The sequence below is a fragment of the Mytilus edulis genome, chromosome 10 (genome assembly GCF_963676685.1).
Source record: "Mytilus edulis chromosome 10, xbMytEdul2.2, whole genome shotgun sequence".
NCBI lineage: Eukaryota > Metazoa > Mollusca > Bivalvia > Mytilida > Mytilidae > Mytilus > Mytilus edulis.
This window is the reverse complement of record NC_092353.1, coordinates 79295378-79367466: the sequence shown is the minus strand read 5'-3', so window position 1 is coordinate 79367466 and position 72089 is coordinate 79295378. Positions and strand designations below refer to the sequence as shown.

General features: G+C 31.8%; 3 protein-coding genes, 1 long non-coding RNA gene and 1 pseudogene across 5 annotated transcripts; 4 read left to right on the top strand and 1 right to left on the bottom strand.

Annotated features, from left to right (window-relative positions):
• Positions 1 to 1445, top strand: part of LOC139493022 (uncharacterized) — a 1684-nt pseudogene extending 239 nt beyond the window's left edge.
• Positions 1446 to 16225: 14780 nt separating this feature from the next.
• On the top strand, positions 16226 to 31365 carry LOC139491949 (hsp90 co-chaperone Cdc37-like). Of its 2 annotated transcripts, XR_011656675.1 has the most exons (12): positions 16226 to 16360; positions 17472 to 17605; positions 22423 to 22474; positions 23193 to 23297; positions 24277 to 24327; positions 25657 to 25719; positions 26350 to 26508; positions 27521 to 27636; positions 27958 to 28078; positions 28965 to 29033; positions 30136 to 30864; positions 30949 to 31365. XR_011656675.1 is itself a non-coding variant. In XM_071279899.1 (11 exons), the coding sequence occupies exons 1-11, from the start codon at positions 16322 to 16324 to the stop codon at positions 30430 to 30432; spliced, it is 1206 nt and encodes a 401-aa protein (XP_071136000.1). In that variant the 5' UTR covers positions 16226 to 16321; the 3' UTR covers positions 30433 to 31365. The 2 variants fall into 2 exon arrangements, 1 of the variants encoding a protein (XP_071136000.1); XM_071279899.1 differs by having other exon boundaries at positions 30136 to 31365.
• A 3364-nt stretch (positions 31366 to 34729) lies between these two features.
• On the bottom strand, positions 34730 to 37502 carry LOC139491948 (E3 ubiquitin-protein ligase TRIM56-like). Its single transcript, XM_071279898.1, has 2 exons — positions 37399 to 37502; positions 34730 to 36583 (listed from the first exon to the last, which is right to left on the bottom strand). The coding sequence occupies exon 2, from the start codon at positions 36578 to 36580 to the stop codon at positions 34889 to 34891; it is 1692 nt and encodes a 563-aa protein (XP_071135999.1). The 5' UTR covers positions 36581 to 36583; positions 37399 to 37502; the 3' UTR covers positions 34730 to 34888.
• Positions 37503 to 40711: 3209 nt separating this feature from the next.
• On the top strand, positions 40712 to 51404 carry LOC139492551 (uncharacterized). Its single transcript, XR_011656893.1, has 3 exons — positions 40712 to 40771; positions 46943 to 47182; positions 51270 to 51404. It is a non-coding gene; the product is annotated as an uncharacterized lncRNA (long non-coding RNA).
• A 1098-nt stretch (positions 51405 to 52502) lies between these two features.
• Positions 52503 to 56234, top strand: LOC139492550 (perlucin-like). Its single transcript, XM_071280707.1, has 4 exons — positions 52503 to 52603; positions 53507 to 53597; positions 55132 to 55372; positions 56148 to 56234. Exons 1-4 carry the CDS (start codon positions 52508 to 52510, stop codon positions 56185 to 56187), a joined length of 468 nt encoding a protein of 155 aa, XP_071136808.1. The 5' UTR covers positions 52503 to 52507; the 3' UTR covers positions 56188 to 56234.
• The last annotated feature ends 15855 nt before the right edge of the window (positions 56235 to 72089 follow it).

Below are 72089 nucleotides of genomic sequence, written 5' to 3'. Positions count from 1 at the left end.
AATATATGAACTACGTGCTAATGGCTTTACAAATGTAGGATACAAGTCAATGTGAAGACTCCTCAACTCAAATTACAATATCACTGTTTCACAGGAAAATGTAAGAAATTGCTTGGGTTTCCTAGACACTAATGGCGTAAGCTTAAGAAGAAGGCACAGACTTCAGAGAAGGAGTTATTACAATAGTGGACCGAACTATCTGATACACATAGACGGTTACGACAAGATCAAACCATATGGTATTGCCATTCACGGAGCTATTGATGGCTATTCTAGAAGAATATTGTGGCTAAAAGCAGGTTGCTCCAACAACAACCCTAGATACATTGCTAAGTTTTACATTGATTTTGTGAAGGAATTACGACGAGTTCCCCGAGCCATTCGTGCTAACGCTGGCACCGAGAACGTTTTGGTAAAAGACTTACACATTACATTGCGATTCGATCATGGGGATGAAATATCTGGATCAAACAGTTTTTTAACAGGAAGATCAACAGGAAACCAAAGAATTGAAAGGTTGTGGAGAAGTCTTTCGGAATATTTAATGTTATTTTGGAGAAATACATTTGCGAACATGCGTGATATTGGACTTTTTAGTACCGCAGATCATCTCCATATTGAATGTTTAAGATTTTGTTTTCTTCCTTTAATTCAGACTCAACTAAATCAGTTTATGGAAAACTGGAACGACCATAGAATACGCAGACAACGACAAGAGGTTATAGTCCCATCGGGTATTCCAAACGTTCTCTATTTTCAACCTGAAATATATGATTCGTCTGATTTTTCTTTTCCTATACTATGCAATGACCAGACATTGAGTGAACTTGAAAATGAGCATACTTCAGACTTACCAGTAAGAGGGTGTTCCAAAGACTTCATGCATCTCATCGGATACCTTAGTGGCGAAGAACCAATGCAAGCCCTTATTCCACAAACCCTTGACGAAGCTTTTCAAAACTTTTGTACACTCATTTATATTTGTAATGGTTGTAGGATTTAGGTTTAAGCCATGCAACGTTACTTTCTTCAAATTAGCCTTAAAGTCAGTTTTGTTGTTTGTGTGAAACGAATGATATGTAATGGCAGAATTCTGAAAAACAATTTTCTAATGGAAGAAGGACAACACGAAGGCGGGAACCTGCTTAGACTACCTGCTTATACATGGATTCACCTTATTTACGACTAAAAATTTAGTTTATTATAATCTTTTTGCAAATTAGATTTGTTACAGTATTTGCATAATCTGGGATTATTTATAATTACTGAAAATTTTAGGGATCTACATAATCACTGAAATTTCAAGTATTCTACATAATCCCTTATTATCCATTTTCACTGTAACATGCACTCTATTAACTATATTGAAAGATGTTGGTTTTTTTTTAATTAAACAGATAGACACGATTTTTTGAATCTAAAATGCTTGTCATATTTGCATAACTTATTAAAGTACCTATCTCATATAGCAGCCGTTGGGAATTAGGGTGATGGAAACGCAATTTCATTTTTGGCTACCCTAAAATAAACACTTTAACATACTTCAGATAGGGTATGAGTGTTGATAAGACACAATGTAGTTAAAGTTGGCAATAAAAATTTTCAGTACAGCATTCGATCCACAGCCGTGGCTCACACCGAACAGCAAGCTAAAAAGGGCCATTACAATAACAGTGTAACAAATTCCAACGTGACAACCAACGGTCTAATTAATAAACAAACGAGAAAGGAAAACCACATATGAACCACACCAACAAACGATAGCTACTGAACAACAGGTCCCTGACTTAGTACAGCTGCATACAATGCAGTGGTTATAAACTTTTTAACAGACCTTGACCTTATCCTGAGACAAACACAGTATTGTACCATTACTCATAAATACATAATATCAAAGATGTCAGGCTTACAATTTATATTACACCAGACGCGCATTTCGTCTATTAAAGACTCAACAATGACGCTCGAATTGAAGTATATTGAAAGGCCAAATAAAGCAAACAAATGAAAACAAATAGTTTCAAAGGATGTGCCTGTCACGGAATAGAAGTCCCTTCATAACATAAGTTCCAAAAGGAAAATATATTCTGGAATATTATTCCCACAGGAATAAATATTACAGTATATGTTCCTTACGGAAAAAATGGTATAGAATATATATTATGACAATGTTTATAACAAAGTTTCCATTGGAACTTCTGTTAGGCGGACAGTGCCAAGTCAAATAAATGACATAATATATATAAAAAGATAATTAAAAAGGCCTAACTCATTAAATCGACAAAATGTGAACAAAAACAAGTAGGCTTACATTTAGACCCATGACAAAATCTAATTATAAAATAAAAACACAAGTGCTAGTATAACATGGCCATGGACAGCTCAATTTTACGACAAAACAGATGTTCTTATTATAATAAGTAAAATATTACGTAAATGGTGTTGCAAAAATATTGATAGACACGTAATAACAGGTGAGTCTAATTATTATAATTTTGTTGTTATATAGATTAAAGTTAAATTTCATCGGCAAGATAGAATAAAATGAACTTTAATATTCCTTTCACGGATTTGGCTTTACTTTGTGGACCTTTTGGATTATAGCTCCTCATCTTTTATATAAGCTTTGGATTTCAAATATTATGGCCACGAGCATCACTGAAGAGACATGTATTGTCGAAATGCGCATCTGGTGCAAGAAAATTAGTACCGTTAATTTTATTAATATAATATGGATTAAAAGAAATATTCTACTCAATAAAACTACAGTTGGGTGCGATGGTATGATATGTATCACACAACAAGTTTTTATTGAATTAAAGAAATGCATTACAATAGTGTCAACGGGCCAACTAAAGACTCAAAGTCTTTAACCTAACGGGTAACTATAAAGACTCTAAAAATGACTGATAAAATGAAAAACCAATTCTTCAGGGAACAATTGAAGGTCTTTCCATCTCGATACTAAGAATGAATTTTAAAAAAAGATGTTAGAAAAGGTTACTCCTTGTTGATTTGATTTGGTACCTCAAACTGATATAAAAAAAAGATTAATAGGTGTATGCAGGAGACTTTATTGTTTTATAATGAACAAGCAATAATTTAATGCAAAGGTCAAAATCTGAAACGTCAATTTGACCTTGACCTAAATTTCAAGGCCATAGGTCAGTGATCTCAAATCAAAAAAACCCAGGTCAATCACTTGTATGGTTGTGGAGAAATACCGATTTCAAATACAAAAGGGGAGAAAACTCCTATAAGGGTTGACCAAACACTAGATATATGGGTAGAAGTTGCCCCTTATGGTAAACAGTAATTTGGCAAACACATCATATCATTAACTGTTGCAGTTTCTTTTGAATATAGATTACAAGCAAAATCCACAAATTTTGAATATGACCTTGACCTTCAACCTTGACCTCAAATTCAATGTCATATGTCAGGGAACTCAAATCGAAAGGCCCGAGGTCAATTACTTGTATTGTTGTGGAGAAATAATGATTTCAAATACATAAGGGGAGAAAACTCCTATAAGGGTTAACCAAAACACGTCGACTGAAATAGGTTGAAGTTGCGCCTTACTGTAAACAGTAATTTGGCAACACATCATATCATTAACTGTAACAGTTTCTTTTGAATAACGATAACAAGCAAAATTCAATATTTATAACATGACCATGACCTTTGACCTTGACCTCAATTTCAAGGTCATGGGTCAGTGAACTCAAATTGGAAGGTCCGAGGTCAATCACTTGTATGGTTGTGGAGAAATAATGATTTCAAATATATAAGGGGAGAAAACTCCTATAAGGGTTAACCAAAACACTTCGACTGAATAGGTTGAAGTTGCGCCTTATTGTAAACAGTAATTTGGCAAACATATCATTTCATTAACTGTAACAGTTTCTTTTGAATAACGACAACAAGCAAAATTCAAAATTTATAACATGACCTTGAGTTGGTGTTACTTCTTATTATTGGGTATACGGGGATGTGCCAAAAATATGGGTCATAATTTTGCGAGATTTTATATAGAAATGACCCTCCTTTTTAATGACATCTTATATTAAAATGCCTTTACGTTTGATAACTGTATATGGATTTTGGGTATGATCTACATATCATATATAAATATGCTATTGAGAATCTTACAATATTAATGGTCAATTATTATATTAAATTAAATCAATTCATTTGAAAGTTCACCTTTCAAATAAGTTCCCAAACGAACCCAGGAAATTTGTCGCCTGAGTTAGTGCTTATATAAGCATGAAGTATGGGTCATTCTTTCTTAAATGTTTTTATAACTATAGGTACTGAATTTCAGTGAATGTTATATTAAAATGGGTACGTTTTTTGAGGCAAAAATGGCACACCCTTACCAAAAAAATATCGAAGTTACCCCCCCCCCCCCCCCCCAACCGGGAATAAAACAAATCATTCTTAAGAGTAGACGAACAATTTGGTGAAAAAAGTTTGTAAAAGATTAAGTGTTCGGTCACACATAATGAGTTTTGAAACCCCCATTACTGTACAACATCATTGGCCAAACATCCATTCCATAAGTGGTAAAACAAAAAAGCATCTCAGACGGCAGAAGAAGAAAAAAATATAATTAGAAGAAAAACAAAAAGTCTTTCCACGAAAAGTGGAAAGACCTCATAATTCAAAAAGAAAAACCAACGGTATAATCTATACACACAACTGCCGAGAAAGACCTTTAAACCAAACCAACAAACGACAACCACTGAACAACATATGACATTGGATATATGTGTAAAAATGCAGCCGAAGTTTGCTACTCAGTTTCAAGAAAAATAACTTTCCAATAGACTAATATATATTGAAAGGGGATTAATTAAGGAAGCAAAAGAGCAAACAAAAATATAGAGGTCAATGTGCTTGTTTTTGAGATATTAGCTATTGAAATTTAGGCGGGAAAACGTTCTCTCTTGACTTTTCATAGTCTTATCATTGACAAGCTAAAGTTCTCAAAACTATTAAAAACTAAATAATATTTTTTAAGACTTTTACAAATGGCTTATAATTATACATGTAAAAGATTTATAAAATGAATGAGGGTCAATGGGCAAAGTATTTTAAGGCATTCAAATGGATAAAACCAGAAGATTTCGAAAATCTGACAAAAATTCCAAAACATGACAAGCGAACATTCTACCCTTAACAGACGTCATAACCTGAGACAGTAGTGTAACATTAAACAATTATTGTAATTTTTTACCCGAGATGGGTTGTTTTCCTCGAGGGGTGTAAACCGAAAGAAAAAAAACTTCAATCAAGGATAAACAATTTGGATGTTTGCCTTGTATGATGGCAATGAATCACATCGGGTATCCAAATCCGAAGAACAAACAGCAAGATCTCAAAAAGTGTTTATCATGATTTTAAAACTTGTTTTATTCATATTTTGAGGTTCGATTTTTCCAAACTTACATGTCAGCTCAAAGACATCAAGTGAACTGATAAAAAGAAATACGTCTTCGACCTGTACATCTTCCAAAAATTGGGGGATTTATATGGCAAGCCCTTTTACTATTTATTCGAATTTCTAGATATCTCCTATAATATATAAGATATCTTATATAATATATAAGATATCTCCTTTAATATATAAGATTTCTTATATAATTTCATTTCTATAAGATATCTCATATATTATATAAGATATCTCCTAAAGTTTATAAGATATCTCCTAAAGTTTATAAGATATCTCCTAAAGTTTATAAGATATCTTATATAGTTTATAAGATATCTTATGTAATTTATAAGATATATAGTTTATAAGATATCTTATGTAATTTATAAGATATCTTCTATAGTTTATAAGATATCTTATAAAGTATATGAAATATCTTATAAACAACTTTTATATCAGATATCTTATATAGTTTATAAGATATGTTAAATAGTTTATAAGATATGTTATATAATTTATATAAGATATGTTATATAGTTTATATAAGATATCTTATATAGTTTATAAGATATCTCATATAGTTTATAAGCTATCTTATATAGTTTATGAGATATCTTATAAAGACAATTATATAAGATATCTTATAAACTATATAAGATATCTTATAAACTTTAGGAAATATTTTATAAACTTTAGGAGTTATCTTATAAACTTTATGAGATATCTTATAAAATTTATGAGATATCTTATAAACTTTATGAGATATCTTATAAACTAAATAAGATATCTCCTATAATATATAAGATATCTTATATAATTTCATTTTTACGAGATATCTAATATATTATATAAGATATCTCCTAAAATTTATAAGACATCTTATATACTTTATAAGATATCTTCTAAAGTTCATAAGATATCTTATAAAGTATATGAGATATCTTATATACTTTATAAGATATCTTCTAAAGTTTATAAGATATCTTATAAATACAATTATATAATAAATCTGATAAATTATATGAGATATCTTATAAACTATTTTCATATAAGATATCTTATATAGTTTATAAGACATCTTATATAGTTTATGAGATATCTTATAAAGACAATTATATAATATATCTGATAAATTATATGAGATATCTTATAAACTATATACGATATCTTATAAACTATATGAGATATCTTAAAAACTATTAAAGATATCTTATAAACTATAAGATATCTTATAAACTATAAGATATCTTATAAACTATATAAGATATCTTATAAACTATATAAGATATCTTATAAACTATATAAGATATCTTATAAAGTTTATGAGACATCTTGAAGTAAGAATAAATAGCAAAACGGCTTGCCATAGGTTTACAATATAGTCATTTTCATTTATCAACCAGCTGGCTGTTTGTTGTTGTATTCGTGCTTTGTCGCGAGATGTGTTTGTTCTCGTTGTTGTATTATGTGTACTTCGTATTTTTGATAGAGTTTAGCCATTTTAATTAATATTTTATAGTGCGTCATTTCTTGTTGTAATGTTGTACTGCTGTATCAGGTTAAGGTCAAAGGTTGGTGTCTGTTAAAATCTTCAAACCGGCACCTGCATATATTATATGCACCTTTCCTAAGTTAGGAACCAGCAGTGGTTGTCGTTTGTTGGAATGTTTCATAGATGTTTCTCGTTTCTCGTTTTGTAAATAGATTAGACCGTCTGTTTTCCTGTTTGAATTGTGTTACACTGATTATTTTGCGGCTGTTTATAGCTTACTGTACGATGTGAGTTAATGCTCCGTGTTGAAGGTCGTACTGAGACCTATGATTGTTAACTTTTTTAACATTATGACTTGGATGGAACCTTGTCTCATTGGCACACTTATCACATCTTCTTATTAATTGTTATTTAAACCTTCCTAGATTTTGTTTAAAAGAAATTTGACATAATTCCTTGTGCTTCAACTTTTATAACATGGTGATACATCCACATGCCAAATTAACGCATATATATATAATGAATAAAGTAAGGAAAAGTAACACCTTGAGGTCAATGTCACATTAAGATCATCGTGGCACCGGACACATCATCTCACGACGATATATTCACATGCAATGAGGCCAAAGAACACAAGCCTATGTCAAATGAGAAAAAGTCATGTCCTGGTCAAGCGTTTTTAGACTAAATCTGCATTAGCTGTAGGTGAAAAGGGGGAGGTTGAGATTCACGAAACACCCGTTTTTAACCCGCCGCATTTTACTTGTCTCTTTGGTAGCAATACACCAGAGGTGGATTTAGGAGTGTGTGGCCAGGCCCACACCCCCCTCCCCTTTTTGGAAAAAAATGTGGTTGCTTATAGAGGGAATCACTGAAGCGTAACTGAAGTGGGCCCCCTCTTAGGTCAGTCAGTGGGCCCCCACTTATGAAAATTTCTGGATCCGCCACTGTACACAATTAGGATTCGACCCGGAACGTGTTAATTATTGGTATTATATATATTAATATGAGGAAATCAAAAGGGCCGGGAATGAATCGGGAATGGTGAAAATTTAGTTAACACCATTGTCCTATATTAGTGGCGGGGGTCATTAGTTACATATAAAGTTAAATTCTTTAATTCGTCCGGCGTTTTCAAGTCATGACGGCTGACATTTAATTGGACCTGGCGATCGTTATTTTAGTATTATAGATGTGAGATATCCTGAAGTTATAATAAATAGTAAAACGGCTTGCCATACATATTGTTTATTCCATTTTTAGTAATATCGTTTTTGCGGGGCTCGATATTTATACATCCTGCCAGTGTCCTGTTGTGTTATTGTTAATCATATTTTTGTATTCTTGTTTTTAATCTATTTTTTTTGGTTAATGATGTCTTGTCTAATTATTTTTTTTGTTTTTGTTTTTATACACTTATCTCGTTTTTATAGTATTTAAAATTCTAACACTGTCTGTATTGACTGCTGTTCCCCGATTTTTGATTATTGTCAATATATGTAATACTATGCGTCTATCATACCAGTAAGGGTTTTAGTTAAATTTAAGCCACCACTTCTACATAAGAAAATGTCTGTACTAAGTCAGGAATATGACAGTTTCTTTCTATTCGTTTTATGTGTTCGAGCCTTTTGCTTTGCCACTTGATCAAGAATTTTTCCAAATCAATCCATCAACAGTGCACACCAATTGATAAAAATAAGTAATCAATTAAGTGAGAGAACATCATCTAAATAGCTGAAAGTATTTGTTAAAGAACACAGCTAACTTCTTTTTTTTCTTATGAAGTCAGCCTCATATGAATAAAGAAACAAGTCGACAAGAAGAGGGGCACATTTTTTACCAATAGGAATGCCAATTATTTGTTGAAAAACACGTCCTCCAAGCGTAACAAAAATGTTGTCAATCAAGAAATCAAGCATCTTGGTAACGCCAGTTTCAGAGATTTTTTTTGTTAGATTCAGAAAGTACTTTATCCCTTTCTAAGACAAGAATTTATGTAAAATCTTAAACATCTTTTGAATTTTTTAGTATCCTTTTAAGTGCAAGGAAATATGTTAACTTATAAGGTCAACTGAAATTGAAAAGTTTCTTTGAGACCGGAAATGATTTTTTCAACGCCATATACTTTGGTAATCAAAATGCATACATCTTATTTTCAGAATATTTTTTAACAAGAATGTGTCGAAAGTACACGAATGCCCCACTCGCACTTTAATTGTCCATGTTCAATGGACCGTGAAATTGGGAAAAAATCTAATTTGCTATTAAATTTAGAAAGATCATACCATAAGGAACCTCTGTACTAAGTTTCAAGATGATTGGACTTCAGCTTCATAAAAAAATACCTTGACCAAAAACTTTTAACCTGAAGTGGACGGACGAACGAACGAACGGACGCACAGACCAGAAAACATAATGCTCGTAGGTAGCATAAAAATTAAAATCTGGTAGACATGCACATCCTTAGGTTAGGGTTTAAACATCTTAAAGTATTAAAAGCAATACACTTCCAAAAACTGAAGAAGCAGCTAAACAGACAAATCATGTATCTATTTCCAGACTGGTAAATTAATTAACATGGCTCTCAAATTATTGTCACTGGACATAATAAAAAGATTATCCATTAATGATCTTCATATCTCCAATATACACTAAAACTCGTTGCATTGTTATATGCACCCATCCTATGTCAGCTCTTTGTTCAGTGATTGTCGTTTGTTGGTGTGCCTTATAGGTGTTTTTGTATCTCGATTTATATATAAAGATAGACTTTTAGTTTTCCTGTTTGGATTACTTTACACTGGTCATTTGGGGGCCCTTTATACATTTTGTAGCATGCTCTTTGTTGCAAGCCAAGACAATGTGTTGAAGGCCATACTATCACCAATAACGGTTTACTTTAATACATTGTGACTTGGATGGAGGTTTGTCTCATTGGCATCACATCTTATTTATATTAAATTCATTACCATGAAATTTTTATCAACTTGAAGAAACAGAAAATTTCTAACAATATGCACATCTCCATTCAGTGACCCCACATTGCTTTAGTACACTTGTACTACTACAAACAAGCATCTTATGAGCAGTAGTGGATTGTATGTTGGACAGACCACAGACTGACATAATGAAACATCTATATCACCCAAACTTAGTTTAAAGGTATTTAAAACTACTCTGGAGGGATCAAGTGACATTGTATACCCTAGACTTTGTAAGGAGCTAACCATTGATAAGCAGAAACGATAAAACTGTAGACTCAAAGCACAGAATAGGTAGGTTCATATTGAATCTTAAAATTTGAAAGTCAACCTATTGTTATCAATCATTTGTGAATGGTAATAGTTGATCAAAGGTTGATTATGATCAATTAATAAATATATTAAAGCAATAATGAATTAAAATAAAGAACAAAACATCATAACATTTTATTAAAAAGTAAAGTTTGATCATCAGACCAGAGACCAATAAAATAAAAAATACAATTTGTATGAAATGAGAACTTAAATAAATAACAATGCAAGTTATGATTGCAATTAAAATATAACTTATAAGTCATAAAATGTTATAAAAGAAATACTTCAGGAATAATCATACAAATTTAAATTTTAACTGAACATATGTCAATTAATTAATTACGTATGCTGTTATACTGTTGATATCATATAAATAGATATCAGTAATAAATAAACAGCCAAAACTCCCAGAAAGGTCTCAAATTATTATTAAAAATTAAAGGGCAGCTTTTTGTTGAGTCATTGGTCATTTTTTCTCCAATATATCTCATAGATTTTAATTTGATTGCTAAAAACTACAATTTACCATTACACATAATTATGATCTTTTTTACAATGACATCCTTGTTTTTTCACCAAATAAGTTCTGTGCAGAATACCGCAGAAAATATTTTAAAACATTCTAAAGAACATTAATACAAATCAATCTTGAGGTTTTAGCGGAGATTTTTTACAATCATACAATAAAATTAAACAGAAATATAGCTTAAATTGCACATTAATGGCCATTTCTAGTTTGAGATAAATAAATTGAGCTTGATAATTTCTGTACCATTTGTCCTTGCAAAAATAGGGAAAATAAGAACTTAAAACTGTTTTGTGTTATCTAGTTTACATATGTCAAAATAGTTCCTTATGTTTTCCAAATCTTTAGCATAACAAACCAAAAAAAATGCTATAGTATATATAAACAAGAGGCTCTCAAGAGCCTGAATCGCTCACCTTAATTTTTTTGGTTAAATCTCCCATCAATGATTATTTTGGCTTTTCAATTTACTTAAATGTTCTTTGAATTATCCTATTTTCTTCAAAAGCAAAAAAAAATATATTTTCTCCTATGTTCCATTTTAGCCATAGGAGCTATGTTATTTGACATATAAGAAAATAAAATATAAAATTTATTCTAGATACTCTGAAACTCATTTAGCCTAAGTTTGGCTGAAATTGATACAGCAGTTTCAAAGGAGAAGATTTTTAAAAGTAAGTCAACATGATGAACAAATTGTGAAAAAAAGACTTTAAAGGGCAATAACTCCTTAAGGGGTCAATTGACAATTTTGGTCAAATTGACTTATTTGTAGATCTTACTTTGCTGATCATTTTTGCTGTTTACAATTTATCTTTATCTATAATAATATTCAAGATAATGACCAAAAACTGCAAAATTTCCTTAAAATTACCAATTAAGTGGCAGCAACCCAACAATGGGTTGTTTGATTTATCTGAAAATTTCAGGGCTGATAGATCTTGACCTAATGAACATTTTACCCCCCCCCCCCCATGTCAGATTTGCTCTAAATGCTTTCGTTTTTGAGATATAAGCCAAAAACTGCATTTGACCCCTATGTTCTATTTTAAGTAACGGTGGCCATGTTTTTTGACGGATCAAAAATCAAAGCACAAACTTTGTGCAGGATAATCTAAGGAACATTCATGCTAAGTTTCATCCAAATCCATTCAGTAATTTCAGAGGAGAAGATGTTTGAAAAATTGTTAACGACGACAGACGACGGCGACGACGACGGACGCCAAGTGATGAGAAAAGCTCGCATTTCCTTTTAGGAAAGGTGAGCTAAAAAAGGAAATTGTTAATTGTTATCTTATAAAACCTGATCATTAATTGTCAGATTCATTTACAAAAAATACAGAACCATATATCTAAAAGATACAATTAAGATTAAACCACAATACATAATCAAAATCCATCTCTGGGAAACAAATGCTATCTGTAAAACAGTTCTGCGGTTTTAATGAACTTACCCTGCTTTTTAAATCAATTAAAGCTCACTTTTCCAATCGACAACATAATGCTTATATTGAAAAAGAGAACTTTTGACATTGCTGCCAAGTTACATATCTCAGACATTTTGTGAGGACAAAATTATTTCCTTTTTGTTTGTAATTAAAAGATTTCTTGTTTGCCTGATATTTCAATATTATTTTTGGCTTACTAGTAAAACACCCAAGTTTTTTAATACATTTGCAGGAGTCAGTTTCTATGATACCAATATTTCAAGCCATCATCACCTACATTATAATTACAATTTTTTTGGCTGTAACTCAAATCTACATCTACTGCAAAGATAAATATATTAGGCCAGAAACTTAAATAAATAAAGACTCCACGAAATGATGAAGCATTTTTAATCATTTACATAATGAAGGAAGAGCTACTGTCAACCTTTTCATGACCTTTAACTATGAATTGGTGCAAACTGTCTGAACAAAAGTTATCCAAAAATGACAGAACTTCTTCACAGCCATCATTTATACTACCAAGAAAAAAATACAAAAACCAAATCTCATATCATCATACATGTTCATTATGTCTATAATCCTCTTTTAAGGAAAACACTGATTTACATCTTGAATGGCTGTTCTGCATACCGGACAAGGCTGGTCTAATGCCTCAATCTGTGTAGCACATGCCATACAAAATGTATAACCACATGGTATTATAACTGCAGTTTTTGGTCGATCCACACACACTGTACACCTTTGTGAATTATCATCATGCTAAAAGACAAGAAATTATAATATTACATTAATTAACAGTTTGGCATAAAATTGGTAGCTGATATACCTAAAACTAAGGTAAAAAAATTGTGTCTGATTGTCAGATTTTTTATTTTAACAAAGATAATCGATAGAATTTTTAGTTGTTAGTAAGCTTTTAATGGAAGAAAAAAATAAAAATTGGTCAGTCTAAAATGCCCAGGTTAGTTTAGTGATTTTTGAATTAGGATCGTAGTTGAAAACTGTGTGATCAGGAGATTATTACAAAAAAATACACTGTTTATATTTTTTACTGGAAAATAACTATGCTTCCAAATTTGAAAAAAAAACCCGATATATCTCTTCAAACAATTCCAAAATAGCCTGTTCAGAACTTAAACATGTGTGTTAGCTTACCTTCCTGTAAAGTTTTACAGACCTAGGTTGAAAACTATAGAGTTGATTACACAAAACTAATGCAAGATTTTTTTTCACCCATTTTTTTAAACAGGCTTTATAAATGTATGCATATATCTGAAGAAGCAAGAAAATGTGTTTCTGTTACACTTGCTTGGCATATATTTGTCATGAACCCCAATATTAAAACATTAATATACTAGATATGAATACAAATACAAAGAACTGCATGATCATGTAATTGTTAAGCTGAAGCCTTGCAAATTGTTAACACATTCCCCATTTTAATTTTTATACCCCGCTTTTTAAAGTGGAGGTATGTAGTGATGGGAAAGTCCGTCCTTCCCTCTGTCCGTCCTGCACACTATGTTTCATTTTATATCCCCTACTCCTCCTTAACCACTTGTCAGAACGAAATGCCATTGTGCACCTCCTATTTTGTTTTTGTGAAAATCATTTTTGGAGTTTCTATTTGAAAAAACATGGGACTTAGCTATTGCCATGAAAAAGGGGCATCCATGTTGTATCCTTCTAAACCACGGATTATAATTTAATGAAACTTTCCCAGATTTTTTTATGATATAATGCAATTGTGCACCTATTTTGTTTTTGTTTAAAATCATTTTTTGGATTTCCATTTAAAAAACATGGACTTTTCAATTGACAAAACCTTGGGGTATCCATGTTGTATCACCAACTCCTCCTAAATCACTTATTATAATTTAATGAAACTTTCTCAAGATTTTTTATGATATAATGCTATCATGCACCTCCTATTTTGTTTTTGTTCAAGGTTATTTTTTTTAGTTTTTATTTCAAAAACATGGATTTTTACCATTGCCATATAATTGGGATACTCATTTTGTATGAACAACTTCTCCTAAACTGCTAATCATTATTTAATAATTACATTAGATGTATGTTTCATTATAATACTTTATTTTGATTGGCTAACGGCACATCACTTGTTATTCCGTAAACAATTGCATCACTCAATAAAACTTTGCATTCATGATAGCACGTGGTCCCACAATAAAGTACACAGTTGAATAATATACAAAATTTATAAAATTCGTGTTTTCATGATCATAGCTAAAAAATGTAATTATAAGTATTGAATGCTTCTTTTTGTAACTTTATTAGTCACAGGCCTGTTAAAAACTGTAGTTATTTAATTACCTCATCACTGTTACAGTCGGTCTCCATTTTTGCATCCATTCTTGCTCAGAGATCTTCTCGCTATAATTTCGCGCGCAATATGAAAATTATGTTTACTTTGCACTTGTAGACCAACGATATTTGCTTAACAAGTTCACTTGTGTGAAGTTGACTTATTCATAAAAACAATACAAATGAACTTATACTATGTAAGAAAGGCGAGAAACAACACGACAAGTGACCGCAATTAACTCGGAAAGTATACTTTTCTAAAGCAAGAAAGAAACGTTCAATTTAGCAAGTGTACAAACGACAAAGTTTACTAGGACACAATAATATTATGTACACTTTTTGGTCTGTGGTCTTGTTCAGAAGAACTCAACAAGTCAACTTGTAGTAAGTCTACAAGTTTAATTATTAATTAAACAAGTAAACTTGTTTAAGTGTACAAGTTCAGTAACAATGCAACTTTCCCTCTTATTTTTGTCGTCAAGTTGTGTTGACAACTGATCAACTGGTGACTAATATACGTTTCCATAGGAGCAGGATCTGCTTACCATTCCCGGGGGCCGGAGCAACAATATCACCCCCAGTTATTGGTGGGGTTCGTGTTGCTTAGTCTTTATTTTTCTATGTTGTGTCTTCTGTACCGTTATTTTTATGTTTGTCTGTTTATTCTATTATTTTTTAGCCATGGCGTTGTGAGTTTATTTTCAATCATGGCTATGAGTTTGACTGCCCCTCTGGTATCTTTCGTCCCTCTTTTGTAGTAAAGCTTTTTATTTACGACTATCAACATAATACCAATGGTTAGTAAAGAAGGCGAGACATTTCAGGGTGTGCACTCTTGCTATAAGAGAGTGGTAAAGGGTTATTTTCGTGCAACGTTTTCCGCCTTTTTAATTCACGTGTTTTCGTGTTTTAAAGTTTTATTTCTCGTTTTCTCGTGTTTGGCTCGACGTGCGTGCCTCGTGTTCTCCTTTATTTATTTTCCGTGTTTCGTGTCGGTACTCTTAATTTCTCGTGCTTGTCCTGCAATTGATTAAGAGTACGGCCGGGATTAAATTCAAAGCCCCGGTCAGTCTGGAATTTAAATTATGTGTTCCCATGCAGAATATTTAAAATTGCTATAATTAATTATTATGATCTATTATGAATAATATTTTTCTTTCAAATCAGTTGCGACTAGCGGACGCTAAAATGTGACTGTAGGGTCATCATGTCCATCATATATAATGGCTAGATGATCTCCAAGAACGGCTGATTAATAAATTATTTTACTTTTTACATTAATGAGTCATTAATATTTACTATTTTATTTCTCGTGCTTCGTTTTTTCCGATTTTTATTTTCCGTGCAACGTTTTTGCCATTTTTATTTCACGTGTTTCCGTGTTGAGGGCCCCCCTTTACCACCCTCTTATAAATAAGTTGGTTCATATTTACTTGTATACTTTTGATTACAGTAAAAATTGAAGTAGAAACGTTATCATAAATAGTAACATTAGAGTTCACATAACTTTTTTATAAAACTTTCCAAAAAGTAACTTGTTATTTTTTAAATGTCGGAGTACCGCTTGACAGTCTCCCGAGGCTAACAATCTTCCTATCTCGTCCTAGCTTAAAGGAGCCTTTACTACACTCAGGGGCTTTAATAAATAAAGAAACCATTTATTGAAATAAATCCGCAATTTACTTATATCCAGTCCGATAATATTTGCTAATAGAATCGCCATACTCAACAAAAGCTTCCGGTTTTAATTTACGCTGAAAAAAATGACAAAGTGAAGGCCAGATTACCAAAATGTCAACAATTAACTATAGCAAGTGGGATCACATTGAGGTAACATTGTAAATATTTATATGATATACTTGAAAAATTAGAAATTATATCTCAAATAAACAAACAGACATAAATTTCATCTTTTTAGTGGCTCAAAAGTATGCCGGGCATGGCCAAAACAGAAACGACCGAAAGAGACACAAAGCAAAATTCAATAAAATTATTTTAACAATATTTTTTTGTTAATTTGGTTATATTCTACATGCTAAAGCACTCTACACCTACTAGTATATGTAATGCTTTGTAACTGTACTGTTCTGACTTCTTAAAACAAACAGTGGAAAGTTCTAGAAATCCAAACATCCATGATCATGATGATTGAGTATGTTTAATTATGTATGTTTTATTATATATACTGCCTTTCTGATGTAAGAAAGAACATTAAAAAATGAGATGTTGGTTTCACGTTGTGAGTTAATCAGGTCAGGAATAACCACCAACTGGTGGATTATACCTCAATTGACGTATAATCCACCAATTGACATATAATGGTATAGACCAATTGGTGTATAATTCTTTGTTTTTCAAAACAAATTATTCCACCAAAATGGAGCATTGTTTTCTTAAAACCATATTATGGTATGAAAACTTGTCAAACATTTCTAGTTTAGTATAGTGACATAACATATTGCATTTAATCAATAATTGTATTTGAAGTTTCTTCTATTGTTATCTTGTCAATTTTTGATTGGCAAATTTACCTGTAATCACCTGTCAATGGACATCATTACTGTCTGCAGTCATGTGATCATGAGTACAACTCCACAGGTGAATGGAGCTCTTTGTTAATACTTGACTTTCATTATTAAAAGTCAATCATGGTCAATAGTACAAATGTTTCAACAAAAGAATTGTTGTACACATGCATTCTCAAGAAATGCAGCAGGCTTTGACAAAACTGAAACTTTCGGAGGACTCAATAAGGGTCATGAAATAGGTTGCAAGTTGCAAAATCATGCTCCTATCTCACACTAGCATTTAATTACAAAAAACTTGCATTATACATCAATTGGTCTATACCAATATACCTCAATTGGTGGATTATACGTCAATTGAGGTATAATCCACCAATTAGTGGTTATTCCTGACCTGTTAATTTGAATTATTTCAGATCTCTGATGATGAAGACGACACTCATCCAAACATTGACACTCCAAGTCTCTTCAGATGGCGCCACCAGGCACGTGTTGATAGAATGGAACAATCGAAGAAAGAAAAGGAAGATTTAAATAAAGGATTGACAGAGTAGGTTTAAGTTATTGTCACATCTGTCTGAAAAGTCACAGAATCAAGACTTTGGCATGCTTTTGTACATGTTCATCATGTTGTATGCATCAGCAGCATAAAAAATTGTTAAAATCTTTAAGTATTAAACATGTTAAAATTAACATAGGCTAGCTAGACAGACTGGTATATATCTGTGCTAAGAGAGTGCATGTTAAATGTTCAAAAGAGAAATACTTCACTTGTTGCATATTTTATAAATTTATGAAAGAGATGTGGGGTATGTACATAAAATTATTAATTAATGATCCAAAGACTATGTGATTATTATTATTATTAGAAATACATCACATGCATTTTACTAACATCTTAAAAACTATAAAATGGGAGAGGGGGTCAAATGGATTAATATAACCTAAATATCATGTTTGATGAATATTCATTGTTAATTTAAAACTTTAAAAGGGGCACTAGCTGTCAAATGCATGTTCACCGATTTGACTCAAATTGGCATATTTGATTTATAACAATGTACATGTAAAACATTTATCCAAATAATAAAAAGACTAAAAAGAACAATTTACAGGGCATGAGCCCAATAAAATGTAGCTTTGTTTTGTGTGTATTTTATTCTAAACATCTAATTAACTATCGAGTTGACTTTCGAAAACCTCTGATTGTCATATAAGTGATATAAACATTAATATAGATAGAAGGCCAGGATTTTTTAATTTGTTGGTTTACGGATCCGCTGACCCAATTTTGCCGATTTCCTGAATAAAAATAAAATTGACTTTTCTGCTTTTTTTTATTCCCGCCGACCTTAACAAATGCATGATGATCCCTGAAAAATAATTAAAATATAATTTTATTATGAAATAAAATGCATTAATCACTAACAGAATTGATTACACTTTCTGTTGTGAAATGAAACTTCCAGTTTACGTTTCTAAAAATAGACAAATCAATTATTTATGACCTTGAAATGTCTTTTGCGCAAATAATTTTGCGGAACGAAACCTGTGTTTAAAACCAATTACACAATAAGTTCGTTTCCCTTATTTGTCACCATATTTTCGTACTCCGTTATTACATTTTTTTCTTTATCAGTTTTCGTGCTTGAAGATCATTATTCAACAAGTTTTCTGGAATTGATTAAGGTAAGGTTTGCGTACACAGGGAGATAACTCGAATTCAAATAATTGAAAAAAGGAGGGACCCGCCATTTTGAATTGCTATGATTGACCAATGTTTGATAACTACAATATTATCAAAAATAAAACAACACCTACCTCAAAATCGCCGTTTTGATGTAATTTTATCAAAATTTGAATCGTACAAGTAACGTTATGACCTTCAGTCTGTTAGTTTTCATTTATATGACGTCACGTTTAGCCATAACGTCTTTGTGCAAAAACCATTCATGAAGTTTCGCGGAATTTTATTTTATTTCATAATTGTACATTTTGATGCCCCCGCCGTAGTAAAGGGGGTATTAAGTTTTATCCTTGTCTGTTTGTACGTCCATCCGAAAGTACGTACCATAGTGTACGTCTGTTTTTATAAAATTGGTTTCCGTTCTCTAACGTTAGTTAGCATCAACAAACTGATATAAAACTTATGCACAATGCATTTTACCACAAAAACACAGAATAAATTTGAATTTTGATGTCGTCACTTTTACAGTTCTAGATTTATGAGGGGTCGGACAGGGGATACATTTCTCCTTTCTCCCGTCTCCTTTCTCTTGTCTCCCGACGTAAAACCTTAAAAAAATGTATGGGAAGCTCATTTCAATAGAAATCGATCTCCTTTCACAAGATAGAAGTGATGTTTATTCTGCTCCAAGAACGCTGTCTCTTTCATTGAATTTGTAAGTCTGATGCACGCCGTTTCCGTGTATAAAGTATAAATACAATTTATAGAAACGCAGGATTGAGTGAAAAACGTCACATTTTTGTGACACTTTTAGTCAATTTCGTTTAAAATGGTTGGAACTTACATAATGCGCCATATGTTTTACTTACAGAGGATGCATATATATATTCTCAGATATTTTTATTGCATAATTTTTACGAATGACAGAATGTTGAACTTGGTCTTTTCAAATGTTCTGCTAGCAGATTTGTCCCAAAATATGCACACGTTTACATCATTCGAAATATGTGTTATTTTATCAATCATTTTTACAACTGACGGAATGTTTGTTATAGTATTTTTTTATGGATGCATTAGACACAACTATTGTATTGTGTCGTCCTGAACATGCCTGATCTATTTGCCACCGGACATTTTACAACTTCTTATCAAACAAACGTCTATGTATATCAGTCAAATTTGAATCAATTTTATCAAAAAACAAGGATGGTAACATGTGTCTTTACACATGCACGTATGCACTATAAAATCTGGGAAATTGTTAGTTTTTAGTCTTTCACTGTATATAAGAGATCATAATGAAGTAGTGACGACGCTCGGCCTGAGTATTTTTTTAGGTCGTTTCTGAATTTTTCGTTTCTGTTCTCTACCTTTAGTTGCTTCGACCAAATGTTATGCTTTATAATGTTTTATGTTTATACAAAAGGGGGCATCATCAGTGTCCCATGGACACATTCCCCATTTATTCCAAGCTCTGACGTTTTATTTTACATTACTGTGGTTGAAGAGTAGCCACAATCAATTTTGATTTGACGGTTGCAAATTTCCGTTTTACTGGCTCCCCTACGCGTCGACGGTAAAACGGCATTTGCGAACATCAAATCACAAATTGACGGTGGGGACTCCTCAACTACAGTGCCGTTACTCCTGGGAACTTCATTGAAGTGATTTTAATTTATTGAAAGTATGTGGAAGATTTTCATATTACGGGTCTACATAACTACATTTCTTATTTTAAATATGAACAATACATATACGACTGTCATTTGTATTCCCAGGCCATTGTCTGTTTCGTCTTTTATCATGTATAGGAGCATGTAGTTTGTTTGTTTGGTCAAAGACCCAAAATCTGAACATCATGTGTAACAATTGGAAAAATCATACCAGTAATCTATCTTTCTCCTGCAAGGTTTTCCCCTGCTAAGTCATACATATTTGATCATATTTGAATAACATTTGTAGATGTCTAGATTTAAATGAATGGAATAAACATAGCTTCTGTAAATGATTTTACTAGTCAAAACTGATGTCTTTTCATCCATTTCCTCCATACAAACAATTTACCAGACATGGGCAATAAAGCAAGTTTAATTACTTTTAATGGCAATTTGAATGCTTTCTCTAGATTCAAAATATTACAGTTTGAAGCACTGAACGAATATAAGTGTTTCCTCCAAAACCAGTGTCTTGTACATTTTCTACATGTATTAATACACAAGTATGACCAAAGCTAAACACCTCCCCTTCCGACTGATAGGTGGGCATAAAAGTTAAGGGACGACATCAAAAGTTCAATGCAGGATAAAAAAAACTTAATTCACATAGTCTGTTCGCTGACTCCCCTCTAAACTTAATTTGGAAAAAATTGATTGACCAATATGGATATATGTAAAATCCATGTCAAATTAACAAAACTTGCAGCAACTTTTATCCCCCCACCCTTAAACTATTTGAATTAAGTTTTTTTTTATCCTACATTGATCTTTTGATGTCATCCCTAAAATAATCACTGTTTTCTCTCATTGATTATGGTCAATCTCAAAAAGTTACAAGACAATACGATTCTTTGTTAAAAGATGCTTTAAAGATGACTTTCTTCTTTGCAGATCAACAAACAAAAAATATTGTTTTGTTTTACAGAAATGACAAGATGAACGCATAACGCCCATTACCGTAAAAACAAGTTCGGGGACATATCAATTTTATTAGCTCATTATAATGCAAATAGTTAAATCGTTATGTTCACAGTTTTTTACAAAAACGGTGGACCCGGAAAAGGGATATTTTTGGCTTTTTGTTACCATGGCAACGGGGTTTTTTTAACCCAAAAATTGAAAAATCTTGTTTTTAGGAACTTTTATATGTTTTTTTTAATTAAAATTTATTATTAATGAATGGACCACAATTATTTATACATGTTTTATTCAGTTTTTTTTTTTATAGTCACTCGCATACATTATTATTTCAGAAGAATTCAAATACAATTTTCCCTAAAAATCGTCAAAAATCGGAATTTTGAGCTTTTCCCCTGAAAATACGGGACGGGCGATGTTCGATTTTTTTTCATTAAATAATTGGGTACTCCTCCATGAACAAAATGATGTATCATATTGGTACAATATCACTAAGAAAAAAATCCAGGTTTCATGCAAACCTTACCTTAAGAGCTACTTGAATCTGTTTTTCTTGTTTGTGAAAATGACGATTTAATTTCGTCTTTGTCCGTGCACCCCCTTTTTTTTAACAGGAAATTATTAGACAATGTCATGCAATGTTTATTACAGCTGAGCAATAATATTTCATCCAACTAAAATTTAAGAAATGATGACAAAATAGCATAACAAACATTATTAGAAAGGTGAAATATATATTTATTTTGCCAAGGATTTGTATAGTAAGATTTTGCATATCAGTTTTCTGTCTTGAAAGATATTTTTTTTTTTTTCGACCGACCCAACTTTTTCATGGAGAAAATCTGTAAACCAACAAATTAAAAAACCGTGGCCTAACATTGTATTACTATATTGAACTCGTGTAATTGGATTTTTTATTCTATAATTTCATATTACATATGAGTTCTATTATAAAACTGCACAGTTTTAGAGACCCTATTTGAATAATTTCCTTATATCATATTCTTTCTAAAAATACAATAATTATATATATTCTTAATTTTGTAGCTTTCAGCAGAAGAAAGTAGAAATTCAACAAAAACTTAAAGAAGCAGAAAAGGTATGAATACTAGTGAAGAAGAGCATTTTCCTGTGTTTATTATACATGTGGTTGCATACATTATGTTATTTTTAATATTTCATTAATACTTTATAACTTATTATAAAGAGATTTGTTATGATAACAGATTAATCAAATATCCATTGCGGCGTAAAGCAACCAACAATCAATCAATCAAATATCCATTACTGGTCACAGGACATTAATGTAAGCATCTATTGGTTACTGTGTTGCCTTCAATAATGAGAATAAGTCCATACTGTATATAACTTTAAAAAGGCCATGGCATTACAAAAAGTGTAACAAATAAAAAATGAAAAATTTATGGCCTGATTTATGCTTAAACAATAAATAAAAACAACACAAATATGACAAACGTCAATAAACAACAGCCCCTGAATTACATATAGGTTCTTTACATGAATTAACTAACTGATGTGATCCTCGATTCCACTTATAATAAAAGATTTAATTAAATATTAATATAAAAAAAGAAGATGTGGTATGATTGCCAATGAAGCAACTCTCCACAATAGACCAAAATGACACAGAAATTAACAACTATAGGTCACCGTAGGGCCTTCAACAATGAGCAAAGCCAATATCGCATTAAATTGGTTTTCCTAACACTAGAATTATTTGATTTGTATGTATTATGATATATGTATGTACACTACTTATTTATTTAGCTGTAAATGCTTTTTCTTTGTTGTATTAGAACCAATTACCAGATATAAATAAATTACAACTTGAGATGAAAGAAATAGAAAAACAAGAATCAGATTGGCGAGCGAAAGAAGAGGAACTGAAGAAAAAAGAGAAGGTATAAACTTTTATTAAGAATTAAATGTTTCTTTTTGTAACTATACACCTGCAATAAAAAATGGAGGTATGCTGTTTTAACTCTGCCTGTCTGCAGTCTGTCCATGGGTTCCATGAGTATTTTTCCTTTTAGCTTTCTCAGGAACTACATTACAAGGATTTCTGACATTTGGTTTCAGGGTTTATATGAGTCAGTTATACTGTGTGATGCATTTTTTGTTTCATCACTTAACAACTTCCTGTTTACCTTTAGATTATACTTTTAGTTGGGTATTATTAGTGAGCAGTAGCTTACAGATTTTGCTTTAACTTGTTTTATTTGGGTGTAAAAGCTTTGACCAAGCACCAAAAATATGTATGAATAATCAATTTTCCTAAAAATCCTATATAATGTATTTTATATTACAAAAAGAACCATTCATATCTTATAATTACATTTACAATGTATATGCTAAAACCATGTAAATTCAGTTATAACAAGATTTTGTTTGTTTTCCTTTGCATTATTGTCATGAAAAGCATGAAACATACATTTGGTGTGAGCAAAGGTTCTGTGTTGAAGAATGTACTTTGACCTATAATGGTTTACTTGTATAAATTGTGACTTGGATGAAGAGTTGTCTCATTAGCACTCATACCACATCTTCTTATATATATGTAACGGAATTATTGCAGTGTAATTTTTTGGGTAAAATTTGGTCAGTTAAACTTACAAATTTGGTTGAATGAGCTTTGTTTTTTTATTGTCCAATGTCAAATATTTCATGCATATTTAGGATGAGCACAAATGACCAAATAGGACAATAGAAATCTTCTTACTGTGTATTTAAACAAGGGAAAACTTATTTGGTATAGTTATAATAACTTAGATAGCAGCATGAATATGTTTTTCTTTTGTGTAGAACATATTATTTCTACATTTGCTTATCTTTAACATCAATTATATAAAAAAAGATAAGATGTTTCTTTCTTTTTTTCAGTTGACTCCATTAAATATAGACACTATTTGTCATGATGGAAAATCAAAAACAGTAAGTAAAACAGAATTTTATGTTGTTCCTCTACCTGAAGTCTTTGAATGAAAACACAAGTTCAACTATATGATGAATTTTATACACCAATTTACGGGACGTGTTATGGTATACCGTTGCCTGTCAGTCCGTCTGTCCAATGTCAACATGTTGGAACGCTTTAACCAATTTAAATAAAACTTTTTGGATTGTTTATATCTATTGACATGAGCTCCCTTTCTAAATTTTAGATTTTACCATGAAGTCTGGGGTTTTATTCGTTAAAAAGGGGGGGATTTTCCAGTTTTCGGAAGTTCTCATTAAAAAAAACCTGAAAATACAATAAATGAAATGGAAACATGAAACACTTTAAACCTGCATAAACCTTCACGAGATCAACTGATATCCAACAACATCACAAAAATCACCAACAAATAAGGTAATAATAGTGCTATTTTCACCATCAACTTGGCCAGGTTTTGTTGGTTACAAAATGTAGCATTACTTGTGATTGGAGTGACGCCATTTGGACAGAAACTTGCCACTTTTAAACCAAATACATTACTATTATTCAAATGCAATACTCATAATAAAATATTAAAAAAGAAAACAAAGGAGAAATGCATGAAATGTTGAGTGTAATAGCTCAATGTTGTTGTCAATGACTCCAACTGTCATTTATGACATTGACCTTGAGATGTTGAAAAATGAAAAAACAGTGTCACATATCTTTTATTGAAGAATACCTTAATAAATAAATGCTGTTTGCATTCATGCTTGAAAATTCAAAATTGTAAAGAGATTTTGTACAAAATTATTTGACACCATATAAAAAAACATAACCAAAACAAAGATTTGTAATGAGCACATTAATTTACAAGAAAAAACTGAAACTTGCATATGCCAGATGAACTTGCACTCAAAGGTTATTAACCCTTTCCTCCATAATGAGGCCTTTTGATGCCATCCCCTTTACTCTATAATGAGGCCTTTTGACGCCACCCCCTTTACTCCATAATGACGTCTGTGTAGTACCTCAGTTGAAAGGTTTTGACTACAAATGTCTGCATCAGACTTAATAAAATTTGTATCCAATATTAAAAGGAAATACACAAGAATATCTGACTTAAATTTACTTGATGAAATATTTGTTTTTCACAATGCATTGATACTTTAAAGATTATTTTTCAGCATTTTATTGAAAAATCCTAAGCAAGTCAAGTATGCAAAAAATCCTTTAAGAAAAGGGTTTACAATGTATAATTCAGAAAAGTTTAAACATGTTGAAAACATTTTAGTGTGTCCACACTTGTGTATTTTATCATTTAATTTGTTGCTTTATCTTTACAGATAATAAATAAGATTGCACCAAAGGTAGAAGTTTTAACAGAGGAAGAAAAGGCTGAAAGACAGGTACTGATGCTTTTGAAGCATGGAATATATCAGAAGATAAAATTTATTTGTGCAAGATTTTGAAATAGGTTGAAATATGAAATTTTCCAAGGACATACAGATAATTTTTCCTGCTTAGAACAAGATTAAATTTTTACATAAGATTGATTGATTAATGTTTGCTGTAATCCGCATTAGCACAAAAAGACTATGTCACAGCGAGAGCTAATTGTTATACACAAGATAATGTTATGTTATTAAACTTTAGATTGATAATTTGATATATATAAACTAAAGATACCAGTGTTGGGGAAAGTTTTATCTAAGCAAGGTTTAGAAACATGGATTAGAATAACAACTCAGTAAGGTTGGTATTATTGAGGTGAGACCTTTCAGCATGTACATGCTTGTTTAACTTTACAAATCAATTCTAGATGTCTTTAATGTAAATTGTATTGAAGATGGAAAAATTTCTTGGGTTTTGATTTTGTTTAATATTTTGTGGATAAATATTTTTTTTAGAAAATTAAAACCATAGGAATAATTAGCAAATGAGATAATCTCTGTTTCTTAAAACCAAGAAAGAAAGTCCACAGAACATTAATGTTTTATAGATTCTTGTTATAGGGGTATGTTTTTTTCTATTCATAGCAAGTATTTGTTAAGAAAAACAAAGAAAAAGTAAAGAAATTTGGTATGTTGAGGCAGTATAAAGATAGTCAGCAATATCTTACGGATAATCCAGAGTTAGTGTGTGAAGAATCGGCTAATTATCTGGTCATCTGGTGTATTGACTTAGAAATGGAAGAGGTTAGTGTCTGTTCCCCTCCCAAGTTATCTCCCCTCCCTGTCTGTTACATTAAGATAATCCAGAGTTAGTGTGTGAAGAATCGGCTAATTATCTGGTCATCTGGTGTATTGACTTAGAAATGGAAGAGGTTAGTGTCTGTTCCCCTTCCAAGTTATCTCCCCTTCCTGTCTGTTACATAAAGATAATCCAGAGTTAGTTTGTGAAGAATCAGCTAATTATCTGGTCATCTGGTGTATTGACTTAGAAATGGAAGAGGTTAGTGTCTGTTCCCCTTCCAAGTTATCTCCCCTCCCTGTCTGTTACATAAAGATAATCCAGAGTTACTGTGTGAAGAATCGGCTAATTATCTCCTCATCTGGTGTATTGACTTAGAAATGGAAGAGGTAAGTGTCAAGTATCCTCCCCTTGGCACCTTTTTCTTTCAAAAGCTATGAAAAAATAACTAGGATTTTATAAGATTTTCAAGAATAACTTTTAAAACTATATATGTAATAAAATTAAAGAAATGTAATGTTAGTATAAAGCAGCACATGGATAAAACTAGAGGATTGGAAATATCTGACAAATGTCAAAACCAAGATAGGCTAAAATCCCGAAACAAACAAAGATCATGTATCAGGAATCTGATGTACAGTAGGTGTTGTTTGTTTATGTAATTTATACATGTTTCTCATTTCTCGTTTTTATATAGATTAGACCGTTGGTTTTCCCGTTTGAATGGTTTTACACTAGCCATTTTTGGGGCCTTTATAGCTTTTAGTTCGGTGTGAGCCAAGGCTTGGTGTTGAAGGTCGTACATTGACCTACATGTATAATGGTTTACTTTTATAAATTGTTATTTGGATGGAGAGTTGTCTCATTGGCACTCTCGCCACATCTTCCTATATCTATATTATATATTTTCATGAATATATGATAAGGGAGACAACTTGTGTCTTTTTTAACATACATGATTTTCATTTCACTAAGGTAAAATTTATTACTTGGATAACAATGTTTTGTTTATTTCAGAAACATGAATTGATGTCACATGTAGCTCACCAGCTGATTGTTTTGAACTTTATCTTAGAATTGGCAAAATCCATGGATATCCATCCGAGAGGATGTGTGGCTCCATTCTTTAACAGGTGTGTTGTGACAACAAAATAAACCATGTGTTGCATTATTTCCATTGTAAACTGGGCAATAAAATGAATATATTTTTGATGTGATCAACATTTCCACCTGTCTTGTTTGTCTCTCTAAGCATAAACAGCTTGGAAGTTTTTAAATATAGAAAAATAACCAAATTGGTATAAAAAAAAAATGGAAATAATTTTTTAGTGAACACAAAATTACCTATTAAAATTTCAGTTTTTGAAGATGTCCACACTATGTGTAAACTCACCAAAACTGTCACAAAAATCTGATTAACTGATGTTTGCATGATTTGAATTTTTTCTCTGTAGAATACAGATGGGTGAAAAACAGTATATGGAAGCATTTAACAGTGAACTAGATGCCTTTAAAGAAAGAGTTAAAGTTCGAGCCAAAGAAAAACTAGATAAAGCTATACAGGAATATGAAGAGGTATAGTACAGTATTGAGAGAAACATCAGTGATAAAACAACAAATGTAACAGTTAATTAATCATACAACTGGTATATTTTGTTTACTTGAATTCTTAGGGTATATAGTTTCCAAGTGAAAGCAATTACTTTAATTAGGAAGATAACAATTTATTAGTTTAAACATATCTTATTAGCTTAAATATGCAAAAGGGATGAGACAGATATAAAAAGCAATGTATTACATAGAACATCTTTAAAACAGAATGGATAGAGAGACATATTGACTGGGAGATAATATTATGAATTATGAACAACTCATTAAAGATGATTGTAAGAAAACATGCAGGAATTTGAGCATGGTACATAGTATTCCTGACTCATATTTAATGATGAATATTGTTAAGGTGGTACCCAACACCTTGACTAAAATTTATTTGGCTCGTTTAATTTTCATAAAATTTTGACAAATTATTTACTTTGACCCTTTGACAAAAATATAAAAATTAAAAAAAAAATTGAACCAACCAATTTATCAGAAAAAATACACTGGTTATATAGCAGTTTGACAAATACTAACTTTGATCATTGAGAAGCTTAATATTCCCTTAACAACACAACGTAATTAGACATTAAGCTGATTTTACAGAGTTATCTCCCTGTAGTGTTAGGTGCCACCTTAAATTTAATTTTTGGTGTGAATTTATAGAAGGTTGAAACATTCAGTTTGGATATTTTAAATAAATCCGTCTCGGTCTTAAAATAACTGTCATATTATTGGATTATTGTTTTGTTAACATTTAGTGGCAAATATTTCCGTCATATTCTGGGTCAAAGGACCACCTGATAAAAAAGAAGAAAAGAAAATCCAAATGTTTGAATGTTAATACAATGTTATAATTTGACAGGAAGAGAGACAGAAAAGATTAGGACCAGGTGGACTGGACCCAGTGGAAGTCTTTGAATCTTTACCACAAGTAAGGCCTAATATTGGGAACTCTTTTTAACTGATATGTTGAACTTTGTTTTATATCTGAAGAAAAAAAGAAATGTTGGTTAAAATGTAAATGAGAAAAAAGTAAAATATTAAAAATACTGAACTTTGAGTATATTCAAAATGGGGATATTCAAAATGGAAAGTCCCTAATCAAATGGCAAAATCAAAAGCTCAAATACATCAAACAAATGAATAACAACTGTTATTTTCAGGAGAAATCAAAACAATGACTAAAACAACCAAGTAAAGGGTTAAAGGGCAAAATGTAATCCTGATCAATAGAAGTGTCTTCACAGTATGACAATCTCCAAAAAAATTGAATACAATCTAAGATATGTCACCGTTACCAATTCAAAGAATATCATAAACATTAATTAGATATGCCACGAGAAAGCCAAAAACCAAGTTTTAGGGTTCAAAATGTTTTTTTTTTAATTTATCAACCCTGACCTTTTTTACGCGAATCCTAGGAATATTGAAATTTAACTAAAAAAAAGCATACAATAGAAATCAGAATAGAAAGATAACAATTTGCATAAAGGAATAGTAGATAAAAACAAAAGAAATGGTAATAAATGTTTTAACCTTCCATCTTATGTAATTGCTATATATGCAGGACTGTGCAATATTAGATTATGTTGTCAAGAATACAGAATTTTTACAAAAGTCTGCAACATAATGCTTGTGTTCTGATGATGTGATAAACATCCACCATTCCAATAATCATCTGTCATGCATATCATATGGATTTTATGATCTTTCCTTAACTTTGCTAGCAATTATAATGAAACATTACTCTCAATTGAAATTACTACATTCAATTAATATTAATGAAAAGTAAAATCACAAAAATACTGAACTCTGAGGAAAATTCAAAACGGAAAGTCCCTAATCAAATGGCAAAATCAAATGATAAAACACATCAAATGAATGGACAACAACTGTCATATTCCTGACTTGGTACAGACATTTTCAAATGTAGGAAATGGTGGATTGAACCTGGTTTTATAGTACTTAACCTCTCACGTGTATGACAGTTGCATCAAACATGTCAAATAAACATTCTTTTTTGTTTTCTTTAGATTTTAAAAGATTGTTTCGATAAAAAAGACATTGCTCTGTTACAACAAGTTGTGGCTGAAATGCCCCAGGAAGAAGCCTCTTACCACATCAAAAGATGTGTGGATTCAGGTCTGTGGGTACCAGGGGGTGGAGACCAAGGTCCCCAGGGTGATGATGACGGGGAAGAATATGATGAAATCAATGAAGGGGCTCTAGAACAGGAGTCAAAGAAAGAATCGGAGGAGGAAAAAGGAAATAAGGAAAGTGAAAAAGGAACGGACAAACCAAAACAAGTCTCTACAGAGGAAGTGGACTGAATATAGTTGTTGCATTTTTTGCTTAATGAATTTTCTTTTATTAATGTATGTTATTATTACAACCTGAGAGATTTCGGTTCTTTTAGACATGAATTACAACTTTTCAAAGCTTTATTGTTTCTTCTAAGTATTTTTTCACTTAGATTACTATTAGAGTATAGTTTTCGTACCTTCTTGAGCTGAGTATACAATTTGGTGTTGGTAAACTTCAGCTTTTGCCAATCGGTTAGGTCATGAATAAGCAATTGCAAGGGGGAATGATTAAAAATAAGATAAATCCACTCCTGTTGTATCAATGGGACAAACTTACCTTTAAATTCTCAAAGCTAGACTCTAATTTTCTAGTTTATTGTATTATTTAAAATGGTTACTTAATTGAATTGAAACCTTAGTGACACAACATACTACAGTTTTTTCATGACATCATACTCAGTAAATTTTGAAATCAGTTGCCGCTAGCTAGACATAATTGAATTTAAAAAGTTAAACATTCAAAAGAGGAAGATACAAAATTAGGTTTTTTTTTTAAATAAATTTAAATTAGTGAAATTAAGTTTATTATTAAAAACATTTTTTTTTAAATTGTTTTTGTTCACTTCTTAGGCTTCAACAATGCAATGGTCTTATTAGTGTTCATATTAGTTTTTATATGAAATTATTATATATTTTATTTCATATATCACCAACTAGAAGCTGATTTTATTGTTTTATTGAAATTCAAAATGCACATCATCTCAGTATTGAAAGGAAATACTATAATAGATAATGATGTTCCAAAGTAGATTTCTGGAGTATTTAGAAACTATTCATTCATATGCATATTATAAATGTTGTTACTTAATCTTAATATTTCAGATTTAAGAACAGAAACTTGTCAGTCCATTGTCATTTACTATCTGATTAATAAAAAAGCTTTAAGGCTTTTTCATAAAATATTGAGATTATCATTTCTGCCCATCTTTTTGCAAGAGAAGCTTTTTGTTGATGAAACAATGTTTGCATGATTTTGTTTCAACATTTTGAGCAGACGAACAAATGGAGATATGAAGTGTAAACATAATGATAAATCAAGATGTTATAAAAGTTGACAAAAAAAAAGAACATTGTGATCTGCATATAATAGAAAAACTTCTCACCAATTAAAGCAGTATATCCAAAAAAATCTTAACAGGACATGAGTTTGCTTAAAACAACCATTGTGGGAATTTTGTTTTACAGAAGTTTCTATATTAATTTTGGGATCTTAATATAATCTTTTTTCCTTTTGTCAGAATTTGTTATTGCTTAAGCTTGCAAATTATAAATAATGGCAACAGTAGTATACCACTGTTCGCAATTCATAAATCGATAGAGAAAAAACAAATCTGGGTTACATACTAAAACTGAGGGAAACATATTAGATATGAAAGGACTACGACACAACAGAAACACAACATTAAAATGTAACTCACACAGAAACGAACTATAATATAACAATGGCCATTTTCCTGACTTGGTACAGGGCATTTTAAGAAAAAAATGGTGGGTTGAACCTGGTTTTGTGGCATGCCAAACCTCCCACATTAATGGCAATGTTAATTAGATATAGGAAGATGTGGTGTGAGTGCCAATGAGACAACTCTCCATCCAAATAACAATTTAAAAAAAAGTAAACCATTATAGTTCAATGTTTAAATGACAACATTACATGACAAGACTACAATAAGTAAATGGTAAAAACTATAGGACTGAGAAACAAACAAATAATAGCCAACAAAAGGTACTAGGTTAAAAATTTAATACGCCAGACATGCGTTACTGCCACACAAGACTAACCAGTGATGCTCAGATGAAAAAGTTTGAAAGCCAAAACAAGTACAAAGCTGAAGATCACTGAGGACCAAAAGTTCCAAAAAGTAGTGACCAATACGACCAGGGTTTTCTGCCTGTGACAAGAACATCCTTATTAGAATAATTTATACTTTTGCAAAACGTAAATTTTATAAAATGACTATTTAATAGATATACATGATTACTGAAGTGGTGACTAGCTATAGCATAAAACCGAATACATTACGTGTTAGCCAAAGCCATTGCAACACCCAAAGTGACGTCACATTTGAATTTTTGAAATGAGTTCCGAAAATTTGGATGAAATTCAAGTTTAGATTTGTATGACTAATCAAACATTTATTAAAACATGAAAAAAGTTTATAACATCAAGCAATTCTTGTAAATGAATTTCACATATAGAATAACGGTTCATTTTTGTCTTATACCAACAAAATTTAATAAAAAATGCAAGACTTTCTAACCGCATTTTCAGGAAGTTGCACAACATTATATTAGTTGTGATTTTGGGGAACCACTAGTGGTAGATCACTGATATTTGGTATGTAGTTGTATTTACATTAGCACATGTTATTTCTATTAAGAGCGATAGGCTCTGCAACCATAGTCATGGACTATTAATTTTAAAACTTTTGTTTAGTATGCATATCAGGTCATTAAGAATGGCATATTTTGGTACTAAAATTGATTCACTCAGGGTCTTTGCATTGGAAATAAACACATTCATTCTAAAACCAGTTTTTGGCGTAATACAGTTTATGTTCTTCTCATATATTTTATGATGGTTTCATACTAAACCCCTGGCGGCAGGGATTGTACTTTATTTTCATATGACTAGTCATAATCTTTTAATCAGTATAATTGAGGTTTTGAATTGGCATGTCAGTAACTGATTTATGTATCATTATCATTTTGCTTAGTTTCTTTTATTATATATTCTGACATCAGACTTGGACTTCTTTTCAACTGAGTTTTACTGTGCGTACTGCAGTTTGATTTTTTATTCAATATTGGCGTATAGAGATATAGGAGGAGGGTTGATATCTCACAAAACATATTTAACCATGCCACATTTTTTTAGCCTGTCCGAAGTCAGAAACTTCTGGCCTTGGGCCTTTGTAAGTTTTGTATGTTTTTTAAATTTTTGTTCAGTTATATGTTTTGGAGTTTGGTATGACGTCCATTTTCACTGAAGCAATTTTATAAACGGGCCAGCTGAGGCCCACCTTGGGTTTCTCGCTGAGTTGTAGACCTATTGGTTGCCTTTGGCTGTTATCTGCTCTTTGGTCCGGTTGTCTTTTCTTTGACATATTCCCCATTTCCATTCTTCAAATGCCTCTAAGTTATTGGTGAACTTCATGCATAAGACATTTCAGCATAAACTAATAAACATCCATCCATAAAATTAATCATACAACAAGACTTTTATTTTCTGTTAGACCGTCACATGAACCATACATTGTCATTGATTGTACAGAGGCTTCATTCTCTGTAATGAGTAAATGGCTTTATTTTTATACACTTTAGTTATTTGAAATTATATGTTGTAAATTCAGAACTTATTGCATGCACTTTTTATTATGGGTTTTTTTTAAATGCACAAAATTGCGAGATTTATTAATGTGATATCATGAAAATATGCATACAGATATATGTAAAAATAAAATTAAAAAAACTGAAATTCTGGGCAATTTCAAAATGGAAAGTGCCTATTCAAATGGCAAAATGTGAAGCTCAAACTCATTAAACGAATGGACAACAACTGTCATATTCCTGACTTGGTACAGGATAAAGGCAATAGTAGTATACCGCTGTTTGAAATTCATAAATCGATAGAGAAAAAAACAAATCTGGGTAACAAACTGACACTGAGGGAAATGTATCAAATATAAGAGAACTACGACACAACAGAAACACAACTTAAAATGTAACACCCACAGAAACGAACTTTAATATAACAATGGCTATTTTCCTGACACTTGGTACAGAGCATTTTAAGAACAAAATGGTGGGTTGAACCTGGTTTTGTGGCATGCCAAACCTCCCACTTTAATGGCAATGTGAATTAAAACATTAAAAAGACAGCATTACATGACCGGAGTACAATTAATAAATGGGAGAAAATATAGGACAGAGAAACAAACCAATAATAGCCAACAAAAGATACCAGGTAAAAAATTTAATATGCAAGACGTGCGTTATGTCCATATCAGTGACGCTCATATGAAAAAAGTTTGAAAGCCAAAACAGGCATATTCCTAAGTAGAAAATGATGGATATAACAGACATCAGAATGCATGATCTTATAATTGCAATAGTCGACCAATAATAAATACCTTAATGAATTTACAATAACTTGATGTTATGATACATTAAGGGAGGGATGCTAGTTTCCTGGCAAAACGGATCACTTGCCCTTGTTTTATCTGAGGATGTATCTGGGAAAGAAAGAATCATCTCACAAAAGTAGGCATCTATAACATTTTTTTTTATTCAATCACAAAGTTAACATGACAGTTGGAATCCTTAATCAGCATCTAAAAAAATCAATATGAGCTAACCTGCAATTGAGGCTGCACTGAAGCGCTAATATAAGTAAAGATTGCAGATATATAAATATTAAAAGCTACTGTTCAAAATCTATATCAAACAGAATAATTGTTTCTCTAGTCCGTACTAATAGCTGATTGTTCACCTTGTCAAAGGAGACAGAAAAGGGAGTCTGGTCCATCTTTAATAATTCTCTACCTTGTCCATCATGAGAAATTATAAATACGTTTTTCGATGCACTTCCAACTACAAACACATTTCCATAACAGTCTGTATTTATCCCTTTAGGAACTTTTAGATTGTCGTTTTGATACGTCCATACTACAATACCATGTTGGTCACAGCAATGAACTGTGTGGTTGTCACTCAATGAAAAGTAAATGTTTTTCATCATAGTTATGTTGTAGAAGAAACCCATTGTTACACTAGTGTTAAGTGTTTTTGATAATGTACCATTCACGTCATATATATTAATTCCTGAAGCTGATATCTTCACTGCTAATTTATTGTCATAATATGCTATGGCCCAACATGTATTAGTTGTGATGATTGTTTTGATTGTTTTGTATTGGTATTTTTCTAAACTGGCTATCTCAAATTTCTTACCATTCCCATATGTGACTGCAATGCAGTCCTTTGATATTTCTGCCATGCCACATGGAATACCAGGTAAAGGAATCTCCAACTTGTACTGCCCACACCCACTGTAAACTTCCATTTTTCGGTCTTCATTTGCAATCATTAAATCGCCATTACTCCATATCAAACATCCATCATTATGACTTTTGTCCTTGAGTTCGTAGGAAGAAGTAGTTCGTGTCTTCTCACTAAGCTTCAATTTTTCTATATTTCGATTAGTTTGTTTTATTGATATTTGTGCTGATCCTTCTGTTGGCTCAACAAGTTCAACATCAGATGGCTTATTGGAGATTAAGACAGAGCCAAAAGACTTAAACGTTGAGTGAATATTTATTGGAACCATTTTGAGATCTAAAGACAATTCATTCATCTTGTTCTGACGTAGAGATTCTTGCAACCAGTCATGTTCTGTCTGTACCAATTTTTCTATTTCTCTTATAGCAAGAAACATTTGGACATCTGTTGTAACCTCGTTTAGTTGTGAAACATTGGTATTCATATCGCCTGCTACTGATACTCTTGATTCTAGATCGGCTAATGATGTCTTGATATTAGTTTTGCAAGATTCTGCTGTTTCTCCCAATTGCTGTAAAAAGTCTATTTCTAACTTATCCAAATGTTCATTAAACTTTCTTCTCATTTCTTTTACTGATGCCTGAATCGAAGATTCCTGATTTTCAAGGTTGGTTAAGTTTTGCTTGCGTTTTGTTCTGACCTTTGCTAGATTATCCTCAAGATTGCTAATATCTCTCTGAAGATTGGAATACGACGTAGACGAAATAACATTTTTTGCTACATCGTCTATTGAAACCATATCTTTGCACTCTCTATGATTCTTTGAAATACATAAGGAGCAAACAGGTTCGTCATGAGTAGGACAATAAAGGTCAAGGAGTTTATTGTGTTGTTTACACTGCTGTGAAATCAAGTGACCTAAAGAAGTAACCCCTTTGCTTTTTTCATACGTAATTATTCTATGATTTCTTGTTGCTTTCATGCCTTTGTGACTATCTGCACATAATTTACATAACGCCTCCTCGCATGATAGACACCAGAACTGAACCGGCGCTGTCAGTTTGTTGTATGTACATGGATCACAATAGACAACTGCAGTTCCTTGCATAGCCATAATCTGTAAATATTCATTTAATGCAAACATCAGAAATTTTGAAGTCTTTCGAAGAAAGAAATCGTTATATCTATAAAAAAAATTAAGAACTATAACCGCAATCACATTCACTATCTTTGTCATATATATATTGCAGAAAACCCAAGAAGACCAGTTTTTGTACTTACATGACTTAGAAGAATTTCAAACGACAACATCAAAAAGAAATAACAAGAGTTGAAACATGTCAAAATAAAACTCTATCAAAACAACTTATAATTGACCTGTTGGATGAATTGATTTTCTTGGTTCTTTATCTGAGTACTTGTCCTCGTTTACTCTTTGTATGAATGTTTGAGAGTGAGATAAATCTAAAAATGTAAGAAGAGTCTTTAACATGCTAAAAAAAATTAAAATATTTTTTCATTGTCCCCCATCTGTTGAAAAAAGGAGATTAATGTTCTAACAGCGACAAAGATACATATTAAAAGATAAGCGACACATTATGTAAGGAATTGGAGCAGTGGCTTTGTTATTGATTTGTTATCCTTTGTTTACATGGTTATACAATGTTATATGCGGTGAAAGAATCTATGTTGTTCTGACACATTCAATTTTTAGTCCTGTTATTTACCTTTTAAAATTTCTTTGCAATGAATAAGCCTGTAAACAGAAAATTATGCAAATAATCTCAATTATATAACATTATATATGACAACCAGGAAGGTGAATAGAGATGTAAACGATACGCCTATATATTAACTTTTAAGAAACAGAAGGTTTGTTTAGTATTAATCTGTTCTGTTTTTATATGTTAAATAATCAAGAGATTATCTTACCAATTCTTTTCTTGAATCAAGGTTTTACTATCAGACCTGTTCAACAACTCTCGACACCGAATAATGACACCTACAGTCTACAGGTAAAATGGAGGGGCCGTCTCAAAGACAAAAACATCATGATTATCATTACGTATATACATATTCGATTTGACTGTTATTTACTGTTTTGACTATAACGCTACAGAAAATATATCCAACAAAAAATTAAATAAATATTTTTCTTTGTCATTATCATATTAAAATATTTAATAACATATATTTACACGACATTTCACGTTGAAGTGATTTAAAAACTTACAACAATCAGTGCGCATTCTGAGGCACATCCTAATCAGCTTTCTCGTCAGTTTCATGATTGTGTGAGTCTAACATCAAAGATTGTGCCGCATGCCAATAACTATAAATTTGTTTGTGTAAAAATCAATAATGAAATTTTCGAAATTTATGAAACATTATTTCTCAATAAACTCATCATAGATAACAGGATTGAAATTTTATATTTTATGAACGCCAGACGCTCGTTTCGTCTACAAAAGACTCATCAGTGACGCTCGAAAAAAAAAATGTTAAAAAAGCCAAATAAAGTACGAAGTTGAAGAGCATTGAGGACCAAAAATTCTTAAAAGTTTTGCCAAATACAACACTGTACGTCCGTTACACACTTGTATAAAACATGATCGAGGTGGTGTTTTCTTACCGATCGCGATCTTATCAGATTCACATATGAAACATCTAGAGGGATGGAAACATATTGATTTCAAGGTAGAAGGAAAAGATCAAATCGCTAGTGTAATAAACGAGGGACTACTCCGCTTTTAGATACCTGGTTAAAAATGATGGGTTTTTTATGTATTGGGAAAAGTATGTAATTGATTGACTTCTCGTTCTAAGGTAACAATAATTGAGCAGTACGTATCTGCGTATGTAATTTATATTTCAACTCGTTAGTTACTCTCGAACTTGTTGTCATTGCAAAGTCTTGAACAGGCAGGGGTTCCGAGTCCAACAACTTATGTGTTCCCTCATTCAATTATATAATCGTCATCACAAACTAATTAACAGATACAATTGTCCGTGTCCAATAAGATCAAGATACATTTTCCCTTTGTCGGGGAGTCCTTCCCATGTTCCCGAAAATGACATTTGGATTTGTTACAAGAAGCGGAAATCGCTAAGAACTGGAGTTCAATTGGGTCCGTGTTGATCAACTATCTTTTTTTTTATGTTACAATGTTATTTCTATATTTTGTTTCGTTGTAACCAAGTCAGAATTCGTTTCTCTATTTCCCATTTCCTGAACAAAGTTTTGGTTTTGTTGTCTTCTCTATGGTCGGGTTGTTGTCTCTTTGACACATTCCCCATTTTCATTCTCAGTTGTCTTCTCTATGGTCGGGTTGTTGTCTCTTTGACACATTCCCCATTTCCATTCTCAATTTTATTTTCTATTTTTCGAACCTTTAATTTTTTTTAAAGGTTTGGGATCCAATTAGACTAATAAAACCCTGTCGCATGTCTTGTACGCCTGTACTTAGACCTGAATATGTTGGTAATTTGTACGTCTTTGCCACGATATAATTTTTAGTTAATTATGTGATATTTTGACATTTTGGTTGGCCTTTATATTTGATTTCTTTTTAGTCGATTGGAGATCACTGTCATTTTTTTATAATCATATTTTGTCTTTGTTTTTTGTTGTTGTTTTTTTTGGGGGGAGGGGGTATTACCATAACGATTAAAATGCACTAACGCTGAATGTGTGTGTTGGAAAGTTGTTTCATTACCAACCAAATAAATTTCAAAGAATACAATCAACAGTGATCAATACTAATACTTTTCAATTTTTATTCTTGAGACGAGCCCTACACTCTAATTACCTGTCGTAGTCGTTTTCAACTGTAGGTTTAGAAAATTGTTAAAAAAGTCTTATATAACTAATGCTCTCGTTAATATGATGAAACAATTATATAACTCATTTCACTTATACGAAATCATCTCGATAGTTTGTCTATGACTATGGAGTGCTGTTAGTGTGTTTTATTAAGTAAACCAGACATATCAGAAAAGGACAGAGAGTTTCGAGTTCAAATACAATAATGTTTGGTTTGCTCCAGTATATGAGAGTGAGTATAATTTGCAGAACGAAGGCAAACGCTTCATATTTTGAAGAAGAAGAAGAAAAAAATATCCTTCAATCCACCTACAGATTTTTGTTATAACTGTTCTAGAATTCTTTTCTACTGACACAAATTCGTCTGACAATAAATGCACTATTTCCACATTCATAAATGTTGACAGTAAGTTACACTTTTCAAATTGATATTTTTACAATCGAGATTAAAGTTATGGAGACATGAGTGGGTTCCAATATATATTTAGTTGGCAGGAGAAAAATATCAAACCTCAAATCAAATGTAGCGTTGTCCTTTTTGAAACTTTTGAAATGTAAAATATATATCAAATCCATTTATTTTGGTTAATATAGAAGAAGATTGATTGATTTTATGAGGTATTGTCTGTTTGAATATGCTGCAATAAGTTGAATTGTATTGTATGGCATTGTATTGATCTTTGTTTCAAAACTTGGACAATATTTTGAAAAACTCACTTTTATACACTCAATTCGTAAACATTTGCTTTTGGTAACCTTTCGGATAGGTCCCTTTCTAAATATCGGGTAAAGGAGTCAAACGTTTATCAGATACTTTATATCACAATAGTAAAAATGTTAGGCTTATTCCATACATTAAGATACAAAAATTGAAAACAACACGTTTAATAATTGCATGCGTCCGAACCGCTTTTCTGGATTCCCCTCCATCATGAACGCTCAAAGCCAAACATTTGAAATCCGAGGATGTATAAGTACCGAAACACATATAATACATATAAAAATGGGTTCAGTCTTTTAGTTAAATGCTACAGAACAGAATCATCCTTTGTTTATTTGTACATCAATAAGTTGCTTAAATGGCAATAACTAAATTTTAACGACCCTACAACAGAAATGACATTCACAGTGTAAACATTGTTCCAATATTAAAATAATCCAATTTACCCATTTATTGTCATATTTAGAGTTTAAACTTATCAAAACTTCCAACTTATAAGACAACGTCTTGGTATACGAATAGTCAATATAATGAAAAAAAATAATAATGGTTTGTGTCTCAGCTAAGGGTGAAATGTAGGTTTAAATGAACCCACTTCTTTCACAAACTATCGTAAATAGTATATTATCATAAGATAGCAGTGTACATGAATGGTATAACGATTCCAGTGTAGGTCACGACCTGCATTATCATGTATTATGCAAAGAAAATTATGGAGATGTTTATATTCTCATGTTTATGTTTGTCTGGGATTGTTATCGGTAAGAGTAACGTATTTCTTAAATATTATTTTCTACGTCTCATCATTCCATTAAAAATCATGCACAGATTCCAAATACAAAGAGAACATTAGTAGTTTGAAATATTTGAGACATATTTCCAATCAATTGCCGTCAAGTAAAACAACAAAAAAGTTTTCATCCATTGTTGTACCAAGTTAGGGTATCGAGCCATCGAACATATTCTTGTTAAAAAACAAAATAGATGCAATAACTCTAATTCATATTTACTAGTATTCTTTGTACAGAAACTGTGTTAAATGTCCTAGTCTCCTAAAAAGGGCAAGGTACACATGTGTTAAACGCGTTGATACGAGAGTCTAGGTCAAGGTCACATAACAACCAGTGTTATGAAAAAAAGTACAAATGCGTTTTCCTATACACATCATGAGTAAAGACCAATAAATTGTAAAGCAAAATATTCCAGGGAACCTTTAGAGCTGTTTTCCGAATGCTTGCTTTCTTTGTATAAATGTTTGCTCAAACATTATAATGGAGATTGACATCTGCAATCAATAGATAGGTAGGGCTTCAGTTTTTATATACTATACTAGTACTTAAATGTTATTGAATGTTACGTATAATGCAGAGTATAATATATACATTGTTAAGGTAGGTTGACAATTTGACAACATAGATAAATAGATGCTTTATTATTGAGAATTTTATGAAGAAGGATGTCAATGTTCGATTTGAAATTTAACCAGTTTATCTCTTTACGTAGGTGTAAGTGTTGGTGCCTCCAGTATAACATTTGTAAATTAAGCGAGCAGTATGGCACCAAATCAAAACAAAACAAAACAAATCAAATCATTTTATTGGTGTTAAATCAAAATATTGAGTTGTTACCAAGACAAACATGATATAGTTACGATACTGTTGTCAGGTCATTAAAGATTGCATATTTTGGCGTTAATATTGATTCACTTATAGGGTCTTTGCATCGGAACTAAACACATTTATTCAAAAACCAGTTGTTGGCATGACACGGGTTATGTTCTTTTCATATATGTTATGATGGTATGATACTAAACCCCTAACGGGAAGGATTGTGCCTGATGGTCATATGATGAAATCATAATCTTTCAGTCAGTTTAATTGAAGTCTGGAGCTGGCATGTCAGTTAACTGCTAGTAGTCTGTTGTTATTTATGTATTATTGTCATTTTGTTTATTTTCTTTGGTTACATCTTCTGACATCAGACTCGGACTTCTCTTGAACTGAATTTTAAGGTGCGTATTGTTATGCGTTTACTTTTCTACATTGGCTAGAGGTATAGGGGGAGGGTTGAGATCTCACAAATATGTTTAACCCCGCCGCATTTTTGCGCCTGTCCCAAGTCAGGAGCCTCTAGCCTTTGTTAGTCTTGTATTATTTTAATTTTAGTTTCTTGTGTACAATTTGGAAATTATTATGGCGTTCATTATCACTGAACTAGTATATATTTGTTTAGGGGCCAGCTGAAGGACGCCTCCGGGTGCGTAAATTTCTCGCTACATTGAAGACCTGTTGGTGACCTTCTGCTGTTGTTTTTTTCTATGGTAGGGTTGTTGTCTCTTTGGCACATTCCCCATTTCCATTCTCAATTTTATGACAATATTTACAAACCAATATCATATGAAAAATCAAATATTAAGATATTTTGGAGGTGATACGTTTTCAAATTGAAATAAAATTACAACATTCTTAATGATATTGTTATAAATATAACAAAACAAATATATTAGAAATAAAAAAAAAAAAAAAAAAAAAAATAGAAAAAAATCAAATTTGTATTACATAATTCTAGTGTTATTGTCAGCAAGGCTATTTCATACTTCTTATTTATCACCAACCCCCTTTTACATATAATTTAGTTATGTTATACTCATTAAATGTAAACATAGATGTTTATTTTTCCTCATCATACATTTTCCTGAAATCGGACCATACTCTCTACTTCCTTTTTATCACAATGATAACTTTTTTATGTAAATGAATTACAAAACGATTTGAATGCTTTCAGTGAATTTTGGAATGACACAAAAAAGTGGTAACGATCTTTCACTTCATACATATCAAATACATATTCCAATTTTGCAACACTTTCTGATTAAGATTCTTTGTATAATTTTAATAGCCAGTTGAAACATTAGCATAGAACGGCATTGACTAAAGACTAGCTATTTAGTCCTTTTTTTTTACAAAATTTCATTGAAATGTCGAAGAACGATCTGCCAATCGCAATTTTGTAAAAACGGTGATCTTTTAAGCTCTGATTTTCTCAGATACTGATCACAATGATGAACCATTTTTACAGACATTTAATTTGTTGTTGTTGAGATTCAAAACACTATGGCTATAAATTCTTTCATACACCTGAACCAAAATGACAGGACATTTGCGCTTTTTACCTTTGAAAATTTACTTGTAATTATAAATTCATATGAAACGAGACATAATATTTGTTCAAGAGGTAATCTACGGGATCTACCCGGTTCAATAGTCAGATTACTATTACTTAATCTTTTTTTTTTATTAAATCTATATATCATTTATCGGTTAAAATCACTTGATAAAAAAGTTTCCATGTAAACAATTGTATTCTCCTATTTATTTGTATTTTAGTCCTGTAATGTTGTGTTGACATTTTAATGTTATATTTAACATGGCCATAAAAGAGGGAGGTTTGGCATGCCACAAAACCAGGTTCAACCCACCACTTTTTTCTTTCAAAAATGTCCTGTACCAAGTCAGGAATACGGTCATTGTTATATTATAGTTCGTTTCTGTGTGTTACATTTTAACGTTTTTTTTCTTTTGTGTCGTTTGTTTCCTCTTATATTTGAGTGTGAATTCATATTATTATAAGACGTGTCACATGTACATTTAGTTTTGATGTTATATTTGTTATTCTCATCGGATTTTGTCTAATGCATAGTTTTCTGTGTGTGTTACATTTTAATGTTGGGTCGTCATTCTCTTATATTTAATGCGTTTCCCTCGGTTTTGGTTTGTGACCCGGATTTGGTTTTTTTTTCTATCGATTTATGAGTTTTGAAATTCAGTATACTATAATTGCCTTTATTTCTTATTGATATCTTTATAAAATTTTCTGTAAGTTCTTAGATTGTTTCCATAAGATTTATTTTAGTCATTAAATAGAAATTCTAGAAAAATGGATAATTTAGACAACCCAATATTTGATCAGAATCTGAAGCGGTACCACCTGTGTATACTTTTTGTTGTCTTTTAGAGATCTATTTTGACAGTGTTTTTTTTTACCTACGTTTGTTTATGATAAAGACTGAAATGTTCATTCTGTGATTATTTTATAGCTGTACCCTTCTTTGTTATATATGTACACCAATTTGAATTTTAATCCATATAGAATCATAGAAAAATTGGTCTAAACTGACCTCCAAACCATCAATGATTCTGAAATTAGGAGTACCCAAATTGCATCCATGCTTAAATTCGCATCGTCAAAAGTCTAATATCAGAGCTTTTGTTTAATTTCTTCAAATATTTTGCACAATTGGATATTAATCCATGCTTACTCTTCATTTTTTTTAAATGGATACTTGTAACATACTGTATTTTATCATTTTAGAAAGATGACGTTTTGTTTTTTCCAGTAAACTCTTCATCTGTTGATAAATACTGTGAACATTTTATGCATATCTAAGTATTTGTACCTATGCTTAAAGATGTGCATAGTATCAAATCATAAAAAATACAAATTGTTTATTCTCGAGGAAATCTTGTAATATTTCTGCTGCTATTTTTGGTAAATAGGTGCAATTTGGGTACTCGGTGCAATTTCGGTACCGTTACGTTAAATTGGTTAGAGCTGTTTGGCATGAGTGGTTTGACCTAAATCCGGATAGTGCCTCGTGTAGTAGTTTATACTGTGACAGATACAGATACAAATGTTTTGATCAAGTACTTTAGATGTACTAGCATATAGGGATATAGGTCTGTAGATCTCTGGTGTATTTATATCGCCACTTTTAAATATTTGATTCACTCAAGCTAATCCTTTTTTAAATATTCTGGGAAAATACCTTATAGTTTACTTTAGTAAATTAAATATGTAATATTTGGTGTTGATGTCTTCAAGACAAAATGGCCAACATGATCTAGGCGGTGTACTTTACACCAGCTTAATAGTAGTTTCTTAGTTTTATCTATTTTTATAAATGGAATCATGATTTTCTTGATAGAGGGTTACTGCTCACAAGGAAGCTATTACACCAAGAGTTCCAAATGGTGAAGTTGAAATCATCCCTTCGTAAATTTTACGAACGCCATCACGAGTTGGTTGACCGTTATGGAATAACTGTTTCACAAATGATATCGGATATGTTCCCTACGTCGTAACTACAACCCCCTTCCCATTCATGAATGTGACCTACCGAATTAGAATATTTACCGGATTTGTATTCACATAAGCAACACGACGGGTGCCACATGTGGAGCAGGATCTGCTTACCCTTCCGGAGCACCTGATATCACCCCTAGTTTTTTGTGGGGTTCGTGTTGTTTATTCTTTAGTTTTCTATGTTGTGTCATGTGTACTATTGTTTTTCTGTTTGTCTTTTTCATTTTTAGCCATGGCGTTGTCAGTTTGTTTTATATTTATGAGTTTGACTGTCCCTTTGGTATCTTTCGTCCCTCTTTTAATTCTAACTTCTCGGGGATTTTTTTTTATCTTGCAAATAATTATATGAAGGATGTACTAGTTGTAATATCTAATCGTAAAGTATGTATTGAAATTGTTGACTTGTATCTTATCCTATTTTGTATTGCTGAAAGTCATTTTACAATGAATTTTAGTTTTACATCTTTGATTAAAGGCCAGATTTTTATTTTAGCAAAAATGGCGAAGTTGAAATAATCCCTTCGTAAATTTTACGACACCATCACGAGTTATTTGACCGTTATGGAATATCGGACATGTTCCTTGCCATAATAACAATCCCCTTCCCTATTCGCGAATGTGACCTACCGAATGAGACTATTTACAGTGTTTTTAATAACATGAGTAATACACGGGTGCCATATATGGAGCAGGATCTGCGTACTCTTTCTGAGATCACCACCAGTTTTTGGTGAATTTCGTGTTGCATAGTTTTTAGTTTTCTATGCGGTGTTCTGTGAGCTTTTATTTGTCTGTCTGTTTGTTTTTTTCTTTTTTAGCCATGGCGTTGTCAGTTTATTTTCGATCTATGAGTTTGATGTGCCTCTAGTATCTTTGGCCCCTCTTTTCATTAGGTGTTTTGTTAACTTTTTATTCCCTGTTTGAATAAAGATTTTTCTATTAAGGATGTACAATTAATGCGCAAAGATCGGATGTTGATCCCAGTCCCCTTTGCTCTGATCTGCTCAGTTTTCTGAGCTTCTTTCCTCTCATCTGTAAGTCTTTCAGTTTGCCTTACATGTTTTATTCTTTTCACTTTAATAAGAGCATGGTTGTTAATTACTAACATGATTAATTGATATTACATATCAGTGGCAGATTAAATATCAATGATAAAAAACAATATCCTTTTTGTTTATGACGTAAATTTGGTATATATGTTTGGTCTTTTTTCTATATATTAAATACAGGATAGTCTTTTTTTAAACGATTTGAACACCTTTAAACTTCTTTTCATATAAAACAGATAGCATATCAACAAAAGCATTAAAAAAACAATCTCCATGAAAAGGCTTATAATGGAAACCAACCTGAGAAAAATAAAATGAACTCCTAACTATAGACAAAATAAAGGTAAAAAACAAAAACAAAACAAAACAATTTGGCGTAAATGTATACTTAACCAGAAATAAATACATATAACGTGTTTTAGTTTTGGTGTATTTAGGTATGGGGCGATGTTTTTTTCACACGTAAAACTAGTTTTGTCTCAGCCCTTTTTGTGCTTGTAACAAATCTTTATTGTGTCTTGATCATTCTTATTTTCAACATTTGTTCATTGTATAACTAACATTATGCTATTTATTCGTAGTAGTCAAGTTGATCATACTTATCCCGATGGATAACCTGGAAAAAAAATTGATGATTACTACGACCATTTTTATCAGAAATACATCGGCATTATTGTACAACACTTTAAGGAACGATAAAGTTCCTTTACTGTATCTTCATATTTTTATATATCTCCTTAGTAAATGCCCAATCCAATTGCTCGTACGGACTGCGTATATGCGAATTTTATCCTTGGGCACCGTGGGCAGCATGTAATTCCACTTGCGGAGGTGTAAGATACAGAATGAAACCAATTTGCTGTCATCATATTGAAGGCCATCAACAATCTTTTGATGAATGCTTGCAGTCTTGTAATATAACAAGACAGCAATATTTTAAAGATGAATATGAAGAACAGTCGTGTGAAAGCTGTACTAACGGTAAGCTTCATGTTCGATATCTTTTGATTTTATGTATCAGCCCATATACCACTTATTGATTTTATAGAACAGTTCACATGACTGAAGCTTACACATATTTGATTTTCGTATTTGACTATTTGTCCGGCACATATATATCATTGGCATCTATCTTCTTATACAACTTTCATAGAAAATAATCGACTCAAAAGTTACAAAGAAAAGGATTACAGAACATGAGTTCATCTATTATTACAAAACTTTGGGATTCGATTCCACAAAATATATCTCCTATGAACACGGGTTGTGACAAAAGTAGATATACGCAGCTTTTGTTATACAGTACTACTACCTGTGACATTATCTTATTCATGGTGGCCATAAAAGTTATTTCCACCATGGTGGCCCTATATGTCCATTATTATACCCCCTGTTGCTTAATTAATACACAAGGTATTAATAAAAAATTAGTCCAGGATAAAGGTAAATCTTGACTGCATTGAAGTGTTAAAATTATATAACTTACAGGTCATGTGTCTCAGGTAAAATATACAGGTATGTGTTTGTGAAATTTAATTACTGTGATTATGACAAGAAAGTTCAAAAATAGAATTAAATAATATAACTAGTTAAATAAATAGCTGATTTTTTTTTTAATTTGACTCATGAATATTTGTTTTGACATTTTACCTTTTTAATTTTTAAATTTAAGTTATTTTTTACATGTACTTTATGGTAAGTGAAGAATAAATGAATATCATCTTCTAATATAATGCAAACTTCCCTAATGCCTGCCTTTTTCTATGGAAAAGTTGTTTCTCAAATTAATTTTCTTAAATCAAAAAGATTTATAATGCAAAGAATTAACAATTCTATAAGAAATTAAAACACATGGATTTTTTTTATGTTTCTGTCCTCAGTTCTAATAATGACTATTTTATAAGGGAGCCAATATTTTCAACATATTGATGTAATAAATGTTTAGCATTTCTTTCACTTTTTATTCTTGGGTAAGAAACAATATTATGAGAAGGTATATAATTTTCAAATAGATTATCTCAAGCTGTTTTGTTAATTTTACAATTAAGGAAGGAGGGATCTTCATTGTCCAGTAAGTGGCACAGTTTATATATTCTGTCTTTTCTAGGAATTTTATGTTGTCCACTATTTTCTATTTCTAAAATTTTATGACCACTAACTCTCTGTGTGACACATTTGAGTATACAGTTTTTACGAAAGTTTTTATTCTTAAATCTAATTTAAAAAATGTTCTTATATTTTTCTCTAAATTAATTTTTCTTTAAGGGTTTTCAAGTCTTAATTCATTTAAGTCCCTGAAATTGTTAACTTTATCCAAAAGGCCTGGGTATAGGGAAATATTTGCAAATGTATACAAATAATATGTATAATACCAGTCCAGCACTTCCAACAATATAAATGTACACAGGAAAAATGATTTAATTAATAGACCATAAAAGTGTAACCATCTATATAAGTGTATTTTGTCAAATTTTGGCCTTTAACTGACAGATATTAGCCAAACAGAAGATGTCATATTTAATAAGTTCACATTTGTTTCGAAAAGGCAAAGCAAGACAGTTTTTTTCTTTAAATATTATTTTTGGAAAACAAGTCTCTTTAACATGTCCATTATGTTAACTCCTGATTTCAGATTTAAAAAAAAAATAGACAAAAATATTTTTTTCCTATTAAAAACATATGATATTTGTAGTTTTCCTGAATAATAATCGATGTTATAAAAATTATAAGAGGATTGATATTGTCTGATCATTTTATTTTGTTAAGAAACAGGCTTGCTAAAAATTACTTCCTTCATGGTTTCTTTAAAAGGTCCATTTGCTTGATTATTAGTTATTATTAATGATCATTCATTAAATAATGCAACTAAACAATTAAATACAAGGAACATCATGTACATTTAATTTTTTTTTTTACTTTCAAAAAAAATAATTAAAGTCTGTTGTCTTTCAAATGCTAGTCAATAACTTTATCTTTGACATTTTTGTCTTTTTGCTTCTCAAGATTCTTACTAAGAAGACATTAAAAGAATAAGAATCAAAATCATACAAAAATGAATAAAAACAAATAAAAAAATAAATTTAAATAAATTCAAAAGACAGAAAAATCAAAAATAATATTTAATATGTTTAATTAACAAAGACTAAAACAATGTCTTATTCTACATTTTCAAAAAAAAAGTGAAATGTCAATTTTGAAAGAAACCTAAGTTACCTGTACAGGTAAATTTTAAAGAAACATACAAGTTGGAAACTTCAACCCTGATTGATTACAACAGGTAACATTATTAGATAAAACATCAACCTATGTTTTATGACCCCAATAAATGGCCAACATCTCAAGATTGAATACCCCAATAAATGGCCACCATTGGATGTTGACCATGCAAGAGGGTGGACATAATTAAGAGAATGTCACAGGCTGTACTGTATATTAGCATTAAAAACCATTCAGCAATTGAAAGTTTGTTTTTAACACATACATTACACTTTGCATTTTTTCGAGCGTAACACCATCAATTTAGAAAAAAATGGAAACAACTTTAAAATATGACGAATTGAGTCAAGAATAATGCTTGGCAATGGGCTAAGCGCAAAAGAAAAAGAAGACGTTTATACTCTTTCTGGATATGTTATGGCTATTTGGTCACTGAAATAATTCAGAATGAAATATTAGTTATTGACAATTCAATTGGAAACTCAACAACACTAACAAAAGAGAATATATTAGTACTCAAAGATTAAACGTCTGTTCTATGTTCATCTGGAATCTATGGCAATGATGAAGTACTGATCTTCCATCACGTGCACCAAATATTGTCAATATAACGGAACTATCAATAACTGTTATACAAGTTGTAGTTTTTTCTCGCTATAAAACTAGGCTTAACTCACTATTTTATTCAGAAAATTACTATACAAAGAAATATTTCAGATGTTACCATTTCTAACATTGGTTGATATAACCGAGTGTGTGTGTCAGGTTTACGGTGTTCTCACCTTTTTAAATTCAACCCGGGTTGTGGTACTTTTATAAATACTTTTTTTGATATCTTAATTTCATGAGTGTCTTAACACCGTCACATTGATTGGTCTTCAAAGTGCTCAATGTAACCTTTTTTAGACTAATAACATCAATTTTAACTTTATGATAACCGGGTTGCAAAGTTCTTGTTAAAATATATATGCTAGGAAGGGGATGAATCTGTTTTTGAATATTAAAATATTCCAAAGAACAAGAAACATTGAAAACAATATGCTACTTTGTTCCATGAAAGAATCAATTTTAACTTTATGATAACCGGGTTGCAGAGTTCTTGTAAAAATATATACGTTAGGAAGGGGATGAATCTGTTTTTGAATATTAAAATATTCCAAAGAACAAGAAACATTGAAATCAATATGCTACTTTGTTCCATGAAAGAGTATAAGTACAGGTAAGTACAAATACACATATTTTTTTAATAATTCAAATACAATTTATTTCCAATTTCCTGTTACAACAGTTACCTAAGTAGCCTAGGAGAGCAAAATTAAGGTCCTTATGTTACATTCTCGATCCTATCAAGAGAAAAACAGGCGAGATGAAAATGTCCTCTTTACTTATAAAATTTCATATTGCAGTTTTCTTGTATCAAATTAACACCAAGTCAAACATACAATTTATTTTATCCAAAAAAACCCGGTTATTTATAGAGTTACAGTTTTGAAAAGTATTCGTTTCAAGATTCCATATGTTACTTATAGTTGTGATTGGTGACATTGACTCAGGGAAGTGATTTAATCAGGAAAACAAAAATATATATACGACGAAAGTAGTCAAACAAAGCACCAACAAAGAAAATCAATCTTGTTGAAAACACCAAACCAAGTTGTGTGCGGATTCACTAGTTCCATAAGTTCCACAAATTGTACGGATCAAGGTAAAAAAGAAAAGGTATTACTAAATTGTCTTTTTCGATGTTACTTTCAATAGAACCTACACATCTACGAAAATATCTGTGATCTCACATCTCATGTAAAGACAATAGCTGCATTTTAAAATAATGACATATCATATATATTTTAAGTACCAACTAGACCTCAAGCTACTACAGTTACAACACAATCGGTACAATCATGTGTGGATGATTCACGTGTCGCGTGCGATCAATCTGCATGTAATAGCGGCTTGAAAAGGTTCTGCCAAGCGACATGCAACCTTTGTAGTAAGTACCTTGACAATAAAGTTTGACATCCACAGTTCAGGCTATTTGATTTCAAAGCTGTCACTTATACTGAATTTTACTTGAACATTTTGAAATAAAGATTTTCTCGCTGTGTTACATTAATTTCAAACCTGGTATCTATGATGAGTTTATTGTAAATCCATTGATGGCCTTATGCTGTTTTTCTGTCCTTTGGTCGGGTTGTTGTCTCTTTTACACATTCCAATTGTTATTATCAATTTTAATCAAAGTTTCAGTTCATCTATGTGGAGGTCGGTCTCTAGTATATGTTTATAGGATATAGACACATGTTCAAGGTACTAAAGTCATGGAATTTGTTATGATATTGATGTAGTCATAATGTGAATAATGCAAGCATAGTTTATGGTCCGAGAACACAATTATTTCGTAGTGCATTTCTTTTAGAACATAAATGAAAATAAAAAAAATCCCACCTGCGCTTTCTCAAAGAAACTTTTACAGTGTGTTGTACTACTTTTGGGACAAATTATATCAAAATTATAGAAAACTTCATCGTCTCTAACTCAAAATATGGACAATTTTATCTTTAGGGCGTCTTGAAATCTTTTGACAGCTTCCGAAGTGCTATTTTTCAACCTTTTTCACCTGGACCAAATCACTACTTTCCTTTAAAATTCTGGACCCAAATGGGCTCGATTATTTCCAAGCAAAATTTTGAAATATACATCTTATATATTCCGCTTTTATAAATGTTTAGAACAGTTAAAAACATCGTATCTCGATTTTTGTCTAAAACGCAACTCATGCTCCTTTGATTACGCTATGGTATGCCTGTTCTAAGCCCTGTAAATGCCAGTTTTTTTCCATTCGTTTGATGTGTTTGAGCTTTGATTTTGGCATTTGGGGTACTTGTTGTTTTTGATTTTCTTTTGAGTTCGGTATTTCTGCTTTTTTTATTTTTTTTCTCTCTATAATACTCATAAAATCGATTCAAGAACGTTGTATCAAATTTGGACATGGTGCATTTAGTCTTGCACGAAATATGGTGTGATTAATCCCGTTTACAATTTTACAATAATACAGGACTTTACTTTTACTATTTTTCAGGTACTACACATATGCCGTCAACTTCAAAGTGTACTAAGGGTTGGGCAGAATTTCGTGGCGAATGTCTCTTGTTTAGTCCTGAAAAGAAAAATTGGTTTGAGGCACACGTAAGTTTCTATAAAGTTTACATTAATATAAATAGAATGATTGGTTGTCACGTATTTTATGCCTTCATGGGACTTCGAACTGATTCATGTCTCTTAAACTAGATGCATGACATAAATTAAATGCATGAAACATTTTATTTTCTCACGAAATCTTTCCAGTACCAGGGGATTACTACATCATCAACATGATATTAGAAGATTAGCAATATGCATCTGAACCTCATGGACAATAGTTAAATATCGAAATTTCTTTTGATTGTATATTAAAACCTTATGTGTCATCGTTATCATCGTTTTACCTTAAACCATTATAAAAAAAAAATTCTAAATAGTAAGCGATATTGGTATTCCTGGTGGACTTTGATTTCACTTTTCCTTCTGACATTAACTGAACTTGTTAAGCAAATGCAGAATTCTTAACTGAATTCATATAAAAGAGAGCCTAGACATGAATTGACAACAAAATGACGTCGAATTGATTTCTAGTCAAATTTGTAAAAGCGAAGTTTAGCAAAAAGAACATGTTTGCAAAATTAAACTGACTTCTACTAGTGAATGATAATTTATTAAATCGTCCTTGTACTTATAATTTGTTTTATCCCCCCCCCTTTTTCCCAAGAAAAAAATCCCGTGATTGACCCTGTAATTAGAGATCCCTTTTTTGGTTGTCTCCCTTATGAGGGACATTAATATTTTTTATATGTGATTTATTGAAAGCTATTATTGTTCATAAACTGTTTTTTGAAACCATACAACTCGTTAAGACACGTTTATAAGATCAATGGATCTAGTCATGACAAAATTCAATGAGACGGTAACTATGAAGTTTAAAAATAAGATATTCAAATGACAAATGTGCAAGTGAGAAGAATGCTGAATTAATTATTTACATTTTGTTTGTAGGACGCATGTAGATCTCATCAGGCGTATTTAGCGACAGATGACAGTGCAGAAAAACATTCATTTATGAAAAACATTATCAGCATCTTAGATGGTTAGTAAAATATGAGCAACCAGAGATAAGACTGGCACAAGTCAATGATATTGATCAAAGGTACCAGGATTATAGTTTTATACGCCAGACGCGTGTTCTGTCTACAATGAAATAGATTTAAACAAAAAAGGTACATCGTAGACGTGGACACATTTAAGGAACTATAGACAACCATTTCTTTCATATTCTTTTTTCCCGCGCAAAATATTACAACAACAAAAAACGAACTTGAAATTTAGTTTGTTGATGATGTGGTTTATGCTAGATAAAACGATTTTTAGTTGACACAAATCATACTGCTTAAAGGATATTAGCTACAAATATTCAAAGTAACAACATGAATAACTTATTTTGCATTAAACAGTCAGGATTGGTTCTAATCTCTTTTCATTTTTGTCAGTAAAATCTGATTTATAGCTGTTCGAAACAGTTTAAGAACAGTTCTACTATAGAAGAATAATTCTAGTATAGAACTGTACTGGGGTATAACTATCTTTACCTTTCTTTTAGAGTAGAACTGCCAGATCTGTCATAAGGTAGAACTGTCACAATCTAATGTAGGGTAAAACAACGTAAAAAAATTATGTAGGCCAGACGTGCTCTTTTCGTTGAAAAAGAATCATCAGTGGCGCTCAGGCAAACAATTATGATTATGATTATTTTCACGACGATGTTCTTAGCTAGAACTGTCCAAACTCTTTTACAACAGAATAGAGGATATCAGAACAGTTCTACGGTTGTTCTAGTACAGTTTCAGAAATAATTCAAAAGAGGTTAGAAAAGACAGTCAAATTCATAGATTTAAAAAACAACTGACAACACCACAGCAAGAAAAACAAACACACAAATAATAATACAGAAGACAAAACATAGAAAACTAAAGACTAAGCAACAGGAACCCCACATAAATCTAGGGGTGATCTTAGGTGCTCAGGAAGGGTAAGCAGATCCTGCTCCACATGTGGCACCCGTCGTGTTGAACTGACCCAACTGTTTGATGATGACATTCTAGGGTAAATCATGCGTACCAAGTTAAACAGCATCGAGGACATAGATATATAGAAATATGAAACTCAGAATATAATGAGGCATTTATCGTCCAAAAACCAATGATGTAGACATATGTTATTTAACTCTTTTAACTAAATGTTTTAATGAATCATTGACAAATGAGTATTTCAATTTCATATAATTACATTGCATGTATGTTTCATCTTGATACGTTATTTTGATTGGCTAACTTCAATCACGCATCCTTCTGAAATCAACATTCATTACACAATATAATGAAATGTAATATACATGATGACACGAGCTCCTACAATAAAATGCACAGGTAAATTAATGGAAAACTTGATAGAACTCGTGTTTTCATGATCTTACCTAAGAAATGTAATCTTAAGTGTTGAATGCTTCTTTTTGTAATTTTATAGGGTTATAAAAGCGTTCACCGTGCGCACATTTTTAGAAAAAAACTGTACTTCGGTCAACCCTTTTACACCCCAATAAATTTGAAAATGTCTTTAACTGACAGGAGAAGGTTTCAGAAACTTTTTTATCGGAGCAACAGATCTAGTATTTGAAGGACAATGGCTTTGGACAGAAACTGGTACTGCACAAAAAGGTTACACAGCCTGGGTACCAGGTAAACCAGATAATAATGTGTCACTTGCTATCAAAAAGAACTGCTTGATGTGTTTCCTGAATGGCGATAACATGTACTGGACTGACAACGATTGTTATGATAGAAATGTTCATTTTATTTGTGAAAAACAGTAAGTTTCAGAATTAAGATGATAACACACAACAAGGACTTTAGTCAAAACATGAAATCATTTGGTTTAGTAAGACGTATTTACAGTCTAACAGGCATTCAATTGTGTGCTTTCCATTCCCACAAAGCTACACTCTAACAGCGTCTGCATAATTCCATTGGGTATATTGCTCCTATTTAATATGATATTACAGAGTTATCATTCTCTATCAGGATTCCCGTGATAGAGGATCGCTGATTACAAGGAGGCTATTTATCCCAGGGTTTGACGTGGCTTAGATAAAGTCTTTATTCGAAGGCTTTATGCACGCAATCATGAATATGTTGAGCGTTAGAATATATCTTTGTCATTGAGTACAACAGATATGATCCAATTAAAGAAGCGAAATCCTACTGCTTTTCTTTTATTGTGAACTTACATAATGAGACTAATGACCGAACATGTACTTATCATGCGCAACCTAATTTGGGCTACATGTTGTAAAGGTGCTTCTGAGATCCCATGATATTAACTGGTGTTCGTTTTGCTCTGGTTCCCGATTTCCTTGTAATATTATGTAGGCAGTTGTTTGAAATTTCAACAATTTCGTTTTTCAGTATGGTGTTCTCGGTCTCTCATCGAATTATGAATTTGATTGTTTCTTAAGTATTTCTAACTGTCTTTTTAAAGAAATATTAAAGCCAGTTGTGGCATAGGTAGACCAAAACGTGATCCCATGGAACAAAACCTATGGTACATTTGATAGGAATCATAATGGCAATCATTTAATTTTCAGAGCTACAGATTTTGTTAATGTCGAACAGATTTTCGGCTGAAGATACTGATACAGATATAGGTTATTAAAATGAGTTTTTCAAATGCCTTATTTATTTATATTTTTCCATTGAAAATGAATATCAAAAAAAGTTTGAAAAGCAATTACCAATTTGACAATATGAGGGATAATTTAAAGAAAAGCATAACGTTTTAATAGAAAAATGTAAAAGGGAAAACTCTATTTACATAAAATAGACGAAAAATGAAACTAAAATGCGAAGATGTGCAATTATGAATAGAAAATATGTTTTAAGTTTATCAATATGTATAGTAATAAGACAAAACTTTTGCAAATCTATCATTTCTTTAGAACAAATATACAATTGTTGAAAAAAAAGGAATCATTTCATATTGATAAGGGTACGGTATATATAAAGATATTATCAGACCCCTGGAATCACAAAAATAGTAAAATTATTTTATTAATTTAAATTTGTATAGCTATAATGATGAATTAATAGGATGATATGTTGACACTTTAGTTATATTATGATATACAAAATGTGACATCACTTTGAAGTCATAAACATGTTATAATAGACGAATTTGGCTTAAAATAATAATCCAGTTATATTTGGTAAAATTAGTTGAGAACTAACACTTCTTAAAGAAGATCATTTATCCTCATTCAGTTCGTTGGTTTACACAAAATTAGAATTCATTTTTTACTGACATGAAGATGTTACGAAGTTATAAGGTACAAACCTGCGTTAATTAGATCACTTGTATTTAAATATGTTTATCTCATTATCAAGAAGTATTTTATATGTATATGGTGATTATTTGTTACAATGGATTCTCTATTTTCAGCAGTGTAATCAGTGCATTGAAATGTGCACACATTATGACAATACAAACACACATTATAACAATACACACACACATTATGACAATACACACACACATTTGCATTAGAGTTTGGTACTGTTCCTAAACACACTTAACCGTTAAATGGCTTAAATAGCATTTCACACAGTTTAACCAACCTTGAATGTAACCTTTCAATAGGAAAACCCTGTCATGTTATGTCTCCCTGTTAAATTTGTTTTCCAATACTTGTGTTGTTATAAATAAGGCCGTGTTTTCCTCGATTACATTGTTTTACATTTTGCCTAGTAGGTATCTTTGATAGCCTACGGTAAGGTCTTAGATTTGCTTATTGTTGATGGACATATGGTGCATATGTAATTAAAAAATGATTCCATCTATATAATTAGAACACCGGTTGTCTCATTGGTAATATTACTACTTATTGTTATACTTAGTATGCAGAAAAACAAACGAAATGATTTATCTCTGTTTGAAACTTTACATCTCGAAATTATATTTATGTCAAAAACATTTGACCCGTAAGGATTGAACTTTCACAGTATAAGTATAACCTTCTGCACGGAAAAGCCAACTCGACAATGTTTGATGGCAGCTTCTAAGTTTTGTTACATTATAAAAAATATATTTGTAAAAGTATGGATGACAAATACAACTCTGTATTGTTTGCATCGATCTGTCTCTGGTGAATAAATGTCTAAATGGGAAACAGGCCACCATATCAATATTCCTGATGTGATCATTATGCTGCCAATAAGAGAATGTTGCTTTCAAAGATATTAGGTCCAAGGACACAGTTATCGTCCTTTGGTTTTCGTTGTTTACGAATATAGTCCCTAGTGTAAACAGTGTATAACTTGCATGTTTTATTTGATACACTTTACCAATTTATTTCTTGATATTAAATGCATGAAATATTAAGTAGGGGGTGTATTTACATGTTAAAAAAAATTTGGGTGCTGAATCTTTATGTTAAGTAGTGATTTGGTCCAGTTTAAAAAGGTCAAATTTTATCACGCTTGAAGCTGTCAAACTGAATTTTACACCCCCTAAACACAGAATTGTCAATATTTTGAGTTAGAGCTGGTAGCAGTTTCTATAATTTTGATATTATTTGTCTCACTGGTAGTACACTACACTGTAAAAATCTTTTTGAGAAAGAGCAGGTGCGATTTTTTTAATTTGAATTTATTGTCTAAAAGAAATGCACTACGAAATAACTGTGTTCTCGGGCCATATGGTTTATTTGAAGACGTCTGATAACTTATGACATGACGTTCGTATTGAAATAATATATTAATTAAATTGTTTGATGAGATTAAATTTTCGATAACATCAAATTGAAATTCTTTTTATCACAAAATTTTACTTTATACTTTGTATCATTTAACGATTTTTTTACGTTGACAGAATAAAATCTATATGCATATTAAGGTTGTTAAGAAACAGACAGTTGAAAACCAGTAGAAATTCACCAATTGGACTTAAATACAAAATATATGGTAAGTAATTTTCATAATTTAATTGTTTTGAAAGAAGAAAAACAAATACGAAAAAGGGTTATAATGCACAACTAATAAGGTTTTAGACTTTTATATATTGCAAGTTACTAGTACATGTTTTCTTATTGTTCATGACAATATTTGATTTTAAAGGAGAAAGTTTGGTAAGGCTTTCAGCGTTATCGATGTACATTATGTTTGGAGTGCGGGAGCGCATCATTATAAAAATGTGTGTCCGGTCAACGATTTTACAACCCTATGATATTACAAAAATAAGCATTCAATACTTAAATATATAATTACATTTTTTAGCTAGGATAATGAAAACATGATTTCTGTCATGTTGTTTTAAAAATTTAACTGTGTACTTTATTGTTGGACCTCGTGTCATTGTGTAATGAAATTCTTCGTCAATGTTAGAAGGACGCGAGATTTCTGTTAGCCAATCAAAATAACTTAATATAATGAAACATACATGCAATGTAATTATTTGAACAAATTGCTGTATATATGTCAGTATATATTAGACAGTTTCGAGGCAATAATAAAATAATGCATTTAGAGGTGAACACATGGACAGGTAAATCAGGTCGATTCTTTTGCATTATTTCACATATTGTTATTTCAGTAGTTTATACCAAACTATACGATATGCGTTTTGCTCATTGACTGAGGTTATTAGACGGTAGCCTATAATTGCTGAAGTACCGTTTCGTAAAGACTCTGTCGGATAACTGTCTCGTTGAAAATCATATCAAATGTCCATCCATCAGTATATACATACATATATGTGTTCCAAATAATAATGAAAATACACACTTAGATACAAACATTTAATTATTTGTCTTGGATCTAAAAGCTGCAGATCATTTGTAAAACAATGCCACATCCAAAAATTTAGAAAGGGTTCTGATTATGTTTAAAGAACTAAGAGGTTTCTTTATAACACTAGTGGTGTATCTATGACATAAAAAAGGTGATTGAAAAATACTCACGCATATACATGACTTCTTACAATATCTTCTTCCTATTATTTTATTCGCCTGGTAGTTTAAGCTCCAATATTGTATAGTATAGTTTCGAATATTGCAGGAAAAACTTTGAAATGGATTGTGATATTCTATGAGATAAGAAGTAGCCCATTTGTACTTTTTTTTTTATTTCAGTTGAAAATGTCCAAATTCCATGTAAGTCAGAGCTGCATCGAACATAGAAGACAACTTATTAAATACACGACATGGCTATATGTAATGCATGCCTCAAAAGTAATGTCCTTCATCAAAACTGTTCAGATCTTCTTTCAATAGAAGAATCGGCCAAAAATACCAAGAAGTCAATCGCTCTAGCAGATTTGGAGAAGACAATCATAGAGAGCTTAGAAAACATCGAACAGTTAATTCATGATATAGAAAAAGAACAAGAAAATATACAAAAAGAAAAGAAAAACATTAAAATAATTATTCGAGATACAAGAGAGCATATCAATAAGCGCTTAGACGAAATAGAGAAAAAAATCTCTCAGTGAATTAGAATCGAAGTACGACATATGCAAAAGAAAAAACACAGCAGTAATGATACAATTCAAAAAAGCACACAGAGAACTCCGGACACTTAATGATTACATCATACAAATGAAGCTAGGATCTTCGGATCAGTATCTTTTTCTTGCAACACGGCAAGTTAACGATAAAGTCCATGAAGAAATGAAAACTGCGACAGCAATTTCCGCTGAAAATTGCAAATTTGCCATCAAAATACATCCATTTTTCTGCAAGTTCTTAAAAGATTCCATGAAAATTGAAATGTTTGGTGACATCTTGGTGGAAGAGAAGAAAGCTGGTCTTCAAGTAAATAATGGAAGTTTCAAAGGTGCTCAGAGTACTATTAGTCTCTCCGTACCTATTGCCCGTGGAATCCGTCTCAGTTTGAAACAAAAGTTTAAAATTTATCAAACGAAAAAGACAATGAGCATCACTGGATGTACAATGGCACCTGACGGTAAATTATTACTGGCAAATTATAATGGTACGAATGTTGTCATGGAATATAGCGAAACCGGTAACGTTATCAGAAACATTGATGTCTCCGAGTCTCCGTTTGATCTCACTCTACTTAAATCTGATGATCTTGCTATCACTTATGGTGACTATGGGCAGTACACAAAAAATTATTAACATTTCAAAACGAACAGAAGACAAGAAGATATATTTGCAAAAATAGTTGCTGGGGAATATGTCATCGAGATGAAAAGGGTTATGTTTTTATTAATGGAAGCGGAATATCAGTTATTGATATTTTGGGGTAAAACTGAAAACAATTACAATAGCTACTTCAATAGTGGACTATATAGCCGTTACAGAGAACCAAATATTCTACACAGATTATGGCAACAGCTCATTACATAGTTGTGATATGGCTGGTAAGGAGGTTTGGGAATTTAAGGATTAGTCCATTAAGGGTCCGACAGGATAAGCAGTTGACAATAAAAAACACATTTTTGTTGCAAGTGACCAGGAAAACAAACTTACAGCTGTTCGACAAAATGGCGAAGCTAGCAAAATACTGATGAACGAAGCAGACAATTTGGAGAACCCCAGAAGTATTCATTATGATTTCGAAAAAAAGTGTTAATTGTGTGCAACGAGGAGGGTTGGGACGTAGCTATCTACAATATTAACTCTTTGAAGTGAAACCTATCATATTATACATGTTATATGATATTAGTTATATATCTTATAAATATATTACATTTAATTACATTACATAAAATTAGTTTTATTTTACTAATTTACGTTAAGCAAAAAACACTCGATCAGTTTTTTATTCATTTTAATTCAGTGTGACTCTGATATCTAAGAGACACTAAATAACTAAAAAAAAGCAAAAGCAAAGAATATTAAAAAACGTACTGCACGAGGGGCGAATATGAATAACGAAGTAATAGACATACAAAACTTCTGGCTAACAGAAAATAAGAAATGACATTTTTTTTTTTACTAGTGACAGTCGTCGTAATATGCAGATGCCTGGTATAAATTTTGTATTGGAATTTTATAAAATAAGTTGCATGGTGTTTTAGTGACCTAAAGAATATTTTGAATGAATTTATCTTCCCGACTACCTTCACTTGTGGTATTAAGACTAGCGGCCTATCAAAGTGATTAAGTCTGCAATACTTAGTATCAAAAACCTATTTACATTTGTCTATACAAAAACAAAATGAATGCGAACAATAACAATAAGTTGGCTTTAAATTTGTTTTATGAAATTGTTTCAACCGTTCATTCATGTACCAATTTCTTCGTTTGTTGAAACCTTTCAGATTTCTTTTTTGTTTGAAAGGGAAGTAACCCCTTAATGCCAAAACCAACAACTTGTTAGCTTTGAATGCGTTTTATGACTTTATTTTAATCATTCATCACCAATGTCATCGTCTGTTGAAAACTTTTACATTTTCCTCAACACCGTGCTGTTTTTAAATGATTTTATAACAAAAATCATGCCATATTTTTTGTTTAGAAAGAGAATTAACTCCTTACTGACCTCATATGGTAACTAACCCTATATGTTAACTAACCCTATATGGTAACTAACCATGTATTTTTTCGACACCCTATAAAAACTATTTATAGTCACCATGTTTAGTCCTTTACCAATCATATCCCTATGAATCATAAGAGGTAAGATAACAACATGTGTAGAAAAAAAATGACACATTGACATATTTGATATTGAACAGGTGTATACAACAACACTGATATCAATTTTGATATGAACTACCTATAATATAACTTAAAAAAAAATATTCAATACAATGTATTTGATTAAAAAACTATTTAATTTTTTACGACATCAAGGAATTTTTATTGTGTTCCTTTTTGCTTATTTTCATTTACAGAGGACAATGTTCCTTTATTCTCTTTAAACTGAGTATATTTATTAACTTGTGCCTGTACCAAGTCAGGAATATGACAGTTGTTATTCATTCGTTTGATGTGTACAAAGTACAAAGTTGAAGAGCATTGAGGATCCAAAATTCCAAAAGTTGTGCCAAATACGGCTAAGATAATCTATGCCTGTGATAAGAACATCCTTAGTTTTTCGAAAAATTCAAAATTTTGTAAACAGGAAATTTATAAAAATTACCACACAATTGATATTCATGTCAACACCGAGGTGCTGACTACTGGGCTGGTGATACCCTCGGAGACGAGACGTCCACCAGCAGTGGTATCGACCCAGTAGTGTAAATAGTTATCAAAGGAAACAGTATTGTAATTTAGTACACCTGACGCGCGTTTCGTCTTTTTAAGACTCATCAGTGACGCTAATATCAAAATAGTTTTAAAGCCAAACAAGTACAAAGTTGAAGAGCATAAAACAGCCCAGTAACCTTTCCTCAATTATGAATTTACCAAATGCAATTAATCGACATGATTATATGAGCAACACGGCTAGTTCAACATGTGGAGCAGAAATTGCTTACCCTTCCAAACACTAGTAGCACGATTTCAGTTTGAAACGGTCAATTTGGTCTGATCATATCTTAATTGACTGGATTTACTGCTAGATAAAAACGTTCAGATTTTTAAGACCGTTCAGGCGGCGTTCCGATCGATAGTCTCATCAGGTAAATCAGTCCGTTAAGGCATGTCAAGATTGTCAAGACTGAATCTTCTAGCGAGCTGTTTAGACCCGTTAAGACCATGTCAGACCAATTCAGATCAAATCTAAAAATTAACTTTTAAAATTGTCAGACCATGTTTAGATCCGTTCAGTATGTCGGTATGATACCACGAGTTACGCCCCTTCTGCTTGATTAGTGCATTTTAGATTAATTATATATTTATTTGAAGTTAAAGTATTATACCTCTCGAATAAATTATAATTAAAAAAAAGTAATTCCAGGTTAAATCCTCTTTATTTCTGTTGTTGTTTTGTTTGGGAACTAATAAATTATTCGTCTATTTATGTTGCTTATTTTTTAATAAATATTAGTTTATTTATTTATATTAACTATAAAATGCAAGGACGTATGTTAATTATATACACACAAACATGTTTGCCATACGTTTAACCTTAAAATGTTGTGAACCCTTTGTGAACATATTTTTCGTATTTGAAAATTAGAAACGGAAAAATCTTAAACGTAACCTATAACTAGAGGCTCTAAAGAGCCTGTGTCGCTCACCTTGGTCTATGTGACTGTTAAACAAAGGAAGCAGATGGATTCATGACAAAATTATATTTTGGTGATGGTGATGTGTTTGTACATCTTACTTTACTGAACATCCTTGCTGCTTACAATTATCTCTATCTATAATGAACTTGGCCCAGTCGTTCCAGTGGAAAATAATAGTAAAAATTTACAAATTTTATAAAAATTGTTGAAAATTGACTATAAAGGACAATAACTCCTTAGAGGGTCAATTGACCATTTCGGTCATGTTGACATATTTGTAAATCTAACTTTGCTGAACATTATAACTGTTTACAGTTTATCTCTATCTATAATAATATTCAAGATAATAACCAAAAACAGGAAAAATTCCCTAAAATTACCAATTCAGGGGCAGCAACCCAACAACGGCTTGTCCGATTCATCTGAAATTTTCGGGGCAGATAGATCTTGACCTGATAAACAATTCAACCCATGTCAGATTTGCTCTAAACGCTTTGGTTTTTGAGTTATAAGCCAAAAACTGCATTTTACCCCTATGTTCTATTTTTAGCCATGGCGGCCATCTTGGTTGGTTGGCCGGGTCACGCCACACATTTTTTAAACTAGATACCCCAAAGATGATTGTGGCCAAGTTTGGTTTAATTTGACCCAGTAGTTTAAGTGGAGAAGATTTTTGTAAAAGTTAACGACGACGGACGACGGACGACGACGACGACGACGACGACGGACGACGGACGCCATGTGATGGGAAAAGCTCACTTGGCTCTTTGGGCCAGGTGAGCTAAAAACAGCAAAATTTCCATAAAATTACCAATTCAGGGGCAGCAACCCAACAACCAGTTGTCTGATTCATCTGAAAATTTCATGGCAGATACATCTTGACATGATAAACACTTTTACTCATGTCAGATTTGTTCTAAATGCTTTGGATTTTGAGTAATAAGCCAAAAACTGCATTTTACCCCTATTTTTAGCCATGGCGGCCATCTTGGTGGGTTGGCCAGGTAACGTCACACATTTTTTAAACTAGATACCCCAAAGATGATTGTGGCCAAGTTTGGATTAATTTGGCCCAGTAGTTTCAGAGGAGAAGATTTTTGTAAAAGATCTTTACGAAAAATGGTTGAAAATTGACTGTAAAGGTCAATAACTCCTAAAGGGGTCAACTGACCATGTTGGTCATGTTGACTTATTTGTAAATCTTACTTTGCTGAACATTATTGCTATTTATAGTTTATCTCTATCTATAATAATATTCAAGATAATAACCAAAAACAGCAAAAATTCCCTAAAATTACCAATTCAGGGGCAGCAACCCAACAACGGATTGTCCGATTCATCTGAAAATTTCAGGGCCGATAGATCTTGACTTGATAAACAATTTTACTTATGTCAGATTTGCTCTAAATGCTTTGGTTTTTGAGTTATAAGCCAAAAACTGCATTTTACCCCTATGTTCTATTTTTAGCCATGGCGGCCATCTTGGTTGGTTGGCTGGGTCACGCCACACATTTTTAAACTAGATACCCCAATGATGATTGCGGCCAAGTTTGGTTAAATTTGGCCCAGTAGTTTCAGAGGAGAAGATTTTTGTAAAAGTTAACGACGACGAACGACGACGCCGGACGACGACGACGGACGCCGGACGCCAAGTGATGGGAAATGCTCACTTGGCCCTTTGGCCCAGGTGAGCTAAAAAGGAGATGTTGTATAATTGCCAACGAGACAATCCATAGAAATGAAGCGAAAGCAAATTAACACATGCGTATTTTTGTTTTAATTCGTATTCTGTTGATATGTCCTACTTTACTATTACTGTTGGAGCTGGTTTTCTTTTTTTTTTTTAATTATTTTCGTGCTAGTTACTTTGTTAAACTCGGAAACGCTTCTATTACCAACGCTTTGGACTGTACAACATATCATTAAACAATTATTGATTTGACAAAATGGTGCGACCAAGGTCGCCATAGTACATGAAACTGATCATGATACTGCATTCATTCTGTGTCGAGACAGTGTTAAAACTATAAATAAAGTATCACCGTATAAAGATTTTCATTCAAACAATTAATGTACCCTTCTGCTTATTTTCTAACCCATATGATATATATTTATTGCAACAGTGGCAGGTTAACCGGGGGCACATCCCCCCCACCCCCCCCCCCGTGCAGGTCCCCCAAAAAATGTCTAACATAATTGTTCTGCCACTGTATCTTCTTGTCTAAAGCGGAAATTAATCACAGCTTGATTTGACTTCTTAAACTGGCCGTTAATTAATACAAACGTCCATGTGCGTGATTAATGACAACTTAACGGTGAGTGTGTAAATATTGACACAAGTGTGTAATGTATCTGCAAAAGTTTTGATGTAAAATACATTTACATGCATGTTGATTTGAATAGTACGAATTTATACTGGTTTAGAATGCAATACAGATTAAAATCGATTAACAGGGGAAACTTCTAATCTGTGTTTTTAAAGAATAGGTACAAATATATGTTTAATGTCGATAATGGTAGCATAGATGTTATTACACCCCAGCTCCTTTGTTCTAACAGGGGTGATCTGAGCCGGATCACCCCTACCAGATCACCCCAGTTTGAGTTTCTTTGTTATGCATGCTTTCCATTGTTCTGTAACATTTTGGCGGGAATGTTAAATCCACTATCAAACTTATAATTAATTATACGGAAAAGACTTTCTATCAAAATTCACGTAGAAAAAATCCAGTGTAAATGCTGGGATTCGAACTCAAGACCTTTAGCATATCAAGCCACGACACATACCACTACACCAGGATGACTGGATACGACATAATAGTAATTTGACATACTTAAAGGAAGCAAGATCTTTTTATAAGTGGGGCGAGTTGTCAGACCTTTATTCAGTGGGGTTTTAACCTTTTTCGTTAATTAGTGAGTTTTCAGACTGATTGTTCAATTTGATTTTACACTTTTTCAAAGTCGGTAAACAAGAGTGGGACGATATTTTTATAAAGTGGCGATATAGTGTGGGCCGATTGGCAAGTGGGGCGAGTTGACATGGTTTGATATCTACTCATCGTGTTTGGGGGTCAAAAAGGGTATACATCATATAGTAATATATAAAGTATATTGTTATGGTTGTGTAGCGTTCTAAACTAGATTTTATGAACTGTAAATGGTTTTTCGTCTAATCTAAAACAGCTGGGATGTAAAATAGTTATCCCAGTCGGACTTGGTGTGTCAGTGTTAGATCACCCTCTGGCCGCCGGCCATCGGGGTGATCTTACACTGACACACCGCGTCCTTGTGGGATAACTATTAAATACATCTATATTTGGATATCTCTTCATTCCAAAATTAAGTACTCACAAAAACATTATTTGTGGATGTTTTTTCTTATTTTTCTTCGTTTTTGAGAATTTATTCAGCAACAAATTAAACTGGCTATTATTTTTTTAATACCATACATGTACAATATTTTTTTTTTTTTAAACGGAATGTCGTATTTCGTTCCCCTCTTATTTCCTCCGGTCCAGGAAAATTAATTGACATCAATCAAATGCTATTTTTTTCTCACAAGATCTACTTTGGAGCAGAATCTCGGACTTATATATTTCTCTAAAAGCCCAAGCAAACAGTTCTAAAAATTGTGTATTTTCTTAATTACCATGAACATGTATGAGGATAAGAAAAGGTCACCATTTATAAAGATAAAAATAATATATAGATGATGTAATATAAAGAATATATTAATTGATTGTTTCGTTGTTTAACATCCAGTGGCAAATATTTGATGCATTTAAGGCAGGCAAATATTCAGTATAAAGAAAAATGGTAAAATAAGTAAAAGATATAGAAATATAGAAATGATCTGAGCTCCCCTCCCCTAAAAAAAACTCACCAGTACTTGCATATATTCATCTCTAAAAAAATTTGGATCCGGCCCTAGTATATATGGCGTAAATTTAAAAAAAAAAAACCGTTTTAGTTAAAATGCTTGAGTTCAATGGCACGTGTTAGTAATCAACCGGGTCAACAGGTAACAAAATCAATGATCCATAACGCTAGAAGTAAATGACTATTTTACAATATAGAATACAAAGGTACAGTACGGCTAAAAGTTAAAGAATTGATGAATTTGTGTATACGTAAACTATTAGTATTTAAGCTGTTGATGTTTGACCGTCAGTTTTAATATATGCTATGTATGTTTTATATTCAATAACCTAATGAATCTGAATCTATTGTAGCTTAGTATGTGTAGTTTAAAGATCTTTATACAATATTAAATATTTCTAAACCCTATACAAAAAGATAATGCTAAATATTTGAGCGCTGCATGCCAAAGGAGAGCCTTTAAATTGTGTGAGTTATATGAAGTGGTGGGTACAAATGTATTTGTATTCTATTTATTTGGCAAATTGTATCACTATTCATACAATTTATATTGCACAACTATATATACTATAAGTTGTGAATTGTGATTAATTGTTGGTTGCTTATTGTCCAGTGGCAAATTATACATCCATGTTCAGGACCGGAACTTTGGTTTTATGACATGGAACCCACCAGTGTAGTGTTCATGCGGTATAATATTTAAGAGTAACTTGAATTTCAATAACATGAACATGAATTTTGTATAAATCGAAATATTACGGGAGCTAGACGCATGGATCACACGGACTTCATTTTTTTTGGGGTCCGTAGAAATACCGCAAAGGACCTCCTTAGTGCACTAAGAACAAAAATATGCACTAAGGACCTGATGGAATGATACAACTGGCATATAGAAATAGACTTTGTAAAAGTTCATAATTTTTAAATTTTATAATTATATCTTTTTTAATTAGAAAGTTATCTTATGTTTTCTCGACACGTGCCTCAAATAGTTGATTGTCACCTTTAGTGTATTGGTAGAAATTCATGTTCGCTCAACCTTGACCCGTGTATAATCCGCTTGTATACTGATTAAACATGTATATCATCACTATATGGTATTTCAAATTGTTCTCTTGTTTTTTTTCGTTTGTTTGTTTCTGCCGTGTTTATTCTGTCTGTTATTTTTAACTTCTAAGGTAATAGAGTATTTTCAACTCTTTTCAGTTTGGGAATTTTTAATCATTTTAATTTTAAAAAGACAAATAATTGTGAACACTCCACGGAAAGGTGAGGATTAATATTTGGTTGCTTACGTCCAGTAGCCAATATTTCATTCACTGTTCTGATGTCAGGAACCATGCCTCACAGCAAGGTTTTTAAAAGGATAGAACACAGGCAAATGCAAAAAGATTCTATTGACTATCTTTGCTGTCTAGGTCTCTATATAATGATTTACAAATGCATGACACGGGTTATGTTCTTCTCATATATGTTATGATGGTATGATACTAAACCCTAACGGGAAGGATTGTGCCTGATGTTCATATGATGAAATCATAATCTTTCAGTCAGTTTAATTGAAGTCTGGAGCTGGCATGTCAGTCAACTGCTAGTAGTCTGTTGTTATTTATGTATTATTGTCATTTTGTTTATTTTCTTTGGTTACATCTTCTGACATCGGACTCGGACTTCTCTTGGACTGAATTTTAATGTGCGTATTGTTATGCGTTTACTTTTCTACATTGGCTTGAAGTATAGGGGGAGGGTTGAGATCTTACAAACATGTTTAACCCCGCCGCATTTTTGCGCCTGTCCCAAGTCAGGAGCCTCTGGCCTTTGTTAGTCTTGTATTATTTTAATTTTAGTTTCTTGTGTACAATTTGGAAATTAGTATGGCGTTCATTATCACTGAACTAGTATATATTTGTTTCGGGGCCAGCGGAAGGACGCCTCTGGGTGCGGGAATTTCTCGCTACATTGAAGACCTGTTGGTGACCTTCTACTGTTGTTTTTTTCAATGGTCGGGTTGTTGTCTCTTTGGCACATTCCCCATTTCCATTCTCAATTTTATTACAAGTATAAATATGTATAGCTTGATGTTTTTTTAGACTGTAATGATATGTGAATTGGACTTGATTTGATACGATATCTGCACTTGAATTTTTACTAGATATAATTTTTGATCACTGTGGGTGGACATTCCGTTTATCGCCCAATTGTAGAAATTCCAATGGGGATTAACTGTGCACAACTACTTGTGGACCTGTTTTTATATGACGCAAAAATTGAAAAAAATTTAGTCGTATATTGGTATCACGTTAGCGTTGTCGTCGTCGACGTCGGCGTCCGAAGACATTTGGTTTTCGCACTTTAAGTTTAGTAAAAGTAAATAGAAATCTATGAAATTTAAACACAAGGTTTATGACCATAAAAGGAAGGTTGGGATTGATTTTTGGTGTTTTGGTCCCAGCTGTTGATGAATTAGGGGCCAAAAAGGGCCCAAATAAGCATTTTACTTGGTTTTCGCACAATAACTTTAGTATAAATGAACAGAAATCTATGAAATTTAAAAATAAGGTCTATGACCACAAAAGAAAGGTTGGGGTTAATTTTGGGAGTTTTAATCCCAACAGTTTAGGAATTAGGAGCCAAAAACAGGTCCCAAATAAGCATTTTTCTTGGTTTTTGCACAATAACTTTAGTATAAGTTAATAGAAATCTATTCAATTTTTACACAAGGTTTATGACCACAAAAGGAAGGTTTGGATTGATTTTGGGAGTTTTGGTCCTAACGAATTAGGGGCCAAAAGGGTCCAAAATTAAACTTTGTTTGATTTCATCAAATAATGAATTATTGGGGTTCTCTGATATGCCAAATCTAACCGTGTATTCAGATTCCTAATTTTTGGTCCTGTTTTCAAATTGGTCTACATTAAGGTCCAAAGGGTCCAAAATTAAACTTTGTTTGATTTCAACAAAAATTGAATATATGGGGTTCTTCAATATGCTGAATCTAACCATGTATTTAGATTTTTAATATGTGAGCCTGGTTATCAAATTGGTCCACATTGAGGTCTAAAGGGTCTAAAATTGAACATTATTTGATTTCATCAAAAATTGAATTCTTGGGGTTCAATGATATGCTGAATGTAACCACGTATTTAGATTTTGGATATTGGACCATAATAGGTAAATGTCCAATTTAAAAATTAAGTTTAAGTTTTTAGACCACATTCATTCTGTGTCAGAAACCTATGTTGTGTCAACTATTTAATCACAATCCAAATTCAGAGCTGTATCAAGCTTAAATGTTGTGTCCATACTTGCCCCAACTGTTCAGGGTTCGACCTCTGTGGTCGTATAAAGCTGCGTTCTGCGCGGAGCATCTGATTGTATTTTAATGAGTCACAATGTATGACTAAAATCAGCAAATAAAATTCGAAATAACATCTGATACAATCATTTAATTACACTTTAAGATATTTGAATGATAAATTGGCTCTCAATTGTGACGATTTCAGCATGTGCATTAAAGATATTTTACCTCCTGAACCGTTTTAAATAAAGCTAAAACCAGTACTAACAATGAACAGTGTCCTTTTCTGGATCTTGATATCTTTATCTTTAATGGAAAGCTTAATATAAAAATTTCGACAAAAGAGATTGTTTTTCCCTATTTATCGTCTCCTCGGAGACGGTATTAAGAATTGAATACTAGATGGACAGTCTGCGGGCTGAATGCTTCTTACTATCTGATTGGAAGATATTGCTGACTCTATCCAGTTCATATATACTGTTCCCAGCTCTATCATATAGCTAACGTTTGTTGCACTAATCATATATATATCGGTTCACAGGAAATACGTATCTATAAATAACCGTACGTTCTGACCTCTGTACACACATGTGATTATTTAACATTCTATTTCAACATTCTATCATGTCTCTCACTGCTACGTACATCTTATACACGAAAACATAGTTATAGAAACATCGTTTTTCTTGCCTAGATTATTAATGTTCATACATGGTAAGATAATACAAAAGCAACAAACAAATAAAATACTGTGGATTCATTTATTTTCGTGGGTATCAATTTTCGTGGATAGAGAAAAAAAGGCATTTCGTGGTTTACGTAAATTCGTGGATCGCTGATTACAACAACAAAAAATTAGATACGTAATTCGTGGATTTCTTTTTGATTTATGAGATCATATAACCTCCTTGGTTTGATCAACAATAAAACAAAACAAAAAAGAAGGAATTCATTGAAAAAAGTTTTCAATTGTCAAAATCCTCGCTTGGTCATTCTAGTTTAAAGTGTTCATTGATAACTTCGATTACAATAATGGACAGAGACAACTAATTATTTGTTTGTTTTACAATTAATAAATTCTTGTCTGAATTCTATAAGGCATTCAAAACTTTATGATTGAAAGCTCATTTCCCAAATCACGATATAATAAACAGTGATATAAGTATAAGGTGTGAAAATAAATGTTCCTGTCATAAACAATATTACCTA

Coding starts and splice junctions, on each gene's coding strand:
- LOC139491948 (XM_071279898.1), bottom strand. CDS start 36,580: ATGGCTATGCAAGGAACTGCAGTTGTCTATTGTGATCCATGTACATAC.
- LOC139491949 (XM_071279899.1), top strand. CDS start 16,322: ATGTCAACAATTAACTATAGCAAGTGGGATCACATTGAG. Junction 22,475..23,192: donor AACTTAAAGAAGCAGAAAAG/GTATGAATACTA, acceptor TTGTTGTATTAG/AACCAATTACCAGATATAAA. Junction 26,509..27,520: donor TTGACTTAGAAATGGAAGAG/GTTAGTGTCTGT, acceptor TGTTTATTTCAG/AAACATGAATTGATGTCACA.
- LOC139492550 (XM_071280707.1), top strand. CDS start 52,508: ATGCCGTCAACTTCAAAGTGTACTAAGGGTTGGGCAGAATTTCGTGGC. Junction 53,598..55,131: donor CATTATCAGCATCTTAGATG/GTTAGTAAAATA, acceptor TTTAACTGACAG/GAGAAGGTTTCAGAAACTTT. Junction 55,373..56,147: donor CATTTTATTTGTGAAAAACA/GTAAGTTTCAGA, acceptor TTTAATTTTCAG/AGCTACAGATTTTGTTAATG.